This window comes from Lolium perenne, chromosome 4 (assembly GCF_019359855.2).
Source record: "Lolium perenne isolate Kyuss_39 chromosome 4, Kyuss_2.0, whole genome shotgun sequence".
NCBI lineage: Eukaryota > Viridiplantae > Streptophyta > Magnoliopsida > Poales > Poaceae > Lolium > Lolium perenne.
Window position 1 is genome coordinate 386505607 of NC_067247.2, and position 71640 is coordinate 386577246.

General features: G+C 45.5%; 4 protein-coding genes and 1 long non-coding RNA gene across 5 annotated transcripts; 2 read left to right on the forward strand and 3 right to left on the reverse strand.

Moving 5' to 3' along the window:
• Window positions 1-22028: 22028 nt before the first annotated feature.
• LOC127349268 (uncharacterized) lies at window positions 22029-23496 on the reverse strand. Its single transcript, XM_051375026.2, has 3 exons — window positions 23232-23496; window positions 22484-23134; window positions 22029-22391 (listed from the first exon to the last, which is right to left on the reverse strand). Exons 1-3 carry the CDS (start codon window positions 23454-23456, stop codon window positions 22068-22070), a joined length of 1200 nt encoding a protein of 399 aa, XP_051230986.2. The 5' UTR covers window positions 23457-23496; the 3' UTR covers window positions 22029-22067.
• Window positions 23497-24192: 696 nt separating this feature from the next.
• Window positions 24193-28255, forward strand: LOC127348131 (uncharacterized). The gene is made up of 4 exons (XM_051374224.1): window positions 24193-24365; window positions 24575-24872; window positions 27119-27808; window positions 27899-28255. The coding sequence occupies exons 1-4, from the start codon at window positions 24193-24195 to the stop codon at window positions 28253-28255; spliced, it is 1518 nt and encodes a 505-aa protein (XP_051230184.1).
• A 2537-nt stretch (window positions 28256-30792) lies between these two features.
• On the forward strand, window positions 30793-34926 carry LOC127348132 (uncharacterized). Its single transcript, XM_051374225.1, has one exon. The coding sequence runs from the start codon at window positions 30793-30795 to the stop codon at window positions 34924-34926; it is 4134 nt and encodes a 1377-aa protein (XP_051230185.1).
• Window positions 34927-43470: 8544 nt separating this feature from the next.
• LOC127297324 (uncharacterized) lies at window positions 43471-46042 on the reverse strand. The gene is made up of 2 exons (XR_007849075.1): window positions 45902-46042; window positions 43471-43635 (listed from the first exon to the last, which is right to left on the reverse strand). It is a non-coding gene; the product is annotated as an uncharacterized lncRNA (long non-coding RNA).
• A 13939-nt stretch (window positions 46043-59981) lies between these two features.
• On the reverse strand, window positions 59982-70067 carry LOC127348133 (ALA-interacting subunit 1-like). The gene is made up of 9 exons (XM_051374226.1): window positions 70025-70067; window positions 69858-69916; window positions 69715-69789; window positions 69586-69623; window positions 64519-64591; window positions 64309-64379; window positions 60573-60870; window positions 60178-60470; window positions 59982-60012 (listed from the first exon to the last, which is right to left on the reverse strand). Exons 1-9 carry the CDS (start codon window positions 70065-70067, stop codon window positions 59982-59984), a joined length of 981 nt encoding a protein of 326 aa, XP_051230186.1.
• Window positions 70068-71640: the final 1573 nt, after the last annotated feature.

A 71640-nucleotide genomic window follows, 5' to 3' on the forward strand; every position in this document is an offset into this window, starting at 1 on the left:
TTGGGGGGAGGTATACCGGCATCACTCATTCTTTGCATATTATGGTTGCTGGATACTTGTACATACTTGTTTAGTTTTTTTGAGTGGTTTTCTAATGAGAGGAAGATGATATTTGGGGAGGTGCTGCCTGAAAACAGATTCTGGACTGTTACTAGAAAAATTCGTGCGCACAGCCAGAACGTTATTTTGATATGCTAGTTTTTGTGCATGTTCCGCAGGTTGTTATCTAACTTTCATTAGTTGAACACTTTTCGATCTGAGCTACGGAAGATTTTTGTAAAAATCGATTTATGTACTGCTGTCAGGTTTTGGCAGATTTCTGTCATCCTGCTTTTATGTGTTTCTTCTAGTCTTCATTCTCTTGTTTTTGTTTTGTTCCTTTCCTAAAACACAAAAAGACCAAAAATATTTCTTTTGTTTCTCTTTACCATTTGTTATTTTGGTTTCTTGCTTTCATTTTGCTTTATTTGCTACCGTTAGTTTGCTATAAGAAAACCCAAAAAGATTTTGCTTTGTTTGCTTGTTTCCTTTTGTTCTTGTTTCAAATTCGAAAACACCAAAAATATTTGCTGTTATTCTTTGGTTTTGTAAAGTTCTTTATGAATTCAATGGTCTTCGGTGGCTGGAGCGTGGTTTTCATTCCATATCATTCAAGCTACACAAGTGAAAAGGCAATAATGACGATCTACGACAATCTGATTATGGTGAGAGGCTGGTATGAACTCTATTTGTTTTCATTTTTGTACATATACTCATCCATGTGAGCATGCTTGGTTGGTTCATGTGAGGTATATGTCACTTAAGAAAGTCTAGTAGTTCATGATCTCTCATGTTAAGCTCCAATTTATTAATATGAGTAGCATGTCATGGATGTTTGCTTGCATTGTTTTATTCATAAATAGATATGATATTGTGGTATCCTCCTCTGAATAATTCGTTTGAATTAACTTGGCACATGCACACGCATGCATATGACTGAACAAAAGTCAATTAAGCCTCAATGATTTACATTGCTTCAGAGTCCTTGTATCACTTTTATGCCTCTGTTAATTTATTTTGCCGCAAGCATGATTATGACAGTTACTGCTCTCTTGATTTGTCGCTCCCTAGTCTTTTGCTAGCCTTCACTTGTACTGAGCGGGAACGCTGCTCGTGCCTCCAAACACATGAAAACCAAGTTATTCCAGAGTGTCCACCATAAATACCTATGCATGGCATTTCAAACCATTCCAAGTAAATTCTCATGTGCTACCTTTAAAACCCTTCAAAATGCTTCTCAATTTGTGTTAACGTTTTATAGCTCATGAGGAAGTATGTGGTGTTTATCTTTCGATCTTGTCATTTACTCCGGACGGACTTTCACCAATGGACTAGTGGCACATCCACCTATCCAATAAATTTGCAAAAAGAGCTGGCAGCAGGGTTCCCAGCCCCAATTAACTAACTTTCATAAATTTACAAATAGACACTCCTCCATGGTATGTGATTGTTGGTCGGCACCCGAGGATTCGGTTAGCCATGGCTTGAGAAAGCAAAGGTGGGGAGGAGTGTCATCTAAACAAAACTAAAATAAAAAGGCACTCCTTCATGGTATGAGATTGTTGGCAGGCACCCGAAGATTCGGTTAGCCATGGTTTGTGAAAGCAAGGTTGGAAGGAGTGCCACCCAAAAATAAAATTTCATGGGAGCCGTTCTTGAAAGTCTGGTTGATGAGGTAGTTAGAGTGCACATTACCATTCGTTGACAACAACAAACACCTCTCAAAACCATTTTACTTCTGTCTTTATAAAAATGAAAAGCTCTAGCACATGTTAATCCCTGCTTCCCTCTGCGAAGGGTCAATCTTTTTTACTTTTACATTGAGTCTCCATCCTTTCTTTGAGTACTTTCTTGAGAGCACAACTGTCATTCTTAGTGTAATATGCTTGTCTCAAAATATGATTGATTGTGGTATAACTTTGATGCTTTTATCTTTGACAATCACTATTTCTAGTCTTTCTATGAACTTCAGAGGTGCCTGAGCATTTATGTTTTGCTGATCAAATATGGGCAAGCGAGATACCACTCTATCATACTCTTTTATGAACATTGCAATCCTGCTTATATACATGATTCATGATGCTTATTATTAATTGTTGGTACTTTTCCATGATTGACATAGCTATTGGATGATCTTATTTGCATGTATCTTATTATGAACTGCCTAAGTGTTAGCCATAGCATGAGAATATTTACATCATATGAACAAATGTGTTCGTGAAAGTTCTTTTATCGCTCAGTTGTTAACTGAATTGCTTGAGGACAAGCAATAAGCTAAACTTGGGGGAGTTGATACGTCCAAAACGTATCTACTTTCCCGAACACTTTTGCTATTGTTTTGCCTCTAATTTGTGTATTTTGGATACAACTAACACGGACTAACGCTATTTTCAGCAGAACTGTTCTGGTGTCTCGTTTTTGTGCAGAAATCCAACTTTCAGGAAAATCCTCGGAATTTATGCAGAAGGTCCTATTTTCCCAGAATATTGGCGGAGCCAGAAGGGCAAGCCAGGTGGGGGCACGAGGGCCCCACACACTAGGCTGGCGCGGCCCAGGAGGGGCCCGCGCGGCCCTAGTGTGTGGCGGCCTCGGCTGGCCCCCTACGCCCTCCTTCGGACTACTTATTGCCTTCGACCTAAAAACGCACGGGGAGAAGTCGAAGTCGCCAGAAACCCTCCAGAACGCCGCCACATCGTGAAACTCCGTCTCGGGAGCCAGAAGTCTCCGTTCTGGCACTCCGCCGGGACGGGGAATTGGAGGAGATCATCGCCATCATCACCACCAACGCCTCTCCATCGACCAGCCATGTTTCCCCCATCCATGTGTGAGTAATTCCCCCGCTGTAGGCTGAAGGGGATGGTAGGGATTGAATGAGATTGGTCATGTAATAGTATATGATTGTTAGGGCATAGTGCCTAGTGTCCGTAATTGGTACTTTGATGATATTGTTGCAACTTGTTATGCTTAATGCTTGTCACTAGGGCCCGAGTGCCATGATCTCAGATCTGAACATGTTATTATTTCATCATGATATTCATTGTTTATGGTCTTACCTGCAAGTTGTATACACATGTCGCTGTCCGGAACCAATGGCCCCGAAGTGACAGAAATCGGGACAACCGGAGGGAATGGTAGTGATGTGAGGATCACATGTGTTCACGGAGTGTTAGCGTGCGTTTGGTTGGTGACTTAAAGAGGGATGGGATGGGATGATCCCTCTTTTGCTTATGTTTGGTTGTAACTCATATGGATGGTACCATCCACTGGTAGGGAATATTCCCTCAAAAAGGTGGATCAAGTGATCCGGCAAAATCGGCCGAACCTCCTCATCCACGTTTTGCTAATCCGTGGACCACCGACTAATCTTCCCTGTCTATTTCCCTATCGCTCGTCCCCGTTGCCGGCCACTTCTCTCCGCCGCCGCATCTTCCCTATCACCGACGCCACCACATCTTCCCGCCGACCGCCGGCCCCAACGTCTGCGCTCCCCTCCTCAAGCTTCCCACCTGCACTCGCCTTGATCCCGGCCGGCGGCTCGAGTAGGTCGAGAGCAGCGAGCTCACTCGCCGGATTCGCCATGACCACGCAGATATGTGCTTTCTCCAAGACCCGCAGCAACCACCGGTCCAAGATCTCGTCGGGCCCTTGGTCGTCATGGCCGCATCGGACGGGAGTGGGGTGCGGGGCGCAGAGGCCGGCGCAGGCAAGGCCGGCGTCATGCTAGCCAGGGTTCGCGTCCTCGCGGCGCCGGTGGGCTGTTCCCGGCGGCACCTGCCCCAACGCTCTGTTAATTGCTGTTTTTTCTTAGTTAATCAATTACCATTAAAGATTATATGCTAAACACTTCCCATCCCATCCCTCGGATTCTACCAACCAAACAAAATGTGGGATCAGCATAATGTGAGCCATCCCATCCACAAAATGTAGACCATCCCATCCCATCCACATTAGTCCATCAACCAAACGCACGCTTAATGCTTTGCTCCGGTATTCTATTAAAAGGAATACCTTAATATCCAGTAGTTTCCCTAGAGGCCCGGCTGCCACCGGCTGGTAGGACAAAAGATGTTGTGCAAGTTTCTCATTGCGAGCACGTACGACTATAATTGGAACACATGCCTATTGATTGCTTTGTACTTGGATACCGTTTTATTATTATCTGCAAATGCCCCTGCTTTGATTGTTACATGAGTTTCTCTCATCCATGCAACGCCCGTTCATCCGTCCCTGTGCCTACAGTATTTTAATCCTGCTGTTTACTATAATCGCTACTGCTGTCTCTGTTACTCTGCTGCTGTTATTTCACTACTGCTACTGCTATAAAACTGTTACTACTGATAAACTCTTGCGAGCAAGTCTGTTTCCAGGTGCAGCTGAATTGACAACTCCGCTGTTAAGGCTTTCAAGTATTCTTTGTCTCCCCTTGTGTCGAATCAATAAATTGGGTTTTACTACCCACGAAGACTGCTGCGATCCCCTATACTTGTGGGTCATCAGTCATCCCTACCAAACCCTAACCGCCCATAGAAGAATTTGAGGTAGCGAGGACTTAGAGTGCTCAAATCCGGTTTAGTAGCTGCCGATGAAGACTCAGGATCTTGCAATGAAGCACCCGGAGTGGTTAAGGGAACTAGCCATAGCAGGGATGGGGTGCCGCCGCCGGCGGAAAATCCCCGCCAGGTCGGCATGGCTTGGCCCGGAGAAGACCGACACCTTTCCCACCGCCGCACTAAGGTATCGGCCTCCGATGGCGCCGCCGTGGGTGCAGCCCTTGGCACGCGTGCGCGCCAGCTAACCGGCGACGGAGCTCTTAGAGCCTTCTCCAAATCGAAGCCGCTCGCCGTCCCCAACATTTGTATATAGTTAGCTGCCCACCGTTCTTGCGCGGACTGAGCCCGCATGGTGAATGGCTTCCGCGGCGAAGGTGGGGGTGGAGGAACGCCGACCATGGTGGAGGTGAAGAGGAGAGGTGAGAGAGAGGGGTTTTTGGGCGGTGAGGGGAGTGCAGTGTGAAGTTAACGTGGAATGTCACATCCCCGCGCTTCCCAACGCATGCAGAAGAGAGAGCACGTTGCGCTCGCCAGCGCCTGCCCGCGCGATACAACGGTCGAATCGAGCGTGCCTTGTAGGCCAACATTCAGGCTGCTTTAAAACTCGTGCGGTGCAAAGAAACGGTGCGAGCAGGCCAAGGAAACAGGTGAATTTCTTCTCCATAAATGCGGGAAAACGCCATCAGGTGCAACCAAATAGGCCCTAAGTACGCGCGGCGGCTGGTACGTCCTGTTTACGGGGGTGGTTATTTGCTACAACAAAAAATGCCTTGGTCATGGATGGATTGATGGTGCAGACCTAGTTTTGAAAAACTTAACCTGAGGATTCTCAAGAAGAAAACAATTCACAATTTGGACGAACTGTTATCAAGATATTTTATTTAAAAAAATCAAATCTTAAGAAAGAGAAAACTGAGACAAACTCACCCTCCCATGTCTCTCTCATCTCTCATCCTTATTTTGCTCCCCTTTGCAACAAATGGCGAGTTAGGAAGACTACTTTCAGGGGATTTCATGGCACAACAATGCACCACGATGTCAACATCGCAACACACGCTTCCCTTTGCCGAATTTTTGGCAAAAAGGACCACCTGCCCCAATGAAATGGCAAAAAGGACCACTTGTGAGTGAAAATGGCAAAAGTGCCATGGCGGCACGGTCGCCAGCCGACACGTGGCAGGTGCCGCCGCCGGCTGTGGCGGCAGGCCCTGCCGCCGTGGGCTTTGGCGGCACGTCCGCTTGCTCATCCTCGCCGTCAGTCCGCCGTTACGCCGTCGGCCGAGGTGGGCCCTGCCGCCACGGGCAAGGGTGGCACGCTGATGTGGCCACTTGCCTCCGCCGGCTGTGGCGGCAAGTGCTGCCGGCCCGACAAAGGCAGCAGGCCTGCTGCACTGATTCCGAGGAGCACTGATCCCTTGCTTTTTTTGCTGATTGCTTTGCTTTTGTGCTGATTCCGAGGAGCACTGTTTTTGGCTGTGGCGCGTGAATGGAGGGAATGCAGCTGATGATTTCGATGCTGTAATGGGTGTAACTCGCCCGATTCGCATGCATTTGGTGCAGACATGACTCGACTGATACAGGAAATAGACCACCGAAAGTGCTTCAGCAGTGTGACTCCGCATGCTTTAAAAGGAGCTGCTGCTCACTCCTCACAGAGCAAGTTCTCACTCACGCGCAGCTGCTGCTTCTCTCGCTTCTCTCGTACGAACAGACAGAAAATTCGCATAGCAAGTGATTAAGTGCGTGATTAAGTGCATGAAGGGGCAGTAGAAGGACTAATACATCAAGGTGAGTTATGTGGGATATTTGATTATATTCGTACATGCACAAATTTTGTTACCATTTGTTGTTTACTGCAGTTTATCTTACTTTAGTAATTAGACATGTAACATTGAATTTGCGTAGTCTAGTAATATATTATGGTATGTATGAGTGAAATTTTAACATATGAACAAAGGGATGAATTTAGGTGGATTAGAGCATATATCTGCTAGTGTAGTATTATTGTATGTATGAGTGAAATTATAACATATGAGGAAAAGAACTAATTTATTGAAGAAGTGAGTACGCACGTTAGCTGGATGATATTAGTTGGAAATATCGTGAGGCGTAATTTATTGTTTGACGAATTCTTATAGGTAAAATAATCCTTTTAACAATAAATGAGTAGTAATTTTGAAAAAGTCATAATATCATGTTAAAATATCTGATGTAACAAAATTATTAAAACATGAATATGATGTAAGGTAAGATGTTACTAATATTATTTTAAAAATATGGTTGTGCGGTAGGTACGATGAAAAAATTGGTAGTGTTCTATGGGGATGTCGTACGTGATGAATTTGGAGGGGTGGATTTCTCGAACTGTGACTCGATGGAAGTTACAGTGATAGATATGGTTAACACAGCATTTGCGGATGTAAGAAAATGCATCCGAGTCCCATTTGGTCAGGGGATGCGTGGCATGAGGATGACAGTTGATGCTCTTATCTGCGTAGAAGGGACTGATAGGACAGGACCTCCCGTTGGGGTTTGCGGGAGGTAAAAAATGATACAAATTGGCGTACGTACATGAGGTTTGCAAGCACACCTGCTGCTGCTATGTACGGACGGCCGATGGTGTATGTGAAATTTATTTCAGCTAGTGATGATGTCGGAAGTAGTAGGAGCGCTGCAGAGGAGCAATTGTCCATCACCGCAGGCCCTAGTACCGGCCCGTCGGAGCAGCTTGGCATCACCGCTGCTCCTAGCATGGGTCCATCGGAGCAGATGCCTAGCCACCATAATGCTGGCCCAGGATATTGGTCCGCGGTCGTCGACATCAGCGAACACGTGGAGGGATTGACTGAGGCGTTAGATGATGACGCTCGTTCATCTTCGTCCGAATCCTCATCGGACGAAGAAGGCGCCCGGTTGCAGGTCCAATGGACCCTGACTTCTTACAGACCATGACCATAAGCAATGAATTTCGCTCTGTTCCAGGCCTAGGAGAGGACAGTCTGCTAGTTGGCAAAGTTTCCCTGACAAGGAATCCGCTGACCAGGCAATAAAGAGGTATGCATTGGGCATATCTCGACAGCACAGAGTGAAGCAGTCTGATCGAAGTCAGCTAAAAGTGATATGTGTCAAATTGAATGAGGGGTGTAGGGGTAGAGTGATCGCTCGAAAGAGCTCTGGGGTATGTCAGCCCTGACATATCTCAAAAATAAAACCACATACCTGCGAGCAGGTTGGGGCTCTGGATAACCACTTGAACGTCACCGCAAAATATGTGTCACATATCATGCAAGTGTTAGTGGAAAAAGACATCAATGTCAGTGTGAAGACGCTGCAAGAGACTGCAGAAGATCAGATTGGCTTCCATGTCAGCTCCGGAAAGGCAAGGCGTGCGAAGGAGGAGATCTTCCAGAGGCTGTATGGCACATATGAGCAAGCATATGACCTAGCCCCCAGAATGCTCCATCAGATATCGTCAAGTAACCCCGGGACTCAAGTATTCAGGAGACAACGTCAACACCCCAGGGAGCCAAATGAAGAAATACTTGACCGTTTATTCTGGGCATTCCCCCAGGCTATACAGGCATTCCAACACTGTCGTCCGGTGATATCTATAGATGGTACCTTCCTCACTGAAAAGTACAAGGGCACACTCCTGTTGGCGATCGCAGCAGATGCAAACAATCAGCTCCTTCCTATTGCATATGCATTGGTGGAGAGCGAGAATAAAGATAGCTGGTTCTGGTTCCTGTGCTGCTTGAAGATTTCAGTTGTCGGAAATCGCCCCGATGTTTGCATCATCTCTGATCGCAACACGGGGCTATTGAGCGTGCTAGAATTTTTGAAGGTGGCACAAGATCCTGAATGGGGGTGGCCCGATCTAGAGACAAGGTGGTGCATGCGGCATTTGGCAGCCAATTTTTACTCAAAATTCAAGAACAAGGATTGGTTCAAGCTGTTCAAGAGAATGTGCATGCAGAAGACAACAGAGAAGATGAATGCAATTTGGAGTGGAATCAATGCAGAAATTGAGAAAGCTGCATTGCCACAGAGAACAAATCGGAGGGGTCAAACCAGGACAGTTAATTTGTCTACGTGGATTGCCGAGAGTTGCCCGGATTTTAGCAAGTGGGCGCTTGCTTACGACTCTGGGGCTCGGTACGGCATAATGACCACCAACATGTCAGAGGTGTACAATGGCGTGCTGAAAGGTGTGCGCGCCCTCCCTATCACGGCGCTGATTAATGAAACTTGGAACCGGACTTTGTCGTACTTTGCAGACAGAGTCCAGGTTGCCAACGCTCGGGATGCAATGAACAAGCCATGGTCTGAAAAGATGCAGCGACATCTAGACGAGAAAGCAAAAAAAAAGCACAAAGCCATGGTTTCCGTCAAATTGATGCACTTAGGAATAAGTGGGAAATACATGTACGCGCCAAGTTTGTGAGAGGTCACCACAGAGGCTTTAGAAAGCATGCTGTCACCCTCGGACCTAGCTCATGTGAGTGCAGTTGTAACAAGCCAAAACTTTTGGGATACCCATGTAGCCATGTCCTCAAGGCTGCTTCAGCACAGAACATCAGCGTGGAGACGTACATATCTCCGTACTTCAACACATACAACCTACTGCACACATGGAACGGTGAGTTCTGTACATGGGGTATTGGGCAGCACTATAGAGATGTATGGCCGGATAAATCCACCATATGGGTTCCGGACCCGACGTTGAAAAGGACCGCGAAGGGTCGACGCCAATCTCGCCATCATAGAAATGACATGGACCATAGTCAGACGGGAGAACCGCGCCGTTGTCGCGTTTGCAGATGTCCCGGTCATGCGCGAAGGGAATACCCTTACCGTAGCAACAACAACCCGGCTTGATGTAATTTTTTAATGTGTTGTAATAAATTTATAATAATTTGTACTCATGATTTGTTGTAACATATTTATAATTATTTGTACTTATGAGTTGTTGTAATAAATTTATAATACTCCCTCCGTTCCTTTCTATAATGCCTATTGTTTTTTCGCATTTGTTTCAGAATATAAGAGTAAAGCTATGTTTTTTTTTGCAAAGAACCCCTTCCACCGATCAGGTCAAGTCCATCAAATCTGGAAACCGATCTGGTCATGTATTTTTGAGATCTGTTTTTAGTTTCCTATTTTGTCTGTGCTATCGCTAGGGGGTTTTGTGTGAAAAAATGGCTCGCGCTAATTTCCGTGCCAAAAAACAATAGGCACTATAGAAAGGAACGGAGGGAGTAATTTGTACTCATGATTTGTTGTAACATATTTATAATTATTTGTACTTATGAGTTGTTGTAATAAATTTATAATAATTTGTACTCATGATTTGTTGTAACATATTTATAATTATTTGTGCTTATGATTTGTTGTAATACTTTCTAACATATTTATACTTATTATGTGTGTACAGGTGATGACGTCGCAGTTACCAGACCTTTTAGAGGCGTCGTTTGATGCCGATCACCGTTGTCACCAATGGTTGGCCCCGAACGCCCACTTCGACCCCCCTCACACCTTCAGGTATTATCAGATACATCTAAAATTATGAATGTGTAGGATAACGTTGCATAGAAAACAAAAATTTTCCTACCGCGAACACGTAATCCAAGCCAAGATGCAATCTAGAAGACGGTAGCAACGAGGGGGTATCGAGTCTCACCCTTGAAGAGATTCCAAAGCCTACAAGAGGAGGCTCTTGTTGCTGCGGTAGACGATCACTTGCCGCTTGCAAAAGCGCGTAGAAGATCTTGATCACGATCGGTTCCGGCGCCACGAACGGGCAGCACCTCCGTACTCGGTCACACGTTCGGTTGTTGATGAAGACGACGTCCACCTCCCCGTTCCAGCGGGCAGCGGAAGTAGTAGCTCCTCTTGAATCCGACAGCACGACGGCGTGGTGTCGGTGGCGGTGTAGAAGTCCGGCGGAGCTTCGCTAAGCTATGCGGGCAATATGGAGTGGAGGAGCAAAGCTAGGGTTTGGGAGGGGGTGGCCGGCCACTCAAGGGGGGCGGCCAAGCTATGGTCTTGGGGTGTCCGGCCCCCTCCCTTGGCCCCTCATTATATAGGTGGATCCCAAGTGTTGGTGTCCAAGTCTTCGAATAAGACCCGAAACCAAAACCTTCCATAGGAGGGGGGAAACCTAGCCCAACTAGGACTCCCACCCAAAGGTGGGATTCCCACCTCCCATGTGGGGGGGTGGCCGGCCCCCTATGGTGGAGTCCACTTGGGACTCCACCCCCACTAGGGCTGGCCGGCCATGGAGGTGGAGTCCCTTGTGGACTCCACCTTCCTTGGTGGTTTCTTCCGGACTTTTCTAGAACCTTCTAGAACCTTCCATAGAACCTTCCGCGACATTTTATTTCACATAAAATGACATCCTATATATGAATCTTATTCTCCGGACCATTCCGGAACTCCTCGTGATGTCCGGGATCTCATCCGGGACTCCGAACAAATATTCGAACTCCATTCCATAATTCAAGTACTACCATTTCAACATCCAACTTTAAGTGTGTCACCCTACGGTTCGAGAACTATGTGGACATGGTTGAGTACTCACTCCGACCAATAACCAATAGCGGGATCTGGAGATCCATAATGGCTCCCACATATTCAACGATGACTTTAGTGATCGAATGAACCATTCACATACATTACCAATTCCCTTTGTCTCGCGATATTTTACTTGTCCGAGGTTTGATCTTCGGTATCACTCTATACCTTGTTCAACCTCGTCTCCTGACAAGTACTCTTTACTCGTACCGTGGTATGTGGTCTCTTATGAACTCATTCATATGCTTGCAAGACATTAGACGACATTCCACCGAGAGGGCCCAGAGTATATCTATCCGTCATCGGGATGGACAAATCCCACTGTTGATCCATATGCCTCAACTCATACTTTCCGGATACTTAATCCCACCTTTATAGCCACCCATTTACGCAGTGGCGTTTGGTGTAATCAAAGTACCTTTCCGGTATAAGTGATTTACATGATCTCATGGTCATAAGGACTAGGTAACTATGTATCGAAAGCTTATAGCAAATAACTTAATGACGAGATCTTATGCTACGCTTAATTGGGTGTGTCCATTACATCATTCACACAATGACATAACCTTGTTATTAATAACATCCAATGTTCATGATTATGAAACTAATCATCCATTAATCAACAAGCTAGTTTAAGAGGCATACTAGGGACTTCTTGTTTGTCTACATATCACACATGTACTAATGTTTCGGTTAATACAATTCTAGCATGATATATAAACATTTATCATAAACATAAAGATATAAATAATAACCACTTTATTATTGCCTCTAGGGCATATCTCCTTCAGTCTCCCACTTGCACTAGAGTCAATAATCTAGTTTACATTTGTAAAGATATAACACCTTGGCCTTATGGTGCTTTATCATGTATTGCTCACAGGAGAGGTTTTAGTCAACGGATCTGACATGCTCAGAACCGTATGTATTTTGTAATTCATTTGCGTCTTAACGCATCACTCATTTCCAAATGAGTCGGCATTAAATATGTTTGGTCTTCTGGTGGAATCTTAATTCCACGGTCTAAAATATGTCACTAATATTGTCACACACAATATAGCTTCAAAGTTCTGACTCTGTCGGAAATACACCATGTTCTCAAAGAACCTTTTGACTTAACATCCTTTGTCATTGTCAAAACAATGACATATTCTGCCTTCTTTTGTAGAATCCGTCACAATATTTAGAACTCTTCTAAATCTAGCATAGACAACTTCTAGCTCATTGTGCTACCTTTTAAACAACACTTAGTCTAATTTGAGATTGAAATTATATTTTATATGTGACAAAACCAATATCGGTGTAACATCTTACAGCGATTTGTTTGTCATTTCTTCATACAAATATATATATATATATCCTTAGTTCTTCTAAAGTACTCAAGGATATTCTTACTGTCGTCCAATGATCATCATATGAATCATCCTGGTATATGCTCATAATACTTTATAGCACATGATATCTGATTGTGTACATATTATTCGTGATCTATAATCACTCATGTGTTTTCACTCATTGAGTGTCAGATACACTCAAGTCTTGTTAAAACTTCACATGACAAGAACATTTTCTTAATATTTCTATATTGAACTACTTCAATATCCATCATATGTACTTTGACTTAAACTTATTTATGTGTTTCAATCTATCTTCATAGATCTTGACACTAAATTTGTTTCAGTCCATATCCTTTCATTGAAGTTAATTCTCAATGAAACCTTTTAATCAAGTATATAATTACATCATTTATAACCAACTATATGTCACCTACATAAAGTATTATAAATGTGTCTTAGCGCTCCCACTTAATTTCTTGCAAATGCAAGCCTCTTCATCGTCTCTGATGAAATCAAAAACTCTTTGACTATTTCATCTGGTGAAGATTCCAACTCCGTGACACTTACTTCATCCAATTGAAGCTTGTATCGCTATCTAGTATTTCACGGACCAGCAAAACTCTTGGTTGTATCTTGTATACATACTTCTGTTAAGTAGTGTATTTTGCCATCCTACTAGCATATCTCATAAAAGAAATATGTAGTGATTACTAGAATAATCCACATAGACTATAAGCATTGCTACGAAAGATCTAATCTTATCGTATTCAACTCTTTGAACTTTGTCGTAAACAATTTTTTCGACAAGTCAAGCTTTCTTCAAGGATATTTCATCCAAGTCTATCAATTTCATAGATCCATTTACTTTCATAAAGTATTCATCTATCTTGGATTTCATGGCGCATGGCCATTTTAATGGAGTCAGGGCCCATCATAACTTCTTTGTTTTGTAGTTGGTTTATCATTGATCAAAATCAATCCTTTGTCCACAAATCATTTATTTGATCATAAAGTAAACCATACCTACAAGGTTCAATATGTACTTCGATCTCCATGGCTAAAACATTTTGTAGTCATGAGAGCCATGATCGTCGTGGCCGCTTCCGAAACCAATTCCGATGCTGCGCTACTCTGATCATTATGCTCAGGTTCATAAACCTTATCAAATTATATTGTCCTCCCACTCAAATACTTCACTCGAAACAATTTCTCGGAAATAAGAAACATTGACAAACACTTTTGTCTTTGTCTCGTGGGAAGAATTCCCAATTAAATCTCTGGGATAACCAACAAAGACATTCATCCGATTTTGGTTGACTATTAGGGTTTATACCCATGCCATAACTTGTATGGTGTCATTTCAACGGATCATGATGATGCTCTATTCAGTGTAAAAGCGGTAGTCACTAAAGCATAATCCACAAAAATATAATGGCATTAATATTTTATCTCATCATTGATCCAACAAAGTTTGGATATATCTCTTGGATACTTCATCATCACTATGATACTCCAAGAAACGTAAGTTGTAGAACAATTTCATAACTCTCTTAGATGTTCGCTAAAACTCGTAATTCAAATATTTCCACCATGATCCAATCATAGATATTTGATTTCTATTACGATGATTTCCACTTCATGCTGAAATTTATTTGAATCCTATTCAAATGTTTCAAACTTTTCCTTATTGAATATATCCACATATATACTCAATTCATTGTTTGAAAGTTTTCATGAAGTAGAAGAATCTTCCGCACGCAACTATGCCCAGTGAACCACATATATCATTATGTATGTTTTCACTAAGTTAGTTGCCCGTTCAACTCTTCGGCCTATGAACGGTATTTCAGTCATTACCTTTTAGAAAAGATTTTGCAAGTGCCAAACGATTCAACAAATCGAATGACTCCAAAAATCCATTTGCATGGAGTTCCTTCATGCGATCTTTTCTAACATGACCTAAATTGCGGTTCCACAAATAAGTGGAATTCAAATCATTTGCCTTATGGCATTTTTAGCGTCAGTGTTATGTATATGTGTTTCACCATTTAAGATTTATAATAACTTATCCATCATACATGGAGTAATGTCATAATTTGAACAACTCATTGTTTTCATTTGACCAGAGCAAAATAACAATTATTAAGTTCTTTATTATAAATTCTAAGGTTTAGATAGAATGCCAACGACGAACATAATAACACTTTATTTTGTTCCAGACGTGCATTCCTATCATATTCCTTGTCAGTCACTTAGGCCATTGTATTCTTGTATTGCGTTGTTTTGTATGACACTTCATACCAACCAATATGGTATTAATACCCAAGAATTTCATTGTGTGACTTAACTAGGAATACAACCATAACATGTATATCATTTATATACACCTGAGCTAGACTTTCTAGTCTTTTCTTTTCTCATTGCCAAAATATCTTTTGCGCTTTCTCTTTTAGCTTTCCTCATTATTCAGAAAAACATTTCAACATCAATAACTTCTAGGTTTGTTGGTCAAATACCGATAACCTTGAGGTTCTTACTTTGAAGTTGATCATCATATGACAAGTGTTCTAGATTTCACATATTAGTAACTATGATGAACAATTTCACTCATAATTTTATCCATCAATTCATGACAACTTTTTGAGACCATGTCTGTACATGCTAGGCTCATAAAGTTTAACCTTAGTATTCGCATGTGCAAATCAGGCTTGCACCCATTGTAAGCACACGTAGAATCTATAACACCCGATCATCACGTGATGCTTCGAAACGACGAGTCTTAGCAACGGTGCATACTAAGGATGATAACTTCATGGATATGCGAATATCATTAGTGCCCCAATAGCTGGAGGATTGTGACGTCTGGCGTCTTCAACCTTCATACATTCCCATAAAACTTATGAGTTTATGTAGTCTCACCAAATTATATTCTATCATCTTGCAATAAGGTCTTAGATATCACATATATCTCATACCTTGATTATTTCAGAAAACTAAATTTTCAGCTCCTTATTTTTCAAACATATTTGAACTTTCAAGTTTCATGGAGACAAGATAACTTTAGGTACTAATTGAAACCATAGCTCTTTGAATCAACAATGTGAGGTTTACTAAAAGTTTGCAATAGGACTTAATCAATTCTTGATTCTTTAACAATACGGTACCAATCCGTAAAGTTTCTTGTCAGATTTTAACAGTATTTCTATCTCAATAACAAGACTAGCGCATAGTAGTAAACGGATGCCAATACTACAAAATTAATTCAAAATACTACTCAGACTATGTTTATGATAATTAGTTCATGTTTTAATCTAATTACTAATGAACTCCCACTTAATACAACATCCCTCATAGTTGTTAAGTGGTACACGATCCACATCCACTACACCAAAACCGATCATCACGTGAGATGATGTAGCTTCAATGGTGAACATCAACATGTTGATCATATCATCCATATGACTCGTGTTCAACCTTTCGGTTTCCGTTGTCCCGAGGCCATGTCTGTACATGCTAGGCTCGTCAAGCAAACCCAAGTATTCCGCGTGTGCAACATGGCTTCCTCTAGTTGTATGTCGAGTTTATCACACCCGATCATCACGAGATGCTTCAAAACGTCGAACAATGCAACGGTGCATACGAGGGAAGAACACTTTATTATCTTGATATTAATGTGAGGGATCATCTTATAATGCTACCGTCGCGATCTAAGCAAAATAAGATGCATAAAAGGATTAACATCACATGCAGTTCATATGTGATATGATATGGCCCTTTTGTCTTTGCGCCTTCGATCTTCATCTCTAAAGCACGGACATGATCTCCATCATCAACGGGCATGATCTCCATCATCGTCGGCGTAGCGTCAAGGTTCATGGCGCCGTCTTCATGGTTGTTCACCTCATGTAGCAACTATTACAACTACTTTGAAATACTACTCAACATGAAATTTAAAGACAACCATAAGGCTCCTGCCGGTTGCCACAATACAATAATGATCATCTCATACATATTCATCATCACATTATGGCCATATCACATCACCAAACCCTGCAAAAACAAGTTAGACGTCTCTAATTTGGTTTGCATATTTTACGTGGTTTAGGGTTTTCGAGAGAGATCTAATCTACCTACGAACATGAACCACAACGGTGATATTAATGTTGTCAATAGAAGAGTAAATTGAATCTTCACTATAGTAGGAGAGACAGACACCCGCAAAGCCTCTTATGCAATACAAGTTGCATGTCGAACGAGGAACAAGTCTCATGAACGCGGTCATGTAAAGTTAGTCCGAGCCGCTTCATCCCACTATGCCACAAAGATGCAAAGTACTCAAACTAAAGATAACAAGAGCATCAACGCCCACAAAACCATCGTGTTCTACTCGTGCAACCATCTATGCATAGACACGGCTCTGATACCACTGTAGGATAACGTTGCATAGAAAACAAAAAATTTCCTACCGCGAACACGTAATCCAAGCCAAGATGCAATCTAGAAGACGGTAGCAACGAGGGGGTATCGAGTCTCACCCTTGAAGAGATTCCAAAGCCTACAAGAGGAGGCTCTTGTTGCTGCGGTAGACGATCACTTGCCGCTTGCAAAAGCGCGTAGAAGATCTTGATCACGATCGGTTCCGGCGCCACGAACGGGCAGCACCTCCGTACTCGGTCACACGTTCGGTTGTTGATGAAGACGACGTCCACCTCCCCGTTCCAGCGGGCAGCGGAAGTAGTAGCTCCTCTTGAATCCGACAGCACGACGGCGTGGTGTCGGTGGCGGTGTAGAAGTCCGGCGGAGCTTCGCTAAGCTATGCGGGCAATATGGAGTGGAGGAGCAAAGCTAGGGTTTGGGAGGGGGTGGCCGGCCACTCAAGGGGGGCGGCCAAGCTATGGTCTTGGGGTGTCCGGCCCCCTCCCTTGGCCCCTCATTATATAGGTGGATCCCAAGTGTTGGTGTCCAAGTCTTCGAATAAGACCCGAAACCAAAACCTTCCATAGGAGGGGGGAAACCTAGCCCAACTAGGACTCCCACCCAAAGGTGGGATTCCCACCTCCCATGTGGGGTGGTCGGCCCCCTATGGTGGAGTCCACTTGGGACTCCACCCCCACTAGGGCTGGCCGGCCATGGAGGTGGAGTCCCTTGTGGACTCCACCTTCCTTGGTGGTTTCTTCCGGACTTTTCTAGAACCTTCTAGAACCTTCCATAGAACCTTCCGCGACATTTTATTTCACATAAAATGACATCCTATATATGAATCTTATTCTCCGGACCATTCCGGAACTCCTCGTGATGTCCGGGATCTCATCCGGGACTCCGAACAAATATTCGAACTCCATTCCATAATTCAAGTACTACCATTTCAACATCCAACTTTAAGTGTGTCACCCTACGGTTCGAGAACTATGTGGACATGGTTGAGTACTCACTCCGACCAATAACCAATAGCGGGATCTGGAGATCCATAATGGCTCCCACATATTCAACGATGACTTTAGTGATCGAATGAACCATTCACATACATTACCAATTCCCTTTGTCTCGCGATATTTTACTTGTCCGAGGTTTGATCTTCGGTATCACTCTATACCTTGTTCAACCTCGTCTCCTGACAAGTACTCTTTACTCGTACCGTGGTATGTGGTCTCTTATGAACTCATTCATATGCTTGCAAGACATTAGACGACATTCCACCGAGAGGGCCCAGAGTATATCTATCCGTCATCGGGATGGACAAATCCCACTGTTGATCCATATGCCTCAACTCATACTTTCCGGATACTTAATCCCACCTTTATAGCCACCCATTTACGCAGTGGCGTTTGGTGTAATCAAAGTACCTTTCCGGTATAAGTGATTTACATGATCTCATGGTCATAAGGACTAGGTAACTATGTATCGAAAGCTTATAGCAAATAACTTAATGACGAGATCTTATGCTACGCTTAATTGGGTGTGTCCATTACATCATTCACACAATGACATAACCTTGTTATTAATAACATCCAATGTTCATGATTATGAAACTAATCATCCATTAATCAACAAGCTAGTTTAAGAGGCATACTAGGGACTTCTTGTTTGTCTACATATCACACATGTACTAATGTTTCGGTTAATACAATTCTAGCATGATATATAAACATTTATCATAAACATAAAGATATAAATAATAACCACTTTATTATTGCCTCTAGGGCATATCTCCTTCAGAATGGTCGTATGTTCTTGTACAAGATTTACAAATATATCATCTTCTATGCACTACAAATAGGAGGAGAATATTTTCTCTACTAATCCGTTCGGGGAAAGATTTTCATACACCCAAGGGGAGACTTCAAACATCGAGAACACCACTCGCGTATGTTCATATTTTACAAATATTCACTTACACAACATAAAAATACGACTATTATTTATGAACCTTTTCGTACGCAGCAACATGTTGAACCTAACTGGCCAGAGATGGAAGCTGGACTCGGCTACAATATACCTCCTCCACAGGTTCCTTCAATTTTAATATATAATTTCTCCCATAAAAAAATATTCATGCCTATTACTGACAACTCATATTTTTACGCAGCAATCTTTTGATCCTGCTTGGTCCAACATGATAGCTGGGTTTGGCCACAATATGGCCCCACCACAGGGTCGTGAGCATATGCAGCAAGAACATTATGCCGGATCTTATAGTCAACCTGACAATCAAGGGATATTTAATCAATTCTTTGGTGCTGACATTATGAGCGGACAAGGAAGTTTAATTCCTCCAGCGACACAATCTCAGCACGTACTACAAACTCCACCACAGAACAATGATGCCAGCACCGATGATGAGGATGAAGAGTACGGCCGAGGTTTGCGCCAACATCGTCCACCACGTCGTTTGTCGCCTTCTGGTGCTAAGCAGAGACCACCACGTCGTCGTCGACAAGCTTGATATGTTGAGAACTGTTACATATTATTATTATTTCTATCTATGTATGACCAAAGTATGAGACATATTTCTATAATTTCGCTTAATTATTCAACAAGTACTTCAAAATAAGATACATCAACATGCAAAAAATTCAACATCAAATTAAGTTACTACCGAAATGAAGATACATCGGCACTGCCAACACCACAACTTGAAATAAACACTACGAGTAACATTATAAGCTTCACCTTGTTCCCTTCTTCTTGCTCTTCGATGATGAATTAGCCTTGCCCTTCTTACTCGGTGGCATAAAATCGTCGTCCGAGTCAATGCAAGCTGATGCAGCACTTTTTCCCTTGAAATATTCATTGCTCTTAGCCAGATTCCTCGGCGTGAAGACTTCTTCGTCATCCTCCGTCGAGGAAGCCCATGTATATGGATACCTTAGAAATTTTTCTTGTTCCTTCTCATTCTTCGGTTTCTTCTTCTCAAACCTTGCTTGCAACCTAAGTAGCTCTTGTCGTAATTCCACCGGAGTTCGGCCAGGCATACCTGCGTGCTTAGAAAAAAGCTTGCCTACCTCAACGAGGAGGGTCACATTCGTGACCAGATCTTCGACATTGTCTATGTTATTGGCACTCATAACTGAAGTAGCAGAGGAGATAAGAGGAGCAGCCATACGTGCAGTAAAACTACGATCTCCCCGAGGAGCCATCTTGTGGAGACTTCGATTGTGTACAACAAATGAATGCCCGGGGAGGGGTTTTATAGCACGCGGCTAAGAGAAAAGGCGGGAAATCTTGGCGGGAATTCATGGCGCGAAATTTTGGCGGAAAAAAATAAGGCGGGAACTTTAGGCGGGAAAATTTACGCGCGAACTTTTTCCGGGAAATCAACATTTATTATTAATACATCTGCCAAAATAAAGTTAGAAATATAACTTAAATTAAAATACGGCTAATCACTACAACGGAATTTAAGATACAACGCGAAAATAAAACAGAAATTAAAATACGTAGTTACTACAACAAATCACTCTATTTGCCCTGCGTCCAGCGTGGCCATTTTCCAGTCTTGTCGCCGCGTTCTTCTGCTGCCTGCGCCTCAGCAGCCCTTTCTCTTAATCTCTTCCTTTCCGCTTCACGGGACTCCCTGCGCACCTCTTCCTCTGCATACCTACGTGCGGCCTCATCATCCATCCGCTTCTGATTTACCTCGCGATTTCGAGCTTGCTCTGCCCTTAATTTTTGTATTTGTCTCTCTCTTTCTGCTTTATCATTAGCAATAGCCTTTTCGAAACGCTCCTCCTCATGGAACATTGCCCATGCACGCCTCTGTTTTTCCTCCACCTCACGGCGCGCCCAATCCGGCTGCTCCTGGTCTATCCAGTGAAACCAGTTGCAAAGGGGCGGGGGAGACTGCAACAAAAATAATACGGTTAATAAACAAAAATTAATGAAACATACCGCAGGCCTCCAGAATTTTTAATCATGCTTTTAGAACATACCGCAGGCCTCGAGGATGATGAACTTGTTCGTGCGGGTGGATCATGATCGTAATAAGCGCACATGAAATATTTCATGCCGAACTTATCAGAAAAATCCACCACCTCCTTCACCTTCGCAAGGCGGCCGCACCAACACCTCTCTGCTGTAACCCCAGGTGGCAAGCTTGCATTCTTCCCCTTCATCGGCCTAAAATCCTGGTCGGAGCATGGCACACTCATGCTGGCTAAGGTATAACGACTTATCACTTGTGTACCAAAGAATATCGATGGCTGTTTTTATAGAGAACTGGACAGATCGAGCGGGAGAATTAGGCGGGAAATTACCGCAATCAGCGAAGCAATCATCAAAAGCGAAGCAATCAGCAAAAATATTCGTGGGTATCAGTGCGCACGCACAACGAGGCGCAGGCCTGCCGGCCTTGTCTCCTGGCCTGGGAACTTGCCGCCACGGCTGGTGGAGGCAGCCGCCACGTCAGCGTGCCGCCGGACCCTGTGGCGGCAGGGCCCACCTGGCGTCGACGGCGCAAACGGCGCGAACGGACGGCGGCCTGGGACGGACGTGCCGCCACACGCGACGGCGGCAGGGCCTGCCACCACAGCCGGCGGTGGCACCCGCCACGTGTCGCCTGGCTAGCGTGCCGCCGTGGTACTTTTGCCATTTACACTCATAGGTGGTCCTTTTTGCCATTTCACTGGGGCAGGTGGTCCTTTTTGCCAAAAATTCCCCTTTGCCAAGGTTTCCTTTTGTTAGTGGTTTAGGTGGTTTTTCGTTCTTTGTCTTGTGTGTGTCTTTGCTGGTTACATCTTTGCTTCAGAATGTTTATAAATCAGAATTTACACTACACAAGTTTTATTTTGCACATTTCGTTATTGTAGATATCCAAGATTGCTTCAGAATGAAGATTGCGCCATTACTTAAATTATATATATAAAAATAAAAATTGGACAGATATGTCTTCCATCTCCCATTCAAAGTAGAAACGCCACGAAGGAGTTCTAACACTCAGACACGATTGTTTTTAGGCACCGCACCACCTTGATGGATAGAAAGGAACCTAAAGCAATTACCACAAGAACTAGTGAACAACAGCGCAAAACAATACTATTGTCAGGCTTCATCCAAACCGGTTGTAGAGTCAAGCAGACTTGTAGAACTCGCAGCCAATGGTACATTCTCTGACAAGGCCACATTCGGCAACCGTGCAGGAGTCTTTCAGATATCTGCTACCGTAGACCAATTCGTGGCGACATCCCGCTGGAATGGTCACCTTTTCCTTGATCTTGCTCTTGACGGAGGCAATGGTGTCTGATCTCGTAATTTCTACGGTTATGGTCTTGCACGTGGGGATCCTGGCAAAGATCTGCATCTTCTGCAGGGAGGAGTGTTTCTCCAGCCTATGGATGAACACATCGGTCAGCACCGTCTTTGAGGTAAGCATGGCTCGCAGCAGCGCAACGGCCTGCAAGAACAATGGAGATCATTGACAAAAAGAAACTCAGCAACCTCTATTTCCCAATTATTTTGTTCTCTCTAATTGACAAGCTACCTTACCTCCTGCTTCCCGATGGCAATGTCCATCTCCAGGACCATAGCCTTGTTTCTCCCAAACCAATGTTTCATCACAGTAATGGCAGAGGCCTGATGTATAAATAGGTTATCGCCTACGACATACCTCCCATACTCAACAAGGTCAGGATGGCAGCAATAGCGTGCCAGATCTGGCACCATATCCTTCCGACACCGACAATCTAGTGCCTTACACATGGCTTTGCTCGAAACATCAAACGGCATAACGCTTGCATCCAGCAACTTCATCTTGGGGAAACCACCGGTTAAGCAGCCAGCGTCGTCAAGATCAGAGACGCTTCTATAGAGATTGTCCAAGCAGCGGCCAAGATGGCAAGTGCCAGCCCCCGTGTTCTTGATAACAGAGCTCAACGGGTGAATCGTGAAACCGAGGAGCAGGTCAACGAAGTCATGGCTGCATTCAGCATACATGACCTTCTTTTCACGGGTGTCGTAGAAAATCTTGAGCTTGCTTTCCGGTAAAGAACCTGCAGAGTCTCGATCGGACACAAAATTCTTCAGACTGATGCCCGGTTTGACAGTGGCATGAGCAGCATTATAATTTGATTCCTTAGGCAGAAATGCATCGGTCAACATGGTATCTGATGAAAGGGAGGCGTTCAACATAGCTACAACCTAAACAAGTCCATAACTCTAAGTCAGCAGTGAGAAATGATCCCAATCTATGTAGGAGGTTATACGGAGTTGTATACACTACTACTGATCTTCTTACCTGCTCCCATTCAACCAACTGTTCGACCACCTCGAAGGTATGGCCGGTTCCATCAGAATTGAACGCCTGCGGCATGGACTGCATGCTGCTGGTGGATGCCGGCTTGATTGTGCAGTCATCACTGATCACATACCGTTGTTTCTCACCCACAAACGTCTCTTTTCTGCCTACTTGCTCGTAGACATGCAAAAGTCTGTCAAAGACTAGCGAACACTTGCAGGACATGGGAAAGAAGCTGCTGCGTGGAATGAGAGTTGATTTGCAGTTGCAAAGCCTGGCAATTTGATCAAGCGAAACTTAGAGCAAAATAGATTATGTCTAAACAGAAAATTGACTAGTTCCTTTCACTACAAAAAGAGGACAGATGAGGTATTTGTACATACGGGAATTCATCGGAGTGAGCAGGCGTGAGAAGCGTGCCACAGCAGGCCTCAACCTTCAGCAGCCTAATGTCACTGAGGCTGTCGACGCTGTCGCCGAGGTTGCAGAGGCATCCCCGCGATGATGCATCTGCCGGGAGGAGCTGGACGGCAGAGAGCGGGATCGTTAGGAAGGCGAGGAGGACGTCGACGAAGTCGGAGCCTGCGTCGGCGAACAGCACGCGGTTCCACGACATGTCCACGGCGAGGTTGATCTTGATCGGGGCCATAGGTACGTGCAGAGTGCAGTCTACCAGTTCAGATGATGTCCAAGAGACGGGTTCTCAAGTGATGTGTTTAAGTAGCTGTAGCAATCACGCATGGGATCTTTGGGAATATCAAGCGATTAAACTGTCGACCGCCTTGGGAATTCAGAGACGTATAAATGCATGGTGGTCGCGGAACCCGAAGAGGCCAAAGTAAAAACTCTTGGGACCCTACAGCCGTCGAGTTCCGCGACATACCGTCACGTATTCCTTAATATCTCGATTTTTCCCTTCAACATAAATCAGCTAAAGGCGGGCGTGTCACCGACCTCGGCTATGGCCGCCATCAAGATCAAGCTCGTTGTGGACAGGTCGCGGAACCGCGTCTTGTTCGCCGATACCGGCTCCGACTTCGTCGACGTTCTGCTCACCTTCCTGACGCTTCCCCTCTACTCCCTTCAACTCAGCGCCGGCGCGTCCTCGCCGGGTTGCATCTCCAACCTCTGCGCGCGACAGCGTCGACCGCCTCCGCCAAGCCGAACTGCTGAAGGTTGAGGCCTGCCATGGCATACTTCTCAGGCCTACGCACAGGGATGAATTTGGGTCTGTTTTTCTTCCCTCTTAATCCTGTAAAACCTAGAATTGCTTCAATTTGTAAGATTGATCTTGCTATCTATCTGTTGGTTATATGCATGAGAACCTTTTTATACGCGCGCAGGTACAACAGTTCATGCTGCCCATGGTGTACCCCGTTTGCGGAGAAACATCTGAATCCACAGGGAGAAAACGATAGTTGCAGGTGCTGGGAGGTACTCATGGCTAGGCTGGTGCATGTGTACCACGAAACAACACGAAAAGAGGTCTTCTCCAACTGGAAAGAAAGGTTCGTCATCAGCGACGTTTGGGTGATCAAACAGGCGTCGACGAGCTCTGTGGTGTCTTTTCTTCAAGAGCTTGATGGAGACGGTATCAGAGACAGCTACGAGGAGGTGGAGGTGGACGTGGGATGGACTGAGGTAAACTAAATTCTTTTGTTCATTATCAAAGTTGTCTGAAATTTCCCAAAGTAGTATACTGAACTAAGCTTATAAATTACTCCTTCTGAAGCTATGCAACTTTAGTGAAATATTTGTGGACTACTAGCTGAGTACTAGGTTTTTTGTAATGGTGAAGTGATTTTGACTTTTTGAGATGAGGATGGTTGAATCGATGTTGGTAAAGCCTTAGAAGTGGCACTAAAAAAAACTAGGCAACTGATTAAACGAAACCCCAACTGTATTTGCTTGGCCAGAATCCTCAACTGAGTACGTACCAGCCATATCTTTACTATTAAATTGAAATAGGTGGCTGCCTGGTGTCACACATGGGCTTTGGGCTATCTCTTCGGTTCATATTATTTTCTTAACCCGAAGTCACCTTAGCCCACATAAAATCGATGATCGAGACATCCGTTCAAAAATATTTTCCCGCCACCGCGAGGCCCAGAGCGTGTAGTATCCATGGCGCAAGGGATTTGAAATAAAGAACATGGAAAGAAATTAGTACGTGACCACGGTTCTACTCAAACTCCGAATAGTGAACCGTATTCTAACGAAACTCATCTACTCATCTTGGTGATGCGTCCCTGCAGCTGTTACTTAATTTTTCTTCTCCGTATCTAATACGAACTGCATCCATGAAATAAATGACTTTCCACATGAATTAGCCCTGTCTTTTTCTAACGAGTAATTAGCTATCATTTTCCTAAAACTTACTTTTGGATCCGTACGGAAAAGAGATGCACTTTTCAATCGCGTGTATTTGATTGTCCGATCTGTTTTCTGCCAACATGTGCGCGTGTTCGCGTGATCAGGACTGAGCTGGTAAAATCCGGGAAACTATGAAATCCTAGAATGAACCCTATCTCACAACAAGTTGAACTAATTAACAAGATAATGCGTATTTGATACTTGCTCATGATTACCTAGATCTTAATTTCTGAAAAACTATAAAGGCATGCAATTATCCTTTAAACTCTATGGTTGGTGGCACACATAGAAAAGATTTCTGGGGCGTACAGATTACTCCCTCCAATTCGGAAAGAGTGTCGGAATGAAGATTTTGCAGATCAACCCATGAGCTTTTTCTTTATCAACCCATCGTGATGGCCACCGCACGGATGGAGGCCTAGGGCCGAGCCGTTTCTAGGGCATGCAATGAGAGAGCGGGGGTGGGGGATGGGGAGGAACTGGCCTGCCGCATTGGTGCGGGAGCCTTGGTGGCGGCGGAGCATGGGCAGCGAGCGACAACACTCTTCATGTCCGGCCGCATCGCAACTTGTTGAAGATTCACATGAGGCTTGGGTGGAGGTCCGGTCTATACTGGCTTCGACGTGAACGAGTGGGACATCTTCTTCCGGCCGGTAGCATCGCAACTTGCTGCAGATGCACGGGAGGGCGTCCATGGAGGTCTGAGCTCTCCTGCCTTCGACGGGAACATGTTGGGGGCGCCGCTTGTGGAGGGATTGGGGACGAGAAAGGCCGGGGCAGGTGGAACAGGGATGGGGATAAGTTTCGGACGGGGTAGGTGCATGCGGTGCGGCTAGGTCACGGGATTAGAATTTTTCTGATTTCAAGAGGGCTTAATTGTGAAACGTTAGTTTTATTAGCCATTTTACATTTTTTCCGGATCAGAGGAAGTAGATAAAACGAATTGTAAGGCGCAAGCGTAGGTTTAACATTCCTTCCGTCCATAGAAGGATGTCTAATATTTACCTAAATTTTGATATATCTATGCACTAAAGAGTATCTACATACACTTAAATTTACACAAACTGATATCCTTTTATGGACACATGTAATATTTGCGGCTCTGTGCGGCCGCACCAGCCTCACTCATGTCCGCTCGGCCCTACACATGATATACACGCAAAGAAAAAAAATGTGCATATGATAAAGCTGTTCATCCTCGTCCATATGACTAACGTAGTATGTACATATGAGCAAATTTAAAATAATGAATATTGCTCATCAATATCACATGGAAAATTCATATACTCTTAGTAGGATGCCGAGAAATAGTTAGCAATTTTGTGAAATACAAAAGCATATGGGTATGCCCATGTGGTAGTGTTTCAAACCATATTAGGTCGTTTCTGTAAAATTACCTTTAGCACAAACATGTACACAAAATACACCATACATAATTTATTTATTGGCTCGTGACAATGCACGGGTATTTAACTACTATCATTTATGGTCTGCATTCTTTGCATAAATTTCAGGTGCTTTCCTTGCTCAAGGCATGTATTTCGTCCACCACCATATTCACTGATGTGTTTCTTGCAAAAGGAACTGATGGGGTTGTTAGCCCAACTTTAGCAGAAAGATCATTGCTTAAGATCAAGAAGCCTCAATATCAGGAAACCGGTGAACCTACAAGCTCTGAATCTCCTGCAAGTATCCCCATCAAGCTTTTCTATGACAAGAGGGACAGGAAGGTCTTGTATGCAGAGTGCAAGCACGAGTTCGTGGACTTGCTCCTTAGCTTCCTGACCTACCCAATAGGATGCATCGTCAAGAACCTGGCTGGCACCTCTCATCTGCGCACAAGCTTCAACAATCTTTACAGAAGCGCTGCCAGTCTTGACGCAGCTGGATTCTTGACAGGACGTAGCTTTGGGGGCAAAAAGACGCTGCTGGATCCAAGCACTGCCCCATTCAAGATGCGAAGGGATTGTTCTGAACGAGAGGTTCCAGAGTGGTACTATCTATGCCGGATGCCAGGTTGCTACTGCGGGAAGGATAAAAGATCATGCCATTCTTTTGACCCTGAGTTCGTGTGTGATCACACCTATGTTGTTGACGATGATCTAAGTGTACATCAGGCCTCTGCAGTGTCGGTGCTGAAGCACTGGTGCAAGAGAGATCGGGATATAGTGGCGGAGATAGACATTGCTATCAGCAAAGAAGAGGCAAGTAGTCCTAGCAGTCGTAAGCTTTTTTTTACTTTACGGTTTTTTAGGTCTTTGATTTTTGAATAATAGCGTGTCAATATCTTCTAGGCTGTTGCGCTACTGCGAGCGGTGGTCAATTCGAAGACTGCGCTGACAGATGTGTTCAAGGGAAGGCTGGATCAGATAGCACAACTGTTGCCACCTTCGAAAAGAACATGCTTGCCATCCGTGGAGCAGATGCAGATCTTTGTCAAAACCCTTTCAGGTGAGACCATCACCCTCGACGTAACAAACTTCCACACGATTGCTGCCGTGAGGAGTAAGATTAGGACAAAGGGAAAGCTAATGGAGCCTTATCGGTTAGTCTACGGTGGCAAATGCTTGCAGGATCCATGGACTCTGGCTGATTGTGACATTCACAAGGAAGCTACCATTCACGCTGAGTTGCGATCACCTGTTCGTTAGTCTTGTGTGCTGCTGCCTCTAGGTCTCATTTAAAAACCGAAACCGAATGATAAAATGCCATGGGTAACATTGGTCAGGTCGATGATGATGTCGTCTTGCATTGAGGCACAAAATCTAGCCAGAGTCGTCATAGAAGCACAAAAACACTATCAGTATTAATCGGAGTATGAACTTGCCGAGTATAAGAATTATTTTTCAGTAAATGAAAATGACGATGCTGATTTTGTAGTAACATGGAGGGGCAGCACTGTTGTGAACTAGCTAGCAGTATGTTTCTGAAACATTGAACAACCGAATAAATACATACCTAAATTTATCAGGGTGTGGCCTGAGATGTATGATATGGCACATCACACACGTAAACCGTGAGCAGCTCACCATTCCTGAGGTGGATGGTACTGACCGAGAGCTTGGTGAGGGTAGGCCTGCAATGCACAAACTGGCTGAGAGGATGTCAGACAAATTCAGAGCCTGTATTGGGCTATTGGCAAATTAACAAAACATGGTTCAGAGAAAGTTCAGGCAATGATATGCAGCTACAAAAGGCATCTAAAACGAAAATGCCTAGGTATCACCAGATATGCACACCATGCGCTTACTTAAGAAGCAACATTGCACAAGCGGTGATGTCTCTAGATTATTAGCATCAACCACATTCAACATGAATGGTGGCAATGTACATTTATCAAGAATTAGCAAAGGGTTTACTAAACTAACTAAAGTCAACTTTACTGTTGGCTAGTTGGTATAAAGTAGCAAAGGACAAAGGACCAAACTGTAAACAAAATGGCGATCATAACTAAGATGGGTCCGTCCGTTGGTGACGGTTTGGTTTAGTCCCTGGCGATTGTGTAGGCGACTCGTGGTTAGGCTGAGACACCCTGTCACATCCCGCCCTCCACGCCTGGTTTCCCGGCTCCAGCGCGCCCGCAGCTCGGCTCCGCCCCTGCCCATCGAGCGCCGCCGCACCTCCCAGGCTCCCACTCCCCCGACCCCCACCTCACAGCCTTTCCTGTGTGCTAGGGCACGGGATCGTACACCACCAAACCCTAGATCGACGGCGCCTCTCGTGGCGCCCGCGGCGGAGGAGGCGGCATGGAGAGGGTGGAGGACCTGCTGAAGGGCCTGTGCCTGTCAGAGGCGGAGAAGAAGGGGCTCCGCATCGGGCGCCCGGGGGAGAAGGTAGCGGGATCTGGGGAGGCGCGTGCACTGGGCAAAGTACTGTCCGAGAAGCCGACGTACGCGGAGGGGATTGCAGCTTCGTTGGGCAAAGTCTGGTGCCCACTCAAAGGTACTCTCTGCAAACAAATGAGGGAAAATGTGTTTATGTTCACGTTCCTACAACCGTCGGGGAGAAGAAGAGCAGTGGAGGATGGCCCTTGGAAGGTGGGAAATTCGTTGCTGGTGGTGGAGGAGTTCATCCCAGAGAAATCCCTTGACGAGTATGCTTACGCAAGCTTTCCGATTTGGATTCGTGTTTTCAAGTTGCCGCTGGGGAGAATGAACCAGGACACAGCGGAAGCTATCGGCAATGAAGTGGGAGAATTTGTGGAGGCAGAGGTGGGGGAAGACGGCACAGCTGTGGGCGAGTTCTTGCGCATCAAAGTGAGACTCCAGGTGGCAGAACCGCTGAGAAGGGGGATCCTCGTGCAAGTTGATGGAGGCGAGAAGGTGAGGTGGTGCAACTTTGAATATGAATTCCTTCCTGAATTCTGCTTCACATGTGGTATCGTTGGTCATGAGGACAAATGCTGCAATATAGTGCTGGGGAAGGGAGAGAAACAACAGTATGGCAAATGGATGATCGCGGAACTGCAGAAACGAAGGAACGAACACGATGGCCAAAGGTGGGGAGACAGTAGAGGCGGATTTGGCAGAAGTTCAAATCAAGGTAGTGGGGGTTCCCAGTCCAGGAGCGATAAGGGCTCATGGAAAAAAGACCCGTCTGAGATTGTCAAAGGGGGGACCTCAACTGATGGTGGCAAGAAGAACAAAGAGGTGGAGGATGACGCCTCTAGTCCGCTGAAAAAGCCTGTAACTCAGCCCCCTGTTGGGACCCCACGTATGCTGGATTTTGATATGGCGGTGATCAGCCCTAGTAGAGTTGGTGGAAGCCAGGGGATAGGGGGCATGGAACCTGAGCTGGACATGCCCGAGGAAATTGGAGGGGGGGACGTGCTGCCCAAGCCGGGGTGCCAGCACCTGCCTTTGGCCAAAGGAAGTGTGAACGTTGAGCCTATGCCAATCAAGAAGCCTCAAGTGTCCAAGGAAGAAATGGACAAAAATCAGTCTCAGGTTGGTGCCGCTGCGCCACGGTATGAAAAAACTTTCAAGAGGTTGCACAAAGACAGAGTTGTGTCTGGGCTGGTTGGGCTGGTTAATCCAGTGAGTGGAGGAAAGAGGGGACCTGGGGATACAGAAAAGCTGGAGGAAAGAGAGCTAAAGAGAGGTAAGAATGCCTCTGAGATGGAAGGACTTGATGGTGCGTCTGACAAACAACTTGAGGCGGGGCTGCCGATACAGCTCCGCAGTGCCCAATGAAGATCAGCGCTTATAACTGCCGGGGATTGGGGAATAGGCCGGCAGTTAGAGGTCTTCTGGCTCACCAGAAGAAGGAGGCTCCGGATATTCTCTTCTTGTCTGAGACCAAAATGGATGAGAAGGGAATGGAGAAGTTTCGTTGGTTGTTGGGTATGCCTCACATGCTTGTGGTCAAGTGTGAGGGAAGGAGTGGGGGTTTGGCTTTGTTTTGGAGGCGGGGTGTTGATGTGAGCTTAAGGTGGAAGGGTCGTATGCATATTGATGTGGATGTGGTTGGTGAGGATAGTATCAAGTGGAGGCTGACCGGCATCTACGGCCAGCCTCGCCAGGAGATGAGAAAGGAGACATGGCGGCTGATGCGTACCCTCCACCACCAATCCAATCTGCCCTGGATGTGCGTGGGGGATTTCAACGAGATCCTGTACAGCTTTGAGAAACAAGGTGGTGTTGTTAAACCCCAATCCCACATGGATAGTTTCCGTGACACCCTGGAGTTCTGCAACCTGCAAGACCTGGGTTTCGAAGGGGATATGTTCACCTGGCGCAATAACAAGGGCCGTGCTGAAGACTATATTCGCGAGCGCCTGGACCGGGCAGTGGCCTCACCTGCCTGGCGTCTTCACTTCACGGACTTTAAGGTTAAAAATGGCGACCCTGAGCACTCTGACCATAGGCATGTGGTGGTGAGTGTGGTGCGCTCAAACAGACCAGTCTGGACTGGGAACGGGGGCGTGAATAAGAGGTTTGAGGCGAGATGGTTGATGGAAGAGGAGTGTGAGACGATGGTGACGAATGCTTGGGGTCTAGCTGCCGCGAGAGGAGAGGTGAATATCATGGGTAAGCTGAAGACCATCTCAAAAGAGCTACATTCTTGGAGCAGGGATGTTCTAGGCGACCTCCAGAATCGTATAAAAAACCTTAAGGTGGAACTCGAGGAGTGCAGAAGGGGTGATATCACTGCCAAGAGTGTTTCCAAAGAGCAGAGGGTACGTTTCAAGCTGGAAAGACTCGAGGACCAATGGGAGATGTCGTGGAAGCAGAGGGCCCATGCTAACTGGCTAGAGAAAGGGGATCGCAACACCTCCTACTTCCACTCTTTTGCAACTGAGAGGAAAAACCACAATACAATTAAGAGGCTGAAGGGTGGCGATGGGGAGGTGGTTACCGGGGAGGAGGGCTTGCAGACCCTCGTTACTAATTATTTCTTTAACTTGTTTACCCCCGTGGCAGGTATAAATGCAAACCAGGTGTTGGAAAATATTCAGGCAAGGGTCTCTCCTCAAATGAATGAGGCCCTGGCAGCTGAGTTCTCAAAGGAGGAGGTGAAGGAGGCGTTGGATAGTATTGGCGATCTCAAGGCTCCAGGTGCTGATGGTATGCCTGCTATTTTTTACAAACGGTTTTGGGGTACGGTTGGTGAGACTGTGGTGGAAGAGGTCCTGAATGTGTTGCGAGGCGGCGAGATACCAGAGGGGTGGAATGAAACTGTTGTTGTGCTCATCCCGAAGGTGAAGAATCCAGAAAGTTTGAAAGACTTACGCCCAATTAGCCTCTGCAATGTCGTTTACAAGCTCGTCTCCAAAGTCTTGGCTAACCGGCTGAAGCTCATCTTGGATGATATTATTTCTCCCAATCAAAGTGCGTTTGTGCCGGGCCGCCTCATCTCAGATAACACCATTTTGGCCTACGAAATGTCACACTTTATGAAGAGGAAGAGGTCTGGTAAGCAGGGCTTCATGGCTGTCAAACTCGATATGAGTAAAGCTTATGACCGCGTGGAGTGGTCCTTCCTGGAGCATGTTATGGTGAAGTTGGGCTTCTGTGAGCAATTTGTCCAGAACGTGATGAAGTGTGTCCGGTCGGTATCATACAAGTTCAAGGTTAATGGGAACATTACTGACACCATCATTCCGGGCAGAGGTCTTAGACAAGGCGACCCAATTTCGCCGTACCTCTTCCTGATTTGTGCCGAGGGGTTTTCTGCTCTTCTCCACGCTGCCGAAGCCGAAGGACAAATCACTGGTATCAAGCTTGCCCCGTCTGCGCCTAGTGTTAACCACTTGCTCTTCGCCGACGACTCCCTGCTACTGCTAGAAGCGTCCACCGAAAGTGCTGTGGCTGTCAATGCAATTCTGCATGCTTATGAGGCGGCCTCAGGTCAAGTTATTAACAGAGATAAATCCTCTATCCTGTTCAGCAAGAACTGCTCTAGACACCTTAAAGACTCCGTTTTGACTGTGTTTGGCCTCCGTGCTGAGGTGCAGGGCGGCAAATATCTGGGCCTCCCAACCTATATTGGCCTCGATCGAGCTAAAGCTTTTGCTTACATAAAGGAAAAGATATGGAAGAGAATTGTGGGATGGAAAGAGCGGTTCCTGTCCAAAGCGGCTAGGGAGATCCTCATTAAGGCGATAGCACAAGCCATTCCGACTTATGCCATGGCCTGTTTTGACCTTACGAAAGGCCTTTGTGATGACATTGCACAGATGATTTGTAGGTACTGGTGGTCACAACAGGACAATGAAAATAAGGCGCATTGGGTCAGCTGGAAGAAAATGATGAAACCTAAGGAGGATGGTGGTTTGGGATTTAGGGACATTTATGAGTTCAACCTTGCCATGCTTGCTAGACAGGGATGGAGGCTCCTCCAGGCACCCAATTCTCTCTGTGCCAGAGTCTTAAAAGCTCTGTACTTCGCTGACGGTGATGTCCTGAGCGCTGGCCCTATGCCTGGGATGAGCTATGTGTGGAGAAGCATTCTCAAAGGGATTCAGGTCCTAAAGTTGGGCATCATCTGGAGAGTGGGTGACGGCAACAACATCCGCATTTGGGAGGATCCCTGGATCCCGGACAGCTCTACCCGTGGCCCAAGCACGATCGTTGGGCACAACCAGATCAAGTGGGTTGCACAGCTCATCAATACCATCGATAATGCTTGGAACAGCCAGCTGGTGAGGTCTATTTTCAACCCGAATGATGCCGAGAAAATTCTTAGAATTCCTATCTTTGGCCAATGGAGTGATCAGGTGGCCTGGCACTATGACAGCCGAGGGGTGTTCTCCGTCAAATCGGCGTACAAGGTCGCTGCCCTCGCGGCTGACTCTGACCAACAAGCTGGTCCTGCTGATGGCGTGAGGGGCAGCATCTGGGAGCAAAATGTGTGGAATAACATCTGGAAGCTCGAGTGCCCGCCCAAGGTTCACCACTTCCTGTGGAGAGTTGGACATGATAGCCTACCTATGCGTATGAATATTGAGAGAAGACATATTGACCTGGACACTAGATGTGCCATCTGCAACAATTTTTTTGAAAATGGTGGCCATTTGTTTGTCAGATGCTCTGAAGTCAGGAAAGCTTGGCGTGTGCTATCTCTGGAGGATGTCCAGCAGAAACTGCTGTCCTGCAGTTCGGGGATGCAGCTACTGGAATCAATCTTGAAGCTGCCTTCTGAAAAGAAAATGCTCTCCATCGCCTTCATCTGGAGTTGGTGGACGGAGAGGAACAAAGCCAACCGTGGCGAGAGGAGACTCAGTCTTAGCGAGCTGTTATTCGCTGTCCGTGCGCACTGCCTGGAGTGGCACTTGCACCTGAGCAAGAAGACGACTTCGTCGACGAAGGGCATTGCGGTCTGGGAAGCGCCCGCTGCCAACTGGGTCCAAATCAACTCTGATGGGGCGTTCCAAGCTGCGTCGAGCAAGGGAGGCTGGGGAGCTGTGGGCAGGGACAGCGATGGTGACTTGGTTTTTGCCATGGCGGGAGCTGTCCCTCGTGCGATCGACCCCCTCCACACTGAAGCTTTCGGCCTTCTCCAGGGTGCAAAAATGGCGAGCAATCTGGGCATCGGGAGGGCAAAGTTCGCAACTGACTACCTGATCCTCAAACAGGCCCTCTCTTCTTCCTCACATGATCTTTCAAGACTGGGCGCCCTTATCTCTGAAATCAAGTTTACCCTGGAAACCTCCTTCATTGATTATGTTGTAAGCTATGTGCCTCGCACTATAAACAAACCAGCTCACTGTCTAGCTACTTTAGGTTTGGCTGGAGTGCGACATGACCACCAAGTGTGGTATGAGCACGTCCCTGATGTTGTAAGCAGGGCCCTGTACGGCGATCTTGCCGTTCAAGTTTAATGGAATGTCAGTGTTCCAAGTCAAAAAAAAAAAAACTGTAAACAAAATGGCTGGCGTCAATGGAAGTTCTGAATCAATGACCTATTTGTGGAGATAAAGACTCATTTCGTAATTGTCAAGGCGAACAGTTGGTATGGCAGCACAATGAGTTGAAAGTTAGCTGTACATTCACAAGTATACAAAATAGAATTAACTGAAATTTGATTATGAACGGTTAAACACACCTATCAGATTGTATGACTACCATTTTGGAGCCAACACATTTGGACTACCATCATCACCCTGCAGTCAACAGATGAGCAAAATAGTTTTAACTTAGCAAAATGTGATGAACTACACTAGGTAAAAGGATCAGCCATCCATAATTGAAACTCTAAATGTCAATTTGAGAAAAACCAACCAGCATTCCTAAAACTTGATCTCTGAACCAAAAGCAAAAGTAAACTGTTGAGCGGAGTAGGAATCATATCTTTGGTAGATGGTCGTTGAGCTGCTAGTAGGCTGCCCCCTTAAACACCTAAAACATGCAATCCGAGAAAAATCAACCAGAAGCTGGTAATAATTTAATAACAAAATAAATCGGAGTTAGAGTACTCGGCCTACGGCAGTTGAGCTGCAGCTAGCATGCGACGCTGCGGCCATGGCGAGGGCGGTATGCGATTGGCGGTGCACCCAGCTAACCGGCGAGCCGTCAATGGCGACCGGCGGCTGCGCGGCCGGGCGTGAGCCGTCGAGTGGCAGTGTTCTTCTTCCTCAGCAACTTCACACAACCCCCTCATATTGTTTCTTATTTCATTTCAGAGGCCTGCTCATGTCTATATGGGCCGTTGCAGAGCTAGGGGACTGGGCCTCTCGCTAAATTGTCACTTTTCTCAACAAAAAAAAAAAAACTAACCTGTCCCTGGCCAAGCTGCCATGTGGATCCTTTTCTCTAGTGTCGACTAAGGATCTGGACGTGGTACTTCCCATTAATCGCGCGCTCATGTGGGAAAGGACTGTAAAAATAGTTTTGTAATATTTTATTATACTGCGGTACAATAAACTACAGATGACACGTTCGGTATGAGCCAAAATGCATTTCCATGTGTTTGTAAAGCATGTTATGAAGAGTACATTCAAACGTACTCATTGGCATTGTTGTCCTCGTTATTTACTTGGTCAGACTTGGAATAGGAGTACCACGAAGAAGAAGAGTACGACGCCGAAGACGCGAACTAGGACGCTCTCCCAGTCAGCCGCCTGTAGGATAAAGGCCCGACTTGGGTTCCACCGCGGTTTGGAGTCAAATAAATTCCACTGCTGTTTGTTGAACTACGGCCTGGATGGCCTATGTAAGACTTCCGTAATATCTGTAATTCGGTATTGTAATGGATGATGTAATCTGATATCAGTTCGGTTATGTATTCACGATGGAATGATCTTGGGATCGTGAAATTGTATGCATAACAGGGAGTTCTGGACTGGTAAGTCCGGTGCACCACAGAGCTGGTATCAGAGCCATCCTGACTGTAGGAGACCTTAGTTCGCATGGGCGTTAGTTAGGAAAATACTACTTTGGTAAAATTATTTACTAAAATTATTTTCCTACATATTAGAAGTTTGGCTGCTATATTTCTTACCTTTTCAAAAGCTTCTAAATCTCACCTCTCTGATTCTAGCGAATTTGAAGGTTCTTATTATACTGTCTCATCCTCTTCCAAACATATATATTTGACGAGGTTCCCCAACTCAGACTCATCGGACTCGAGGTATTGAAGACAGGACAAGCTCAGTTGATCCGAATAGGATACCCCCAAATATTAGGTGTCCCTTGAAACTAGTCCTATGCGCGATTCATGTAGTTGTTGTAGTTTCCGAAGTGTGAGCTTGATTGTTTGGATATGATTGTTGTGTGATGCTATTTTCTGCCTTTGGCACCCCTGCTATGTTATGCTATCGTTTACCTACTTTGCTTTTGCGTGTTTTCGTTTTCAAAATCATGCATTTTTAACAAGCCCTCCCCTTTTAAGTGGCTGCCCATCTCTTTGTTTCCACATTAATATATGAATCCATCCTTCTTCAGGATGGTTAATACCCGTAGAGGAAACGCCAGTGGGTCAGACCAAAACCCCCCTCCACCTCCGGACCCAACCATGGCGCAACTTCTGCGCCTTATGATGGAAGACCGTGAGGCAGCCCGTGCGGAGCGCCAAACTAACCTTGCTACCCTTGAGCACCTCGCTCAGCTTGCTACCGGCAACGCCAACAATAATAATGGCGGGAATGGGGATGGAGACCACCGCTCTAAGCTGAAGGATTTTCAGAGCACCAACCCCATGTCTTCTCCAAGTGCACTGAACCCCTCGACGCCGATGATTCGCCACTCATTTCCTTTCTGGACCTGCACGTGCCTGGTGGGAGAATGTCAAGGCTATTCAAGCTGAAGGACACGTCATCAACTGGAAAGAATTCAAGGCCAAGTTCCGCAAGACGCATATCCCCTCTGGACTGATCAAGCTCACGAAGGACAAGTTCATGAATCTGAGGCAAGGAAGCATATTTGTGGTGGAATACATGGACAAGTTCACCACTCTATCCAGGTATGCTCCAGAACACACCGACACTGAAGAGAAGAAGAAGGACCATTTTCTGAATGGTCTGCATGACGAGATGCAGAGTATCTTGGTGGCTGTTCCTTACCCAGACCTTGAATCGCTGGTAGATGCCTCTATCATGGTTGAGAGCAAGCGCAAGAATGCGTTTGAGAACCGCAAGCGCAAGGCGATGCTGCAGCAAGGCAGCTCCAACACTCAGCGACCCCGCAGTTTCCCTCCACCCAAGCCGGCGCCCCAACAGCAGAGGGCACCACCCCCTGCACCTCGCCCCAACAATCCCAATCGCAACTACAACCCTCAGCGTTCTGGAGGAAGCAACTACAATCCCAATTACAACCACCAGAACAACACTGTCCGCATCCCCACCAATGGATGTTTCACCTGCGGGCAGACCAGGCATTTCTCCAAGACGTGCCCTAACAAGGCGACCACTGAGCAGCGCCCCAATACGCCCAATCCAAATCAGGGACAAGCTCGCACTACTGCCGGAAGGAACCAGAACCAGAAGAAGTCAGCGGGACCATTCAGAGGTCACCTGAACCATGTCAATGCTGAAAAAGCCCAGGAAGCTCCGGATATTGTTCTGGATACGTTCCCTGTCAACTCAGTACCCTCCACTGTCTTGTTTGATCCCGGAGCATCGCACTCGTTTGTCACTAAGCCGTTCGCTAGAAAGAGTGGTTTGAGACCTACGATCATGCAACGGCCTATGTTAGTCGAAATTCCGGGAGCCTCCACCAAAACAGATCTACCCTGCAAGGATGTTCCTATAGATATTCAGGGGAAGCGTTTCCACGCGCAACCTGATAGTGTTGGGTGAGCAAGGTCTGGAAGTTATTCTAGGTATGGATTGGATGGTGAAGTATAAGGGCCACATAGATTTTGTCCGCCGAGCCATAACCCTGACTCTTGAAGATGGTGAAGTAGTTGAGCATGTGGCGACCATGCCATCCTCGAAGGCCTTATGCAAGAAGAGCGTCGCCAGTCCAGCCCTGCATGAAGTACCCATAGCTTGTGAGTATCCTGAGGTTTTCCCCAGATGAATTACCCGGTATGCCCCCTGATCGGGATATCGAGTTTATCATCGAGCTAGTCCCCGGAACTGCCCCATCGCTCAGCGACCTTACCAGATGAACCCCCAAGAATTAGTTGAGTTGAAGAAGCAGTTGGATGACATGTTGAGGAAAGGGTTGATTCGCCCGAGCGCATCACCCTGGGGATCTCCCTTTATCTTTGTGGATAAGCGGGACGGTACTATCCGCCTGTGCGTGGATTACCGGAAACTGAATGATGTCACCATCAAGAACAAGTACCCCCTCCCGAAGATTGAAGATTTGTTCGACCAGATGAATGGCGCCCGAGTTTTCTCTAAGATAGATCTCCGAACTGGTTATCACCAACTCAAGGTTCGAGAGTCGGACATTCCCAAGACTGCCTTCACCACACGGTATGGACTTTTTGAATATACCGTGATGTCCTTCGGACTAACCAATGCCCCTGCCTATTTCATGAATCTCATGAAGAAGGTGTTCATGAAGTACCTCGACAAGTTCGTCGTGGTTTTCATCGATGATATTCTGGTCTACTCCAAGAATGAAGAAGATCATGCTGAACATCTGCAGATTGTTTTGGGAACTCTCCGAGACCATCAGCTCTACGCCAAGTTTAGTAAATGTGAATTTTGGCTGAAAGAAGTAGGATTCCTTGGTCATGTCATTTCTGCCGGTGGAGTGTCAGTCGACCCGTCCAAAATTCAGTCCATCATGGAGAAGAAAACCCCAACAAACCAGACCGAAGTCCGCGCCTTTTTAGGATTGGCGGGTTATTATCGTAAGTTCGTTGAGGGATTCTCCATCATTGCGAGACCCTTAACGCAGCTGTTGAATAAGGATGAGAAGTTCGAATGGACCGACAAATGTGAGGCCAGTTTTCAGGACTCAAGAAGAGATTAGTCACAGCCCCCGTCTTGACCATGCCCGATATCACCAAGGATTTTGATGTGTATTGCGATGCATCAAAACTTGGTCTGGGAAGTGTGCTGATGCAAGAAGGCAAGGTGATAGCCTATTTGTCAAGACAACTTCGACCACACGAGATGAATTACCCCACGCATGACTTAGAGCTTGCTGCGGTGGTTCACGCCCTGAAGACCTGGCGTCATTATTTAGTTGGAAATCGTTGCGAGATCTACACTGATCACAAGAGCCTGAAGTATATCTTCACTCAGCGGGAGCTGAACATGAGGCAGAGCAGATGGATGGATCTCATCAAGGATTACGACCTCGGCATTCATTATCACCCTGGTAAAGCCAATGTCGTAGCTGATGCCCTTAGTCGAGAGCCCTATTCGTTGAACGCTCTCATCAAGGTTGCTCAACCCAAGCTATATGAAGAACTTGAGGAGTTCGGCCTCGAGTTGGTCAGCCATGGTTTCCTGGCAAACCTTGAATTGAAGCCTACATTATTCGACCAGATTAAGAAAGCTCAAGTGGGTCATGAGAGTATTGAAGGAATCAAGCGTAGAATGGATAGGGAGGAAGTTCCTGGATTCACGATTGATGCTGAAGGAGTTTTGTAGTACAAGGGACGCCTGTGTGTACCCAATGTTGAAGACCTGAAACAACTTATAATGAAGGAAGCCCACGACACCCCCTACTCAATCCACCTCGGAGGAACGAAGATGTATCAAGACCTCAAGAAGCAATTCTGGTGGCACGGTATGAAGTGCGAGATCGCCTTTTTCATCGCTCGTTGCAACGTGTGCCAGAAAGTGAAGGCTGAACACCAGCGACCAGCTGGACTACTCCAACCCCTCCAAGTTCCCGAGTGGAAATGGGAAGAAGTTGGGATGGACTTCATCACCGGACTCCCTAAATCCCAGCGTGGTCATGACTCCATCTGGGTCATCGTTGACCGACTTACCAAAGTTGCTCATTTCATCCCCGTGAAGACCACCTATTATGGTACCAAGCTAGCTGACTTGTATGTGTCCCGGATTGTGTCTCCACGGCGTTCCTAAGCGGATCGTATCAGATCGTGGTACCCAATTCACCTCGAGATTCTGGAAGAGCCTGCATGAAGCTCTCGGTACCAAGCTCGCCTTCAGCACTGCTTATCACCCGCAGACCGCTGGCCAGACCTAAAGAGTAAATCAGATTCTTGAAGATATGCTTCGTGCTTGTGTCCTCGCCTATGGAGCAAAATGGGAAGATTGTCTACCCTTCGCGGAATTCTCTTACAACAATAGCTACCAAGCTAGTCTTCAGATGGCCCCCTTTGAAGCCTTATATGGTCGTCGTTGCCGAACCCCTCTCAACTGGTCCGAGACCGGAGATAGTCAAGTGTTTGGACATGACCATCTTCACGAAGCTGAAGAACAAGTTCAACTGATCCGTGATCGCCTCAAGGCCGCTCAATCCCGCCAGAAGAGTTATGCTGATTCCAAGCGTCGGGAACTGACCTTCAAGGTTGGAGATCATGCCTATCTCCGCGTCACTCCTCTCAAGGAAATGCAGAGATTTCACGTCAAAGGGTTGCCCCCAGATATATTGGGCCCTTCAAGGTTCTCGCTCATCGAGGTGAAGTATCTTACCAACTGGAACTGCCTGCTGAACTGGCGGAATTCCACGATGTGTTCCATATCTCTCTCCTTCGACGATGCCTCCAAGTACCTGACAAGCCTGAGACTTTCAAGAACATCGATTATCGCACCCTCGACCTCAACACCGACTTAACCTACCGTGAGGTACCCCTTCGGATCCTGGAAGAAGCTATCCGTCTCACCCGAAGAAGGAAGATCAAATTCTGTAAGGTTCAATGGACTAACCATTCCGAGGAGGAAGCCACTTGGGAACGAGAGGATCAACTTCGGAAGGACTTTCCTGCACTCTTCAGTTCTTAGCCACCGAATCTCGAGGACGAGATTCATTTTAAGGGGGGAAGGTTTGTAACAACCCAACTTTTGTGCATTGATTAAAATCTTGGAATACAAATTTTTGGGCCAACAAAAACTTTATCTATCTTTAAAATTTGCATGCATATAGTTGATCTTGCATTTGATTGTAGAATGTGTGTGTGTGTTGCTTGAGAAATTTCCCATTGTGTGTCAATCAATAAAAACCCTAAAACCCTTTCTACATGTGAACCTCTTTATTTTTGGTTTGAATTAAATTAACCATGACACCAACCCTTGGAGCATTTCACCTCTCTCTATTTACTTGAGTGATAACATTTCCCTTTCTCACTAAACCCTAGGACTTAAGCCTCTAATGCTTAGATGGATCTTCCAAGATCAACTTCTAGTCACTTTTGTGGGTGACTTTTCTCTCTCAATTTTCAACCAAATTTGATTATAAAATTTCTCTAGCCATGTGCTAATGAACTCATCCCATTTTCATCCTTGACTTAACCTTCATCACTTGTGAGTGGTCTTGCCAAAAATCTGAAAATTGGCATAGGTTGAAAAATGGTCACATAGACCATGCCTTAACCAATCTTTCTTCTTCCTCTTAATTCTTCCCAAAAATATCTTTCCTCTCATTTTCCCTCACACTCCTCACCTATGCACACTTGGTGAGCCCTTTTTGGCTTGCTAATTAAAAATTGGCCGGCCATGCAATGCCACCCATCCATGCAACATCACCCTCTCACCCCTTTTCTATTTTTACCACCATCACTCCTTCACACGACCTCTCTCTCACCTGCATTCCTCTCTTTGGTCACATACAAATCGTTTGGCCATTTCCTTTTTGTCCAACTCCCTCAACTTACCGTGTACTAATGTGCATGGCATCCTATGCCACAATCAACAAGTAGAAAATAGAGGGGGAGAGGTGCCCGGGGCATGTGATGGTGCATGCCACTCTTGTACATGATTTCAATCAGATGCAGCCAAACCACCACTCCTCCACACCCTGATGCCCCCCTCTCTCACATGCACCCCCTCTCCTGTCCCCTACCCATCGACATGGCATCCCCTCACCCGTCACCTCCCTCACTACAAGGATTCGGGTCTATTGCAACAAAAAAAAAATTGTCGCAATATATGCCGATTTGTGGCAATATGTATCTATTGCTACAAAATGACTTTCGTTGGCAAGCGTTGCGACTGTACGCATGGTAATAGGTTATCGCAACGAAAACACAATCGTGGCAATAAAATGCGCTATTGCAACAAAAATTCGGGCAACTACCACAGTTTCCCCGTGGCAGCACTCACTTGATGCCACAATTTTGTTTATGGTGATAGCTTAATGCGACATGCAAATGGATTGTGGCGATTGATAGTTCGTGGCGACAAACATTTGTGGCAATAACCTTTTCCAACGATTCGCATTTCGTGGCGCATGCTCCTCCGTGGCAATAGCCAATCGTGGAAATAACCCTATGGCAACGACTTTTGTTTTCGCAGCGTTAGACGTTTTGCCACGAACCGCTACCATTGTGGCATTAACTTATAGCAGCAAACATTCTCATCGTGGTAACATGAAATTGCAACATACTCCTTTTGGTGGCGGTAAATAGTTATCGCAACATCGAAAATGTTTGTAGCCCAGAAGCTATTGCGACAATGCAAATTTTCATGGCAATACTCTATTTCAATGAAACTTAGTCTCGTGGCGCAAAATAGTTATCGCGACAAATAAAATGTTTGTAGCGAGAAGCTACTGCTACAGTGTAAACTTCTGTGGCGATATTATAGTTCTACTGCGACAATGTAAACATTCATGGCGATACTCTATTTCAACAAAACTTAGTTTTGTGGCGGTAAACAGTTATCACAACGTGCAGAAAAATTATAGTAACAAGTTATTGTGACATTATAAAATGCTTCGTCGCAACATCCTAGTGCAACAAAACATGTAGGTGTGACGGCCGAGTTTTAACACAACACTATTTTTTTGTGGTAATAGCATATTGCAACCGTAAAAAACCCATGCATTCAATTACAAAATTCAAAACCATGTGTATAATATACATATTGATTCATAAAAATCATAATTGTCATAGAAAATATCTATCAAATAAAACTTATATATAATTTAGCATCCTAATTTAGTGCCAAGACTAAACTATGTCTGTCATCTAGTGTCCAGTCCAGCTAGTTGTTTGGATCCTGCAATCAAGAAATAAAAAAAATGTTATTCAGAATTAACAAAGCATTGAAGTTGTGCACCATTCAGATACATGATTAAGAAGTAAGGATGTTGTGTACCAACAACATCCTGGTAGAATTCACCATTGTGCCCTTGTGTAGGTAATATCAGAAATTGAGTCAATTGCAGAAGACACGCAATGTATAAAGCAAGTATAAAATAAAATAAGTTTACCTACAGATGGAAAGCAATCGTATCTTAGTAGAATGGAAGGGATTACTTTGCACCATATCATCAAGTGTACCAGCGGGAAGCATTATGAAAACGAATTCCCCTAAATTTCATCTGCTTATCCATCATCAAATTTTAGTACTACATTTGCTAGAAGTGTGAGTACAGTGAAAAAGCAGAAAAAGCAATCTCTCTTTCAAAGAAACGGAACAAAAAAAAAAGAACAAGGAACTGAGAATGCACAGTTTGAAGAAATAATACACATCAGTTCGATGAGAACTGAGAAGTCCAAATACGAGCTGACTTGCATCCATAGCTAAGACGAACATTAAGAGGTTGTGCTAATCTATGCGTTGGGATTCAGTAGGAATATAGCGTGATGGGATTTAGTTAGACAAGTCAAGGTAATATGGTAAATCCAATAAATCTTCTTTCCAACATTATGATCCTTGGTGAAAATTGCTATTGTATGCATTAGGGTTAACTAAATTTGAACATCAGTATAGACCTTAATGAAAAAAAAATTAAACATGATATGGCACTTGAACTTGCTTACTGTGTCTTACTCTTACTCTAAAATAAAAAAAATTCAAATGTGACTTCCAAGGAAAGTGAAGGCCTCAGAGAAAGCCCAATTTCAGTTGTCACTACAATTTCATCAGGTTATAATGGAGTTATTTTGTTGCTCTTGTTTAGGATTCTACAATGATGAAAATATTAGCAACTGTGTACAAAAAAGCAAGATCCTAGCATCTAAAAAAATACTAGAATTTCGTATATGGCACGCACATAGCAGTTAATTATTCCATAAACCCCAAAAATTGTCCAGCAGAAGCTATTAGACTTGTCAGTAACATGCCCAGAGATCAAACAAGGAGTGTCAGCCAGAGGTTCATGGGCAATGGCAGATTCAGAGGAGCAGGCGATGAAATTCCCCCTCGAGTTCCCACAGCAGGTTTGAAGATGAAATTATCACTGAATCTTGGTCCTAGGGCTTAGGCTATAATCGGTCTGCCAATCTGTGCTAATTTAACCTCTTCGAAGCAAATAAAATTGCAATGCAGGCCATCAAGAAAAAAATGGACAGCCCTCCGCTTGGCAGGATTGTTTAGACTAGCCACAATGGGAGTATCATAGGTAGTATCATGCATGCCATGTAGGAAAAAATCTGATGTGGCACATCAATTAATAAGGAGAGAGGTGAAAGTAGTATCATAAGTAGATACGGTATCATAGCACGTAAAACTAAAAATTATAGTGGCAAACACATCATGTACACATATTTGCATTGAGATTCTACAAAACATTAAATATGATACAACTATGATACTAATTCATGATACTATGCATTGTAGGTGTTGTATCATAAACTAGTATCATATGAATGATACTAGTCTATGATACTTTCCATTGTGACTAGTCTTAGGCCCCTCGCGTTCCAATTTACGATGAAGAAATGAGAAATCCATAATAAGGGAAACCATGGGGACTCGAGATAAGATTAATGAGGCCAGTACCAGACTAAGCGACAGAACAGCCCATCCTTGGACAGCTGAGGCGCGAAACATCTTGGCCGACGGCACACACGCCAGAACACATTGAACAGCATATCAGAGGAAGAACTAACATTGGGAAACAGGGGAAGCTCGCTGTCAAACTGATCTTGGTCACTGCATTTTATTAATTACTACAATGAGATTCGGGAATGTATAACAATTACTATATGAGACAACCATGGGAAGCCAAAACGTGGAACACTACTACGATCAATTAGACACATTACCGGCTAGAGGAATCACAACAGATCTAGGAGCAGCACCCCTGGCGCCCTATTGACTTCGGGATGTGAAGAGCCATCCGGGAAATCAGGCGAGGCTCGAGCCAGGGATTCATACTCGCAACTTGGTGATAGCAAATCAAGGAGGAGCATGCCCGGGGGCGAGATAGAGGAGTGCTGCAAGGCGGCCGTAGGCGATGTACGGAGCACTTCGAGGAACAAAAGGGGGCGCTGCGCTACAGACAATCTATGTGGAGGAGATTGGTAGAAGAAATAACCTGAGTCATTCGTCGTGCCCCTGGCCGTGCCGTTGACTCCGGTGTGGTTCGCATCCTTGACACCGTCATGAGCACGGAGGAACCAGCAACGAGATGAGATCCAATCTTCTGGTATAACGCCGTGATTTAGTTTGGAGCGCCAACCGGGATTAGTTATGAGGGCGATTAGCGGTAAGGTTTATATAGAAGCTAAATATTTTTGGTGGGAAAAAATAAACAAAATTATAGGGAAAGTAATTAAGGGTGGTTAGCGGGAAGATTAAAAAATTATTGGCGCAAAGTACACTACTGGCAACAATGTTTGGTGGGAAAAATTAATATTATTGGGGGGAAGAATTTATAATATAATAAATTGGAAAATCTATATTTGGAACCAAGATGAAATATGTATAGTTATTGTGCTGGAGCACCCGAGTAGATGATGTGTCTCTGTTGGAGCCAAAAAAGACACCATCGAATGGATCGGCGAGATCTCCTAGGCTTGCAGCGGAGCCGATGTTGCTTTGTGTCATTGATACGTCTCAAACGTATGTATAATTTTTGATGCTCCATGCTTGTTTTACACCAATTTATATATGTCTTGCTTACACTTCGTTGCACTTTTACATGATTTCCGGCACTAACCTTTTAACAAGATGTCACAGTGCCAGTTCCATGTTTCTGTTGTTTTTGTATTTCAGAAAAGTTGTATAGGAAATATTCTCGAAATTGGACAAAACAAAAGCCGAAGTCAATATTTTATCGAAACGAAGAAGAAGTCCGAAGGGATCGAAGATGCACAGCAGGGCGGCCAGACCTGCCCTAGGGGTGGTCTGGGCCCACCAGGCGCCCCACCGACCTAATTCATCCGCCTATTTATGCATCTTCTCGGGAAAACACTAGATACCCGAGCCTCCATCCACGAAAAGTTCTGTCGCGGCCGCCATCGCAGAACCCATCTTGGGGGGTTCTGAAGCTCTTCCCGGCACCCTGCCGGAGGGGAAATCATCGCCGGAGGCATCTACATTGCCATGCCCGCCTCCTTCCATTCGATACGTCTAATCCTTTGTGTTCAGCAAACCGGTGAGATTGACAACCTCACTGTAAGTTGGAGCAAAGTACTTTGGTTGTGTTGTGTGCAGGTTCCACGTTGTTGCTGACGCCAGTAGTGCGCCCTGCCACTAGTCAGCCAGTAACACCTTCAGAAGTCACGCCTTTCTCCTACTGGTCGATTAAACCTTGGTTTCGTATTGAGGGAAACTTGCTGCTGTGCTCATCACACCTTCCTCTTGGGGTTCCCCAACAGTGTGAAGTCGGCGTAACGATAAGCACCATCAGTCATCTAAGTCGAGCGTTTTTCGCTTGTGGAGTTGACATACGATGTCGATGTTGCAGTTGTTGGTGTCGATGCTTCCGTCGTGAAAACCGAATAGATCGGTTCCGATCGGTGGATAGCTCCTTGTGGTCCGATGTGTAAGTCGAAGCTTCCAGCCGCCGGATCCACCCGCTGACTAAAGTCACCAAAAGCCAGGAGAAGGGCGGGAGGGCGTGGACGAAAATTTATCGAGCCAAAACGCACCTGATCACCCAATCTCGTCGAGTTGTATCTTGAAGATGAGGTCGTCGAACTCATGCCTCCAGCGCCCAAAGCTTCCCACAGACGGCGTAAATTGACAAGGGGCAACCTTATCAATACCCATAATGATGGACTTGGGTTTTCAGGAAGGAGAGCGCTGGTGAATTCAAAGATCGGTCAGCTAAACTAGGTAGCCGACGAAAAGTAAGATCAAGGGCGAAAGTCGCCAAGATTGTATTATCAAACTAGGGTTACAGGGGTGTTGCGGGTTGTGAATCTAGATCCCCTCTCGGTGGCTCCTCCTATCCCTTATATAATGGGCTAGCTATCAGAGTCCACCTTCAGATCGGTTACATTGCTTATATCAGTTTACCCGATATAGGCGTAGCCTACCTATTTTACATAGTCACTGGGCTTCGGCTCCATGCGGTATTCTTCGTGGGCTTCGCCTATTCCTTCCGGGGTTTGCACCAGGGATGGTAATGTTGAGTACCCGACATGGTGTACCCATGTCAGTGGACGGCCGCTCGCGGGGCGGGCCGTCGAGTTGGCGGGGTGGGCGGTGCAGGGGCTGACGGCGCGCGTTTAAGGAAGAAGGTGAATAAGGTGGTACAAAAAAAATGGTGGAATATTCTCAAAGGTGCTTTTTTATTGTCTAATTTTAGGGTGTCTCGTCTGCGGGAGTGTTTTTTGGCCCGCAAATCGCGTTTTTTTCCGTCATGCATCCACGCATTTACAGTTTACAGTTTGAGGGGTCTACAGAGTTGCTCTTAATTTCATTGGTTTCGGACGCAATTACCACTAGGGGAAGGACGTGTAAGTAGTGGAAGTTTAGGAAAGTCTGGATACTCTCCAAACCAATCTGATACTACCTTGATTGTCGTCCCCCAACAAATCCCACAAATCTTTCTCTCTTTAAATCTTCCCGATGGTATTCCCTCTCTCAACTCCATGCAACTTCAACGCGAGGACATCGCGCGCCTCTATCATCTCTCCCACGCGGAATGCATGCAGGCAAAAGCTTCAAAAACACTGAAATTTTTCAGCACCGGAGGGAATCACCATGGCGCCAATGACCGAAAAAATTCGTTTTCAAATTGAAAACGTTGGAGCTATAAATACTCCCCTTCTCCCTCGCCATCTCCTCCTCCCCATTTGCCATCTGTGTCTCCGGGTCTGCATCTCCAATGGTTGGTCGCCACTCTGGGTGCATCAACTGGGATGCCCTCGACGCAGATGAGCTGAACTATGAGTAGGAGTAGATCGTACCCGAACCAGGTTAATCGTCTTGTATTCATTTGTTTTTTGTATTAGTTTTTACAATCTATAGCTGATTCGGCATTGGTTTCGTTTTTGCATTCGTTTTTACAATCCATAGCATGCAGAAGTTGAAGTAGAGGGGGACAGGAAGGAGGACGGAGAGGGCACTGGAGGAGCGACAGGTAAAATTATCTTTGCGAAACTTACAAACTGTTTGGCATAGAATTTCGTTTTAAAACAACTAGTCACTGAAATTGCTTTGTCTTGCGAAGATTGTTAACTGTATTTTTTATTACAACAGCAATAAGAGTTCCTTTTTCTTGTTTGTCGGAGTAAACAATGTTCATTTTACTCATGTTGCATGGAGTAACCTGCTGGCTGTACATACTGATTCTTACTTATGGTGGTTACTGCATCTGCATGGTACTGATGGGAATATTTAAGATGTTGCTGCATACCGGTTCTTATAGATGATTACTTGACTTTCTGATTCTTGTAGATTATCACATTTCTACACTGAGTGCTGTAGTACACATATTGCATAGCCATCTTTCCTTGTTGAATTTGTTGAAATCATCTGAGTAGCAGCAACGAGTTTCAAAGTCAAGGCTAATTTTCTTCAAATTATTCTGCGGGTAGCAACAGTACATTGTGAGAAGCAAACTGCCTACGCAATGATTCTATACTTCTAGTGAGAACCGCTCCAGGGGTAATGAGTCGAGGAGTATATTGCTTATAGAAAGGAACGGAGGGAGCCGGAGGGAGTATGGAGAACATTTAGCCCAGTAGAAACCGGCTCTAGAATTGATGATATCTTTTATTTGTCAGTTATTGCAGGCTCGATTGTCCGAGTCAAGTCTGAAGCGCTATATTTTGTTTGGAAGCTGTCACGGGAATTTCTGATAGTCTCGAACTAAGAAAACTTGAGAATTGTTCTTAGATTCCTTGAGAGCAAGATATAAGCATGCTTGTACTCGTCACTCCATTACCGGAGTTAGGTGATGCTCAGTAAATATGTGAAATATAAGGTTACGTAGAATTAATGAACATCATCATACAGTAGTTCAGATTATGCCCGAAATTTTAAGCTTAAAATTCAAACTTTCTAAAAAAATGAAAATATTCCAGTAAATCATATACGTTTCATTATCAATTCTGGAAAAATTTGAGCCTATCAGATCACAATGTTCCTGAATAAGAAGCATTTGAAGTTCAGATATGCCCAAGTGTTGTGAAACTGTAGCCATCATGGGGAATATGCCGCCATTGTTTGTGGTTCTTCTGATCTAGATTTAGTGGTAGATGCTGAAGCCAAGTGACCGTGAAACTACATAACTTCAAGTCAGTGAAGCTGAGTCCGTTCATATACAAGCGGGACACAAATTTGTCACCAACTGAAACCTAGCGAAGTGGTCGTTGACCTGTGATTTTCCCTTGCCGTCCATGGTTCAAACCCTGGGCTGCATGATTTTTGAGTATTTCCTATAATACATCTATAAACCGTGAGTTAAATAAGAAAAAAATAGGAGTGACAAGACAGTATAGAGAATATCGTTGCAATATGTTGCTCCATTTTTGCAGCATAAGGGAATTGTTGGCGAGGCAAAAATCTCCCTTACAAGCAATACATATTTTGTTGCAATAGGAAGCCATTTTTTGCAACAAATATTTGCAACTAGCACCACATATCAGAATTGTTGCAATACATATCTGAATGTTACCACAAAGATTTGCTTTGTTGCAATACGTAATCTCTATTGCAATGAAATGACAAATTCACGCAACATGGCGCAATTGTCGTAATATCGCTACCATATTACAACACTAATGCAGTTTGTGGCAATATGTAGCTTCTGTTGCAACAAAAGTTCTACTTACCGCGACAAAGCAAAACTGTGGCAATATATATAGCCTATTACCGCGACTTGGAATTTTGTGGTAATATCACGTTTTATTGCAACAAAATATGGTCATTGCAATAAATTTCGTTGCAATAGACCGAAATTCCTGTAGTGCCTCCCTTTGGAAACCCGGCCGCATGGAGCCAACACCTCCCTCTCTCCTCTCTGCTGCTCATGCACGCGGGGCCAAACACTCCCGACGTTCCCCTGCACCTCCTCTTTCTCCCTCGCACACTCCCGTGCCCTCCCTCTCACACACGCACGCCACACACCCCCAATGGCCACCATGCACGCCGGCATGGACACGGCCACGGTGGCGACCGCACCACCTCGCGCCTATGCTCCTGAACAACCTTCGGGTGTTCGGGAGAGAGTCACGCGCCTCAGAGACAAGAGCAACGCCGTCCCCTCCCATCACCCTGCACGACATCGACACCATGATTTCTGGCATTTCGTCGAACAGTTGGGCTGCAGTGCCAACCTTCTGTCACATCTCTTCTCACCTCGCCACCGACGCGCGCTAGCTCCCAACCTTTGGTGTCGCGGCTCGGACATGTAGCCCCGCCGCCCAGCTCGCCCAATTAGCTGATGCCGCCGCTCCTCTCCTCGCCACGGACCTGGTGCACCGTGCACCGACGTCGCTCCTTAAAACGCCCCCAACCCTCTCCTTCCCTCTCCTCTTGCCAGCACACTCACAAGCCACCACAACTTCATCCCCCCAGCAGAGAGGAGCTCCTCTCCTCCCTGCTGGCCGCGACCTTGCTCGCCTTGCTGCAAACCGGTGAAGGTTGCCGACGCGGAAACCCGCCGTTCTTCCCCTCCCTTGTTTGCTCCCTGGTTGCTACACACCTCTCCCTCGCTAACGCTCCATCGTTTCCCACCTAGGTCGCTTCGACATCGACTGCAGCGTGAACAGCGGGGCGGACCGTCGCCGTCGACCGCCGCTCCGACCCGTGCTGTTTTCGCCGCCACCACCTGAATTCGGGAGAACATCCTCCGCCGCGTCCAACGCACCCGACTCGCCGTTTTTTGCGAACTGAGGTGAGCGCACGAGTCGCCGGAAGTAGCTAGGGTTCCGTTGGTGAACAGCGTCGCGAGGAAGGAGACGCCCTCGCATGCATGCGGTTGACGCGGGGCCCGCACGCCAGCGTGGCCCGCCACGTCCCCGCATTTTAAACGGGATGGCCTCCCGCGCGGCCGCATCTCTACCAGGCCGGATCTGGCCAGGCCCAGCACCCCGGCCCGAATTCATTTCCCCCCCTTTTTCTCTAATTAAACCTACCAGTAATGTTCTGTCTAGATTTTGTAATACCAAAAATTCATGGAGAGACCAAAATTGTTGATTTCAATTTCTAGATGCTCATAGATGTTTTCTCTACCATGAATAATTGCATGCATGTGCTTTAGAGTTGTGAAAATATGCTGTTAAATAAAAACCTAAAAGGTTACTGATTGTGTATTTTATTTATGGTGTGAGATTGATAAACCCTTTCTGCATGAGATTAATTTTTCTGTGAAGTAGAAGTAAATACCTTTGTTTTGGCACTACTATCACATGCAGGACCTTCCTAGATTTGGTTTTATTTACAAATCAAAATTTGACCAGAGAGCTATTCCATGAATTTTATTTCAAAAACCACATATGTTTTTGAATCCAAACCAAGTGCAACTGGTAGATATAATGTTAAGGTATTTCTGTGCCAAAGGAAATAATTTGTAGAGTGGTAGTTTATGCCTGGAGAATTTATTACTGAAACAGTGAACCTTTTCAGTATTTGATTTTTATAAAATCATTTACAAATCAGAAAATACCAAACCAGTGGGATTAGTTCACATTTAGTCTCACCTATCCAGGGGTATGCTTGGTGTTGGTTGGTGATGCTCTGATACTGGTGCGCCTAGCTGTTTGTATGTTCTAGTTTCTGTCTTAGTTAATTTGTCTAGGTCATTTAAGATTTTATTTGCATATAATTCTTGTGCATGTGTGCTCTACATGTTATTATCTTTCAGTAGGTATGCTGCATGCATTTTTGAGACATACAGAAAGATTTAGACCATTTAAATGGTTCCTAAGTCATTCTGAAATTGCAAAAATCATATCTTTTGTTTTAAAACCCATAAATGGGTGAAACCACTTTCAGTAGCTTGCATTTGTGAGCCTTTACATACTGTGATTTTACCAAATTTTTGTGTGAATTATTCTGGTGTGGTTTGTTGATTGGGTATGACTTGTTGTTTTTCTTTTTGCAACGTTAGATTCGAACGCCGCCGAAAACGGAGGAGAATGAGACTTTGGAGGAATTGAAGAGGAAGACCAGGGACACTTTGCTGATCAAGGCAAGCCATCTCTTGATGCATCTCCGATCCTATATATCTTGCTCTTGCATTATTACAGGTTTTTATAAAGTGCATGTCTTTTAATTTTCATGTCGGTGGTTAGTGCCACCCGGAGTTTTATTAATCCACCCTTAGAGTGCAGCCCTCGTTGTTACCTACTGACCACATCTTTATTAGTGATATGGTGCTGATCACGTTGTCATCCTTGTCGCCATTTTTCGAAGAAGAATTGGACTATAGGTTGGGAGCCCTGGAGAAATGATTATGAAAATGTTTTCCTGAAAAGAAGTTTTCGAAAACCTTGGAATGGGGTATCACTGCTCAAGTGTGGGTTTATGAAAGGAAAGATGATTATGGAAAGAATATTTGCTGGAGGCAAGTGGAGAAAAGAAAATGTTTTCAAAAACTTTAGCGCCTAAGTACTCACTCGGACTGAAAGACAGTACGACCACATTACCCCATAGTGGGCACGGGACGTAGCATAGTAGTTTGTATCGCCTTAGTTTGGGTCCTGCAAGTGTAAGAGGTAGTCCGACCATGGACACCTATCGACCGTGGCCTTCCTGACGAACTGGGAACGCCTTTCCATTGCGTACCGATGGCAGGGGTACAACCTAGCTCCCATTGAATAATGCCCCGCAGTCGGTCGCGGCATTCCGGAGGATCGAGCTGGTCGGGGAATTTGCTATTCCCAGGTAAACGACCCCTCAGACTCTGGTGTTGGGAGGTACAACTCTAGGCGGCATGTCTTAGGCTAAGGCGAGCAGGCGAAAAACTGCGATCGGGTATTTGTCGTGGTATATGTTGTTATGCAGGGATGATGCCCACACGATGAGTATCCGGATCTTGTGGGGAAAGTGTACAACCTCTACAGAGTGAAAACTATTCGAATAGTCGTGTCCGCGGTTATGGACGATCGGGAATGCTGTTGCTTAGCCTGAAGAGTTTTTGTTTTATAAAAAGGGTTTCTAAAAATTGTTTTGGGAAAGTGCTGCCAGTGGGACTGGAGGAAATGTACCTGAGAGGTACGGTGGAAAGTTGGTACAGTTGTTTGGCCGTTTCGAGGGCCAGAAAAATAAATTGGGTCACCCTTACCTATTAGTCTTCAAATGATAATTGTTACAAAAAGATTTTCAACAAAATTATAGAGATATCTTATTCTCGAGAGAAACTCTCTCTCGCTCTTTGTCGCCTTAGTTAGTGCCTGTTCCTTGCGACCGCCATATTTCTCTCTAAGGTGGTTTACGAGTACATTCAAACGTACTCATTGGCATTGTTGTCCTGGCTATTTACTTGGCCAGACTTGGAAGAGGAGTACCACGAAGAAGAAAAGTACGACGCCGAAGACGCGAACTAGGACGCTCTCCCAGTAGGGTAAATGCCTGACTTGGGTTCCGCCGTTGTTTGGAGTCAAATAAATTCCGCTGCTGTTTGTTGAACTACGGCCTGGATGACCTATGATGTAAGACTTCCGTAATATCTGTAATTCGGTACTGTAATGGATGATGTAATCTGATATCAGTTCGGTTATGTATTCACGATGGAATGATCTTGGGATCGTGAAATTGTATGCATAACAGGAGTTCTGGACTGGTAAGTCCGGGCACCACATTAACATTCCAAAATAGTAAGTTTTGGGATGTTACAGAAAAATAATTGTAATCTAGGCCCTTGGGGCCTCTCCGTGTTCAAAAAAAAGTAGGTGCGAGTGTTGGCACATGATTCTCTAGAAAATGAGCCGTATGCGATTTATTGGACATGGCACACGGCCTGTAAATTTTGCATTTATTTTGTGTGTGTCTGAATGGGAAGGTTGCATGGCCCGTTGTCCTAGTGATTCACACACGTTTTTGGGTCGCAACCGCAGTAGATGGGCTTAGGAGGCGTGCAGCCTTCGTTCCCGCACACAATCTCCTTGCAGCACAAAATGGACTGGCAGTACCGGGGGCCGGCATTCGAGCAGCACTTGCACTGTCCGCAGTTCCTAAACGTCCCGAAGATTGCAGGCTCCGACGGCCGCCACTGCCCCTTCGACGTCGGCGGCTCCCACACTGGCACCAAATCAGCGGCGTAGTCCTCCACGCTTCCGCCTGCTTAATTAGTTTCCATCATCACTCATCAGCACTTGTATTCTGCAGCCGTATGCCCGTATCTACCATCTAGGTATATGCCTGTTTCAGATTTTTCAGTAAACATAATTTTTTCGTTTGACGTACTATACCTGCAAGGGTGTTGCACAGAAGGGAGAGGAGCACGACGCTGAAGAAATTCACTGTGAGGCCGCAGGCCATGGTTGTCCGGCAGAGGAAGAAAAGGGTCTGTTGCTATGATCTTTCTGAAGGGCTACTCTGAAGATGATCTTGTGGGGCAGTACATGAGTCAATTTATATGCATGGAAGGGCTGCTTGTGTGAGACTGTGCATTCATTTTATACATTTTATTTATTAATTGCATTGAATTCATGCTTGTGTGATAAGTTTCTACGATAGGGTCGTATGACAGGATCCTACGGCGCTGATACGCTCCTAACGGTCCATTACTCCATAGCCAAAAAGAAAAGAAAATACCGCCTATTATTTCAACTCAAAAGGTTTCCGGCGTTGATTCATGTTTCAAAAACCGTACCACCTACTCCTTATGCCACTTTATTGGAGCATTATTATTGTTTTGAGATTGGTGCCACGTGACTTGCACAATATTTACCGCAACATTTTTCTGAATTGTGGATACACTGAAGGAAAACCTGCAAGTCAAATGCAAATTTTTTTGGCCACATGGCATACTCGCAAATCGGCGGATGGCCTGAAAAGAGTTGAAACCGAGACTAGCTAGAATTACACTTTAGAGTAATACGCGAATGTAGAACTGGGTAGTGAATCCCATTTTATATTTCTATTGATTTCGCTTGGGTCAAGATACTGACGCACATCTAAGCCTACACACTCATAGGCCGTCTAGCAGATAACCAAGCATGTAGGCTATCACGATCTTGCTCCGGTCACGCTCAACCTTGGGGTACAACGGTGGCACGTTCATCCATGGCGCTAGCATGCGGTCTTTGCAGTTCTCTAGGCTCATAATCCCATCCACGTACAGGCTGGAGAGTTTTTTAAAGTAGCAGTTGTTCAGACAACTGTTGACGATGACGGCGAGGGTGTTGGTCGATGTGGTGTAGTCGTTCATGCAACCGTGGTAGGCATCGCTCTCTGCACGGGAGAGTGATTTGTTTTGTTGGAGCTGAATCCTCAAATCCTGAAGGGTGCCGCTGTAGGAATCTATGGCCTGGTTCGCGGCGAGGATGGCATACACGGTGGTCTCCTCTGTGTGCGATGGGGAGGGGTCGATGCCACCACGCTGCATCGCGTCGATGCAGTTATCATACATGAACTTTGTTCCGTGTGCGCTGCTGCAGGCGACCGTCATGCTAACGTGCAGCACGTTGGGGCAAAGGAGGCGGGCGGCGGCCATGTAGAGGGGTGCAAGGATGACGAGGAGGGTAAGGATCACCTTCATGGCTGATATGCCTTGGATGTTCTCTCTGTGTGGTCGAGCATGCCTTGCACTGTTGTATTTGTAGCACGGACACATTAATTATCAAATATTATTGTAATGATATGGCTATTTATTGGTTAGATTTGGTAAAAGATTATGGACTTGACGTGTGTCAAGTTATGCTGACAAGCGCACATCTACATGATGACAAATAATCATAAATGTAAAAATAGAAACAAAATATGTCATTAATATCTAGAAGATTTTCTAAAGGAGTGTTTGACTACCAGACACACGGCTTGCCAGCACCCCTCGCCGTGGCCTCGCCGTGGCGGATGCAGGAAAAAAATAGAGGGTGAACACATCTTCTAATTTTTTTACGGTACCGCAATTGTGATAAAAGTTTGCCAAATAAAGAATAATTCGTGTTCCTGAATGTAATAAAAAAGGTGATTTTTTTTGACATGTAAGTGTCTGTGTTCTTTGTCTACATGTAAAATTTTGTGGACAAAGTGCAAATACATTAAAGAAGATATTGTATGTTCTTTGTCTGTGTTCTTTTTTACGGTCACCCTCTAACATTAAAGAATATATTGTATGTGATCTAAGCTCGCACTATACATTACCTTCCTTCCCACCAACACCACGTATACTTTATCATTTTGGCAAACCGTTAGCTGAAATGCTCAGCCGCTATGCTTAGGTTGTACAACACTCAACAAAGACAATTCATACATTATCTTGCTTTTTTTCCATACTAATACAGTACTGGAAGCTAGAGTTCATGGTTGTTCGCTGATTATTTGCTTGATGCATCTGTTGCAGAGGCTGAGGCGATTTGTGCTACTTTAGCTGCTGTAAAGGCCAGGCAAGCGAATGGTGAGTTGGAGCATTCAGCTGACAGAGAGCAGTCTTCAGATACCCCACCAAATGTGAAGTAACGTAGCCTCATCAAACTTGATATTGCTCTTGCAAATAATTCAACGCCACCTCATGTGGTTTGGCGACACCGTAGATCAGTGAGTAGAAAATACAATTAAGCTGAGTCATGTGTACTTATTGATTCTACGTCCTTCCAGAAAAATCCCTTGACTTGTTCATTTTCTTCTTGGTGGACTATTCCTCAACTAACAGACCACGCGCTATATCTTAGAGGCTGTCTGCTGAACTGTTTAGCTCAAGTAGACAGTGAGCCCCCCTGCGTCGCCGCGATGCAGCTACCCAAGGTGGCCAGTCGGCCGTGCTCAACGTCATCTACAAGCCGCGGATGGTATTGTCTAAAAGGAAAAAGATGAGGAAACATATGGGCAAAGAGGAAGATGGGGTGCAGGGATGCGTTGTCTACCAAGGTTGCAAAATGATGTCTTTTGGAAGCTTCCCCAGTTATATTTTGGGCTTCCAACTTGGAAGGAGCACTTAAACTGATTCTGACAAGGATGATGCATTCTTGTGTCAAAGTGCAGGATATTGTATTCTGTGAAAATGCAACTGACCCTCTCAAGGGAGTTGTGTCAAAGAGCTTTTCCAGTCTGCTTGAGTGTTTATCAATATTTCAGTTATGTGAAAATAGACTGGTAGTTACTGGATTAACAAATCAGTTGTTTTAAATGTTGACACTGAGGTCTTTGTAAACATCACAAGAATTTTGTCCCAAAATCCAAATAATTTTGAGTGCTTTCCCTAAATCTGGGTGAACTGTTCCCGTAGGTTATGATAAAGATTTTTTTCTCACCACATATGGAACTTCAAAGCTGATTATGTAAGAATCAAATTCAAGATTGACTTTATGTCATTAGTTTATTTGTGTTTTCAAATGAAATACTACCTCTACTTTATCTTCTGATTTGAAGGCTATTTTTCATCTATTACCAACAGTAGCACTACAATTCAAAGAAATGCATGGGCTATCTACCTATCTTAGAATCCAGACATAAAGTAGAGCTCATTGGATTGTCAAAGAGATGTTCTCTGCTTTCCAGCTTGGACATACACATTGCCTTCATGGTTCATTAGGACCCCCCTGTCATTGCTCAATCTAACAATTTGGGTCGGCATAACATACTAATGCGAACAGTATGTCATTGGATTTGATCCTAACGAACAGAGGTAAGGGGGTAAATTCAAGCATACATTAAATTTTTCAATGTATTGTGAAAGCTATCGGTCTCCCGACTCTCCCCGCACCAGTTAACGAACTCATCATCATTATCTCTGATGATATGACGACAGCAGCATGAGCTAGATACCATTTATGTAAGACAAACATGTCAACTATGTAATCGCATGGGGATATGTCTTAGTACCATTCAGTTTTTTTTTTCGAAATGGGGGTGTACCCCGGCTTCTGCATCATGACGATGCACACGGCCTTTTATTAATAAAAAGATCCAACAAGATTGTTTACAGTTCACACATGCTCAATGATTGATACAAGAATCAACCATCGAAAAAAGGACATACTACGACTACCACTCAACATAGTCTTCTAGTATGCCGCCAACCAGCCTGGCACAAGATATCCTGAGCGACCATCAGGAGACGTGTGCATCCAGAAGCCATGGTATCCCGCAATCCCTCCGGGGAAAGTAGAGCCCAAAGCTGGACCCAATGGGAGACCATGTGAATAACCTGCAAGAAATGAAAAGAGACTTTTTTGTTAAAGATTATATCATTTTAGACCCTCCAAATAGACCAACATAAGGCAGAAACCCCAATCCAGATAAACACCTTAGATTTTCTATCTACTCCTTTAAGCCAGTTACCAAACATATTGGTAATATTGGTAGGAGGTGGGAGATCATAGGTGAAATTAACTATACGCCATAAAAGCTTAGCTAACGGACAATCAATAAAAAGATGTTGAATGGTCTCCTGTTCCCCACAGAATACACATTTTGTACACCCATTCCACTGACGTTTCGCTAGGTTATCTTTTGTTAACAAAACCTTATTACTCAAGAACCACATGAAAATTTTAATCTTAAGGGGTATTTTGACCTTCCATAGATATTTTCGCAAAAAGGGGGTATGGTCACACATAATATCTTCATACATAGACTTGACAGTAAACACTCCGTTAGATGTCAGATTCCAAACAAACCTATCATCTTCGTCATTCAAAGTAACCATCATGAGTTTCCGACATAATTGTAACCATAAAGTCCATTTACTACCATTCAACACTATTCGGAAGGTAATATTCAAAGGTGGTTGGGCAAGCACATGTGCCACAATGACATTTTTATGATGGACAATGTTGTATAGTGAAGGATATTGCTGAGCCAATGAAGTATTTCCCAACCAGGTATCTTCCCAGAAGCGGATGGTCATACCATTACCCACTTTGAAGGAGCCCCTTGAAAAAAACTCGTGTTTTACCTCCATCAATCCTTTCCAAAAAGGAGAATTAGTAACTCATTGATTTCTCCTGCCCTATGAATGAATTCACCTTCTTCGTGTCATCACTTCGCGATACTTCTACTCACATATCACAGACTTGATCAGCAATAGTAATATCTCACAGGATAGTTATATCTCACAGGCCGCGGCGCACCTTCATAGTTTCACTGAAATTGACAAAACCAAGAATTGCATTGGCTTAATCTAATAAAAAATACATTCAAGTAGATAACAAAGGGTTCGTGAAAATAAGTGGTATGAACGCTTAACAACATGTTTCAGAAGGATAAATTTATGTCCATAAATACTGCTGCGCGAATTACGAAACATACCTTGGCTTAACCATGTACTCCAGAACTGTGAACCCGAAAGCAAGGAAGAGGCACAAACCACCAATAGTAAGATACGCAATACGAATGAAGTTATTTGTTCCTCCAATCCAAGATGCAGTAGAAAGGACCAACGCTTTTGATCCTCCAAAGCTATACGTGTTATAGTTATTCTGTATAACCACTGTTATGTTATCCTTAGGCATGATCTCCTTTTCAATCCTGCCATATAGCTTTCTGAAAGTTGGGAAGGCAGCGGTTCTCATCCAAACAATGAGATCTTCTTGCTCACTTAACTGAAAATTGTGACAAGAATAAGGAAGTAATAGGATAGATATCGTTCTTGGAATTGTGGCAAGAATAAAAATTGTGACAAGAAAGAGGAAAAATCCACGTACTGCTATGCTCTCGTTTAGCTTAGCACCACCTATGAGACGTCCTTTCTGGAAATTACTAGGATAGATATCATTGCCGAATTTATGCTTCTTGTCACTCTTCCAAGCTATATCCTTTTTATTCACTTCAATAGTCTCCCCATTGAGCTTAATTGTAAATGTGTCGTTGAACAGGCTCCAAGCAACAAGGCCACATGGAACAATTGGAGCACCACCAGCGGCATGCCCTTCAGGTTCACATTCTTTTCCCAAGTGAACATTCTTATACCGCAGTTGTTTGTCATTTCGACTTTGCACATACCTAGGAAAAGGGCGTAGCAATTGGTCTGAGTATGTCAACACAATTTGTTATACCAGGACACTATCAAAATCAGTACAACAGAATGTGGAAGAAAGAAATGAATACATGTGTTCCAGTGCAACAGAGTCTTATTAAAATGCAATTGTAGGTGGGGAATGAATTTTCTCAGGAAGCACACGGAGAAGGAATGTAATGCATTTCATTTGTTAATATACAAATTTTACAGTGGTTGGCATTTTTAATAACCGTCCATCCACCCTGATCCTATGGTGATAAATAGACGGAACTAAACTGACGGAACCAAAAATGCGGGACCGGAACAAAAATCTGTGGGACCGGAACCTCTAATATATTTTGCTAAGATTATAAAAAATGAACATCCATTTGAGCGGGCGAAGCATCCAATTAGACTAGCACGAATCTTAAAGTCATCCGACAACACGAACTAGTACTTGTTCTCTTTTTCTTTTGTCTTGAAATCACGGACAAATTAGTAGCATTCAGGCAAAAAAAAGTGTCAAACTGAAGCAAAGGGATCAGACAAGAATAATACCTCGACGATCAAACTTCAAATGCACCCATCATAGAGCTTCTTCTCGCAGCTTGTTGTCCTACACAACAGGAACAATAATTCAGCAAATGTTTGAGCATCACCGTCAGCAAATGTTTCCTGCTTTGTACAACCATTTCTGTTTTGATACTGCTATGGTAACCTCTCAGATTCTATTTTGTTTAATCATCTCTATTAAAATGGACAATCTCAAAGCTGACCACATAGCGCTAATTGCAGTCGCAAGTTCAGAAGCTGTATACAAACCTCAGGAGCTAAAGTCGCTTCATGCATTTGGTTTAAATACAAGAGCCGTGGCCATGGCCAGTGCTTAATTTTCTGTACGTTTTCTGCCGATAGAAGGAGCATACGGCCAATGCTTAGCTTTTTGTACAATTTCAAGCAATAAGCTAAGAACTGCTTCATCCGAATTTTTATTATGTGATACTATGTATTGTACAAACATGTAAAAGGTAGTTTTCTCCTTCCTGTTTTTATCTGCTCTATTATTGTTGACAGTACGTGCAACAGTAGGCTGACGCTAGAGTTCAGCTCGCTGAATCTGCACCTCGCCACTGCCACCTCTCTAGCCCAAAGATAGCTACAGGACCTAAAGCTGCCCAATCAATTTAGCTTAGAGATTCTAAATAAAGAAGACTATGATAGAGAGAATACCGATAGAGCAAATTACTCATGTGTTCCAACCATAGTTTAAAATAGCCGGCTATAGACGGGCTATAGCCTGCTATAGCCTTTTCTGTATGGTGCGGCTAACTGCATTAGCCCGCTAAAAGGTGGTAAATTCTTTAAATAGCCGGCTATAGCCAGGTATAGCCGGGCCTATAGCTGTTTTGGGAAGCCGCGGCTATATCTTGTAGCCGGCTATTTTAAACATTGGTTCCAATAGGCAGCGGGCTGCCGGATTTAGAAGTACTGTGTCTACGTTGTGTATTCTTTCTTCAGTATTCAGTTACCAGCAGCAACCGCACAGAGCCACCGACAGGATCGAAAAGCAACACCCATCTCCGCCCCCCAACCCTAACCCGCCCCCGCGCGGCGGCGCCGCGCCGCCGCCGGGGCGCCCACCTCCGCCCGTCCACTCCAGCCCTCCCCCGGCGTTCTCCTCTCCGCCGCCGCTGCCGGGAGCGCCGCCAGGCAAAGCCTGGTCGGTGTGGTGGCGGCGGCGGCCATCCTCCTAGCGCCGGGTTGCGATGATGACAGCGCTCGTTGTCCTCTCCCGCGGCGTTGGTGCAGCGAAGGGACGGCGGCCACGGCGGATCCGGGGATCGCAAGATGCAGCGGCGCCTCCTTCCAATCTGATCCGGTCCCCATGGGGATCGAGCGGAGGGGATGGGCGGGCTCCTGCGGGCAGCGGCGTGCGGGCTTCGTTTGTGTCCCTTCTGCTTCACGAGGGCGCTTGGAGTTTCTGCTCTAGGCATGGCGGTGGTGGTCTTCTCTTCCGCCGGAGGAGATCGGCTAGTTGTGTGGCTAGCCGTGGCGGATCTCGCGATCTGTCGCCTAGCTCCCGATGGCGAGGCGCAGCTGCCGGTGAAAGCCGGCCCGGACTTCGGTCATGGCGGATGATGACGGCGTTCTTCGTCGTTACCTTGTTGAAGGCATTGTCTCTGCAGCCTGCGTTCTTCGCCTGGGCTGCTCCGGGGGAAATCCTAGACCCGGGTCTCCCGGATCAGACGATGGCAGCGTACAACGCCGTTCTCCCTGTTGGGGTCATCGTTTTTGGAGCAGACAACGGATGGCGGTGGTGCTGAGGTGGAGCGGTGTGCTTTCGCTGTGTCGGCGTCGTCGAGTCGCCGCGGCATGGTGCAGTGGTGTCTCGGGACGGATGCAGTGTGATGGACTCGCGCAGGATGGTGGAGTCGTCTGGCGCCGTGGCGGCATCGATGGCAGGCCTGGCATGGTCAATGCGATGATCTCTCTTGAAGATGGAGTCGAGGAAGACGGCGGTAGCAACTTCTATGGCGTAGGCGTTGGCGTATGCTGGGAGTCTGCTTGACTGGATGTGTTTCTCATCTGCTATTGGGCGGCCTGAGAAGGCATTTGGTTTTTGGTTGATGTGTTGTGAATAATCTAATAAAAAAAGCCGTGTGCATCCTTTGGATGCAGAAGCTGGGGCGATTTTCCCCCATTTCGAAAAAAAATTCAGTTACCAACCACACTACTAGGGAGTAGTTTCACAAAAATAAACGAACTGACAATGTGCTTCCAAATATGAGGAGGGGGCCATTGATGAATCGGAGCTTACCGACGATCGAAGGAGGCGATGTGGACGAGGAGCCAGAGTCGCGTCCGCGTCAGGTATGGGGTAGGGGCTGGATTCTCCCGGCGATCCCAGCGACACTCCAGCCGATCCCTTCGACAGAGGGGACGTGTCCATGACTTTCCCGGCGATCCCCGTGACGGAGGAGAGGGGGGCTGCGACGGAGAGGGTGCTGCGGCGGAGGGAGGGGGCGGCGGAGGGAGGGGGCTCAGACGGAGAGAGGGGAGGCGGCAGCGTCTGGCGGCTGCAACGGAGGGAGGGGGCGGTGGCGGCTGGCGGCGTCTGGCGGCTGCAACGGAGGGAGGGGGCGGCGGCGGCTGGGCGATGGAGTACATGAGGCGGTCGTGGCGGCCCATTGAGGAGAGGCGATTGCTCCTGGGAAGAAGGCCAGAACGTGTCTGCGATTTAATGAGATTTATTTTTTATTTTTCTGATTATGATTTGGTGAGTTGACCTTCCAAACGTGCGTTTAGAATTGTTAAAGAATCATAGAAGTTATACACTGATTTAATCAACGGCTACGAAAAAATACATTAGACGGAACCTAGATTTAATTAGACGGAGCCAAAGTTCCGTGCCAATCACTGTAAAAGAGCTCTAATATATATACCTTCGATGGTTTTGATAGAAGTTGCCAATCTGGTAATATACAAGGATTGGACTCTTCATGTATCTAGGCACCTAAAAGGCACAAAAAAACCAGCTAATTAATTTAAAAAGTAAGATATGAAAACACTGCACTTAATATCACAAGCAATAAGGGCAACCATCGCAAGTAATAAGTATGTAGAAACTGGGAGCATTTTCATTGAAAACTCACCTGTAGTGTGATGTTGCATGTTTTGTCAATCTCGGAGTTCTGAATGAAGGCGATCTTATCATCCATGCGCACACTGTGAAGATACCTCGTTAGGTTTGGGTGGAATCGATGCCCTTTGTCTCGGGCTCGGGTACGTGTTTATATAGGCCGACAACGGCAAGATAGGTACATGGTTGTTGATCACGTGTGAGAGAAGTTAGGGAACGATCTGATCTTTATACACCAGATCAGATCGGTTACAAGGATGCTTATCAAACTAAACTAACATATCTCTACACGTGATAAGGATGTTACAACAGATATACATGTAGCGCTAACACCCCTCCTCAATCACAACCCTTTCTAAGGTTGAGATTGTGCTTGAATTCTTCAAGTTGCCGTGCTGGTAAGGCCTTTGTAAAACCATCTGCCACCTGATCCCCTGAAGGAATAAATCTGATCTCAAGCAATTTGTTTGCTACTCTTTCTCTTACAAAATGAAAGTCATTTTCGATGTGCTTTGTTCTTGCATGAAAAACAGGATTAGCAGAGAGATAGGTTGCTCCCATATTATCACACCATAAACAGGATACTCGTTTCCTTTGAACACCAAGTTCTCCAAGTAGAGACTCAATCCAAATCACTTCAGCTGTGGCATTTGCCAAAGCTTTGTACTCTGCTTCTGTGCTTGATCTAGAAACTGTGGCCTGTTTTCTAGCACTCCAAGAGATTAAGTTAGGACCAAAATAAACAGCAAAACCTCCTGTAGATCTTCTGTCATCTACACAGCCTGCCCAGTCAGCATCTGAGAAAGCACTTACTAATGTGGAAGAAGACTTTCTAAATGTCAAACCGAGACTTGTAGTCCCTTTGATGTATCTTAATATTCTTTTCACGGCTGTCCAATGAACAGTGGTTGGTGCATGTAAATATTGGCATACCTTGTTGACTGAAAAAGCAATGTCTGGCTGGGTAAGAGTTAAGTACTGAAGTCCTCCGACTATGCTTCTGTACCTTGTGCCGTCCTCCGGTCCAAGTGCATCACCTTCAAAAGCTGACAATTTTTCTGATGATGAAAGAGGCGTGGGTGCTATCTTAGCATCCTTCATTCCCACTCTAGCCAATAAATCAGATGCATACTTTTCTTGGGTTAGTATAACACCATCACTTAATTTTCTAACTTCAATGCCAAGAAAATAATGCAAATCACCTAAATCCTTGAGTGCAAAAGCTGAACTCAAATCCTTAAGAAGTGAAGTAATTGCTTTGTTTGAGGAGCTTGTGACAATAATGTCATCAACATATACTAGCACAAAGATGGTGATACCTGACTTATTGTAAATGAATAGTGATGTGTCAGCCTTAGATGCTAGGAAACGAAGCTCTTGTAACTTTGAGCTTAGCTTGGCAAACCATGCTCTTGGAGCTTGCTTGAGACCATACAAAGATTTATCAAGTTTGCACACATGAAATGGTGCACGGGGATCTTCATAACCTGGTGGCTGCTTCATATACACTTCCTCTTCCAGAACACCGTGAAGAAACGCGTTCTTTACATCCAATTGCCTGAGGCTCCATCCTCTAGAAACTGAAACAGCTAGAACAAGTCTAATAGTTGCAGCTTTAACAACAGGACTAAAAGTATCCTCATAATCTAAGCCATATCGTTGTTTAAACCCTTTGGCTACTAATCTGGCCTTATATCTATCTATTGTTCCATCAGCATTTCTTTTGACCCTATATACCCATTTACAATCTATAAGATTGATGCCTTGCTTAGGTGGTACTAGATGCCAAGTTTTGTTTTCTACAAGTGCATGATATTCATCATTCATAGCATTTTTCCAATTCTTATCAGCTAGTGCAATTTGTAACGTAGCAGGTTCTTCAGAAATGCAAGAGAGACCGTAGCGAACTGTACCGTCCGTATACCTCTTTGGCTTGCGTTTTCCAGTTTGTTGCCTGGTACGATACACAGGCTCGGCTGCAGGAGCATTATTCGCAGAAGATCCTGGCCCTGGCTCCCCCTGCTGCTGCTGCGCCTGTGCAGAAGATCCTGGTGGAGAAGCAGGCCCCTCCTGGCGACATGATGGGCCAATGATTGGCCTGTCACGAGCGGGAGAGCCACCGATTGGCCCGCTGCGTGCAGAACCAGTGTTGGTTGGCCGACCAGATGCTGTCGTGGGCCGCTTGGGCCCAGGTGGTGGAGCTGGAGCGCGACGCGTGTAGACACGAACAGGAGGCGCCGTTTGGGACACCGCAGGAGGCGTCGACGTGGACGACGCGGGTTCGCCCGCTTGAGATCGAGACAGATCGCCTGTCGGATGCGCAGAGCCTGACGCAGGAGCCGATCCCGGGGCGGAATCTTCGGAGATCGCGAATGAATCATCATTGGGATCTGTCCCAGGGCTGTCGTTTTGCCCCAGATCGCTATTTTCACCGTTTGAGCTCAAATCTGAGCCAGTTTGCTCCAAATTTGCTCCTGCATTTTGCTGGTGCACCTGCAGGGACACTACGGGAACAAAAGGTGAAACATCAGATGTTAAATCAGTACATTGTTGCTCCCCAGGAAGTTTGTCCGATGAATTTTGAAGAGATTCTGGGAGTAGAAGAATGGCTTGGCGAAGGAGAGCTCCGGCGTTGGGATGAAGTTTGGAGAATGGGAAAACTGTTTCATCAAACACAACATCTCGGGAGATATACACTCGGCCAGAGGCGACGTCTAAGCACTTCACACCTTTGTGCATATTACTATAACCAAGAAATACACATTGCTTAGATCGGAAGGCTAATTTGCGTTGGTTATAGGGCCTAAGGTTTGGCCAGCAGGCACAACCAAAGACACGAAGAGATGCATAGTCGGGTTTTTGTGGAGTAGACGTTCCATAGGTGTTTCATAGTTGATGACTTTGGAGGGGATCATATTAATGAGATGAGTGGCGGTAGAAAAAGCTTCATCCCAGAATTTTAATGGCATGGATGCATTGGCAAGAAGAGCAAGCCCAACTTCTACAATGTGGCGATGTTTCCGTTCTGCTGAGCCATTTTGTTGGTGGGCATGAGGGCATTAGAGATGATGAGAGATGCCAATGCTTTGAAAGAAGGGAGTTAGTTTTTCATATTCACCTCCCCCATCAGTTTGTATGGTAATGATCTTTTTACCAAATTGGCGTTCAACAAGATTCTGGAAATTCTTGAAAACTTGAAATACTTCAGATTTTTTCTTGAGAAGAAATATCCATGAAAATTTGCTAAAGTCATCTATAAAGCTTACATAGTATGAAAACCGACCTACAGAGGATGGTGCAGGTCCCCAAACATCTGAGAATACAAGTTCTAGAGGGGAGGTTGACACACTAGTGGACCTTGTGTAAGGTAGTTGATGACTTTTTGCTCTTTGACATGAATCACAAACTGACTCAATGCTAGAATTGCTAGAAAAAGGAAGATCATATTTCCTAAGGATCTTTTGAACGACTTTGAACGAAGGATGTCCTAAACGATCATGCCACCTGATAGCTGAAGGCTTGGTGGCGCTAAGAGCTTGTTTATTCGTGCTTGATGATGATGATACCAACGGGTAGAGACCTCGGATGCATCGGCCTTTAAACAGAATTTTCTTCGTGACCTGATCCTTGACATAGAAGAACCACGGGTGAAATTCAACAAAGACACCGTTATCCAAAGTAAAGCGATGGACAGAAACAAGATTTTTTGAGGCACATGGAACATGAAGAACATTGTATAGGTGGAATTTTTTGGATGGGGAATCAACGAATGCATGACCAACATGGCTGATGTTCATACCTGTTCCATTTGCCGCTTGAATCTTATCATGACCGTTGTACTTTTCCTTCATGGTAAGCTTGTCAAGCTCCCCGGTGATGTGGTCGGTGGCGCCGGTGTCGGAGTACCAGTTGGTGTCGACACCGTAGGCGGCGTTGACACCCTTCTCCTGATCTTCTTCTTCATCATCAGAGTAGCGGTGCCAACACTTCCAGGCAGGATGGCCTGCCTTGCCGCAGATTTGGCAGACGATGAGTTCGCGGTCGTTGCCGCCGCCGCCTTGATGACGTCCGCTGCCGCCACCGCGGCGTCCACCATTGCCACCTCCTTGCTGGCGGCCTCGACCACGGCCGTAGCCACGGCCTCCTCCACCACGTCCACGGGGCGCTCCTTGGCCACCCCGGCGTGGTCCACCGCGTCCTCGCGCGGCAGCGTTGGCAGAGCCCCCGTGAGTGGGGACACCGAGCATCTCCATATGATTGTCGTAGGAGGTCACCTGGGAGTACAGCTCTCCCACGGTTAGCTTGATGTCGGGGTTGGCTCCAATGGCTGCGAAGAGCGGATTATAGGGATCATCGAGACCGGCGAGCAAATACTCAACCAGCTCGTCCTCCTCTATCCTCCGCCCTGCAGCTGCCAGCTCATCAGCAATCGCTTTCATCTGGGCGAAGTATTGGGAGGTGGTTTTCCCTTCCTTCTTGGTGTTCGCGAGCTTGACCCGGAGGTTGGCGATGCGGGTCCTCGACTGGGTTGCGAACATGGACCTTATTGTAGTCCACACAGCAGACGATGTCTTCATGCCTATCACGGACAGCATGATCTCCCTGGACAAAGAATTCACCAGGTAGGAGAGGACGTTCTGGTCCGTCTGCATCCACAAGGTACCCCATCAGGCGAGCACCACGGATCGTCGGCAGAGCTTGTGTCTCCCATAGGAGGAAGTTGTCCCTCGTGAGCTTCTCGGCCGTTCCCTGGCTTGGCAGAGGGTTGGCCATGGCGATGGATGAGGATGGAAGGCTCATAGATTGGTTTTGTGGAAGAGAGGCTCTGATACCATGTGAAGATACCTCGTTAGGTTTGGGTGGAATCGATGCCCTTTGTCTCGGGCTCGGGTACGTGTTTATATAGGCCGACAACGGCAAGATAGGTACATGGTTGTTGATCACGTGTGAGAGAAGTTAGGGAACGATCTGATCTTTATACACCAGATCAGATCGGTTACAAGGATGCTTATCAAACTAAACTAACATATCTCTACACGTGATAAGGATGTTACAACAGATATACATGTAGCGCTAACACACACAACTTATATCGTATCTCTCCACCAGTTCGACAACCTGCATCACAGCGAAGGTACAAAATAAACAAATGCACAATAAAGAATCACAGTAGAGAAAACTAATATGATCGGAGACATTTGCACCTAACCTCTCGTGACGCATTCAGAGTCACAACCCCGATCGGAATGAATAGGAACGCAATTAGCAAGAAGACAGTAACGACCTACGATGTCCACATATCAGCAAATGCATATCTGAAGATAAAAAAAAATTGGTGACTGGGATAGTTACAATTTTAGGTGTCAGCACTGGCTTGCATGCTGGAAGCTCCTGCTGTGAAAATTTGGAATCTGCAAGCAAAACCAACAGAAAATACTCATCGATTTCTTGAAGTCATCAATCGTCGAAGTAAGAAGATCAGACAAAAAAAAAGAGTAAGAAGACCAGGGATGAAATACATTTGGGCTTCCTTGAGTCGCCATCCCGTTCTGCAGGATCCATCTGCTCGTCTGCTCGATCGAGCAATAGGATAGCCTGGGTGGCGTCTAGGTGGAGGAGACGAGGAGAGGAAAGCCGGTGGAGGAGGGAGTGAGGTGGAGGATGGAGTGTGGTGGACTGAGATTAATACGCTGGAGAGGTGGCGGTTTTGGGGACGCGGTGTCAGCACATTGTATTGGAGGAATGGAGATGCAGATGAGTGCTTTTGGACGTTCTAGAGAAGGAATCCTACCGTAAGTGTACGATTATTGTTCTAGAGAAGTTATTACTATCTTCCAAAAGTTTGTTCATCAACAAAAAGTGACCTCAATCAATTAGCTTGGAAGTTCCCAAAACAAAAAGCCGCATGGGCATAAGTTAGGCTGGCCATAGTGCTAGTATCATACTCCCTCCTTCTCAAGGCATATGGCGTATATTTTTTTTCGAATTTTCATCAAAGCATAAGGCGTGAGCACATTCAGATGCAATTAACACGCCAATCTTCCAAAATTACCCCCGCTTGTTCAGTGCTCCACCTTAAAAATCGCTAGCAGTTAATACCAAACGTCGCTTTTTCATCTCCCTGCATGCGTGGAAGAGTAGTAAACAAGGAGAGGAGCAGTTACTACAGCCTTTTCATTGGTTGTGCATGTTGCATGCGTGGAGAGAGAAAAGGAAACTCCATCAAAGGAGGAGGCAGTCAATGCTAGGTGAGAAAAATACTCAACTAACTAGCGATTAATTAGGGGCAAGTTAGGAAAGAGTTGCCTGGCTGAAAACCTCCTTAATCGGCGTGCAAAAAATTTTACGCCCTATGCCTTGAGAAGGAGGGAGTAGGTAGTATCATACATACTAGGCCCACAAATATGATGATGTGGCATGTAATTAAGGAGGAGATATAAGGTTAGAGTAACATAGGTGGATACTATATCATAGCGCACATTACGAGAAAAGTACATGTCAAATAGATCATGTACATAGATTTACATTGGGATTCTACAAAACAATAAATTTAGAAGTTTATGATACTACTCTATAATACTACCCACTATAGAGATAGTATCATAGACAAGTATCATATGCATGATACTAGTATATGATACTATGCACTATGACCAGCCTTAGCGCGCGTTCAGTTTGTTGTGAGGCTGTGTGGATTTTTATAAACATAGCGCTAGCCTGTTTCATTCTATAAACATCCCAAATACGCTATCGCTCTCGAGCCGCTGCCGCGAGCGGCCAGGAGCCCGTGGCGGCGCCCCTCCCCTCCCCCTCTGTCTCGCTGCCGCCAGAGGGAGTCGCCGGCGGCGGCGGGCCCTCCTCCCCCCTCGCGCGGTGGTGGCGGCGCGGGCCACCCACGGCCGGTGAGGGCACTGCGCTAGGCGTCGGCGCGGCGGCACGGATCCTCGGCGTCGGCGTGGAGATGGTGCGCCCCTGGCGTGCTCGTGGCGGCGGTCGCTTCCTGGAGCGGCCCCGGCGGTTGCAGGTACGGGCGGCCCGATCTCCTCTCTCGGCGGGCTCGGGAGGTCGAACGAGGTCGTCCCGACGGTGTGCTGGTGGCCCTCTTGGCCGGCGGCGACCCTGTGTGCCGCCCCAG

Excerpts from the sequence above, each read along its gene's own strand:
- LOC127349268 (XM_051375026.2), bottom strand. The coding sequence starts at position 23,456 with ATGTCCTGCAAGTGTTCGCTAGTCTTTGACAGACTTTTGCATGTCTAC. Across the intron at positions 23,135-23,231 it reads AGTTGGTTGAATGGGAGCAG|GTTGTAGCTATGTTGAACGC; the intron begins GTAAGAAGATCA and ends GGACTTGTTTAG. Across the intron at positions 22,392-22,483 it reads TTGCCATCGGGAAGCAGGAG|GCCGTTGCGCTGCTGCGAGC; the intron begins GTAAGGTAGCTT and ends TTGTTCTTGCAG.
- LOC127348131 (XM_051374224.1), top strand. The coding sequence starts at position 24,193 with ATGGCCGCCATCAAGATCAAGCTCGTTGTGGACAGGTCGCGGAACCGC. Across the intron at positions 24,366-24,574 it reads TGCATCTCCAACCTCTGCGC|GTACAACAGTTCATGCTGCC; the intron begins GCGACAGCGTCG and ends ATACGCGCGCAG. Across the intron at positions 27,809-27,898 it reads TTGCTATCAGCAAAGAAGAG|GCTGTTGCGCTACTGCGAGC; the intron begins GCAAGTAGTCCT and ends AATATCTTCTAG.
- LOC127348132 (XM_051374225.1), top strand. The coding sequence starts at position 30,793 with ATGAAGATCAGCGCTTATAACTGCCGGGGATTGGGGAATAGGCCGGCA.
- LOC127348133 (XM_051374226.1), bottom strand. The coding sequence starts at position 70,067 with ATGGATCCTGCAGAACGGGATGGCGACTCAAGGAAGCCCAAAT. Across the intron at positions 69,790-69,857 it reads CAGTGCTGACACCTAAAATT|GTCGTTACTGTCTTCTTGCT; the intron begins GTAACTATCCCA and ends TGGACATCGTAG. Across the intron at positions 60,871-64,308 it reads TTCTATCAAAACCATCGAAG|GTATGTGCAAAGTCGAAATG; the intron begins GTATATATATTA and ends CCCTTTTCCTAG.